This window comes from Rana temporaria, chromosome 10 (genome assembly GCF_905171775.1).
Source record: "Rana temporaria chromosome 10, aRanTem1.1, whole genome shotgun sequence".
NCBI classification, from domain to species: Eukaryota; Metazoa; Chordata; class Amphibia; order Anura; family Ranidae; genus Rana; species Rana temporaria.
Window position 1 is genome coordinate 25,380,490 of NC_053498.1, and position 62,087 is coordinate 25,442,576.

At 45.7% G+C, this 62,087-nt stretch overlaps 1 protein-coding gene across 1 annotated transcript; it reads left to right on the forward strand.

Annotated features, from left to right (window-relative positions):
- Nucleotides 1-31,335: 31,335 nt before the first annotated feature.
- LOC120916040 (fibrous sheath CABYR-binding protein-like) lies at nt 31,336-42,125 on the forward strand. The gene is made up of 4 exons (XM_040326889.1): nt 31,336-31,400; nt 38,325-38,508; nt 39,433-39,570; nt 41,083-42,125. The coding sequence occupies exons 2-4, from the start codon at nt 38,336-38,338 to the stop codon at nt 42,050-42,052; spliced, it is 1,281 nt and encodes a 426-aa protein (XP_040182823.1). The 5' UTR covers nt 31,336-31,400; nt 38,325-38,335; the 3' UTR covers nt 42,053-42,125.
- Nucleotides 42,126-62,087: the final 19,962 nt, after the last annotated feature.

Consider the following 62,087-nt stretch of genomic DNA (forward strand, 5'->3'; position numbering starts at 1 on the left):
GGCCCTTTAATAAAAAGAAACAATGAAAAAAAATTGATTTACCAAAACCATATAATATGAGGGCAAACCTAAACACTTCCAATGTGCATGTAATCAGGCAGGCCCTTGCACTACATAGCTGAAGGTAAATCTAAAGGAAATTGAACAAGAAAATTCTAACATGTATGGCCAGCCCATGAGACACCAACAGGCACCAAAAGACACCAACAGACACTGATAGGCACCTACAGACACTGATAGGCACCAACAGATACCAATAGGCACCAACAGATACCAATAGACACCAACAGAAACCTGGTCAGACAGTCAAGCTACAAATTGCATGGCATATAGTAATTGCAGCATCTCATACAGAAAACAAATCTTTTTCTACCTTCTGTTTTCCCATATAGGCCTTCAGAAACAAGCCCGGGCATATAGCTGCACACAGTGTGTAGAAGAGGACTGCAACATACCTGTGGCTTGTAAACGTAGGTACCATTGGATCGTTCAACATTTTTATGGAACGGATGATGGAACAGTAGTCATTATATGATGTCCCAAGAAATACATTATTCCTCCAAGAAGGCCCCATTCACATTTGGAGATTCCAAATTGCGTGGAAATCGTTGCAAAGCACACAACGTCTGTTTGGGGTTATTTCCCTTATTTATACTGCTTTATGTGTGACACGCAGAATCACTCTGATGTAAGGGAACCTCTGCGGACACTGATGTAAGGGAGATCTGCAGACTCTGATGTAAGGGGACCTCTGCGAACTCTGATGTAAGGGAGAGCTGCAGACTCTGATGTAAGGGGACCTCTGCGGACTCTGATGTAAGGGGTTCTGTGTGGACTCTGATATAAGGGGGGCTTTTTGTGGTGAAAATTATTAGTGCACCCTAAGTTTTGGTTAAGGGGAGCTCTGCAGAACTCTGATGTAAGGGGCACTCTGCAGACTCTGATGTAAGGGGCTCTTTGTGGACTCTGATGTAAGGGGCTCATTGCGGACTCTGATGTTAAGGGATCTGCAGACTTTGCTGAAAGGGGCACTGTGCGGACTCTGATGTAAGGGGGATCTGCAGACTTTGCTGTAAGGGGCATTGTGTGGACTCTGATGTAAGGGGGCTCTGTGGATTTTGATGTAGGGGTAGCTCTGCAGACTCTGATGTAAGTAATGGGGGCTCTGTGGACTCTGATGTAAGGGGGACTCTGCTGACTCTGATACAAGGGTGGCTCTGTGGACTTTGATGTAAGGGGGGGCTCTGCAGACTCTGATGTAAGGGGACCTCTGCAGACTCTGATGTAAGGGGATCTGCAGACTTTGCTGTAAGGGGCATTGTGCAGACTCTGATGTAAGGGGGGCTCTGTGGACTTTGATGTAGGGGTAGCTCTGCAGACTCTGATGTAAGGGAGATCTGCAGACTCTGATGTAAGGGGCACTCTGCAGACTTTGATGTCAGGGGCGCTGTGTGGACTCTGATATAAGGGGGCTTTTTGTGGTGAAAATTATTAGTGCACCCTAAGTTTTGGTTAAGGGGAGCTCTGCGGAACTCTGATGTAAGGGGCACTCTGCAGACTCTGATGTAAGGGGCTCTTTGCGGACTCTGATGTAAGGGGATCTGCAGACTTTGCTGTAAGGGGCACTGTGCGGACTCTGATGTAAGAGGGGCTCTGTGGACTTTGATGTAGGGGTAGCTCTGCAGACTCTGATGTAAGTAATGGGGGCTCTGTGGACTCTGATGTAAGGGGGGCTCTACGGACTCTGATGATGTAAGGGTGGCTCTGTGAACTTTGATGTAAGGGGGGCTCTGCAGACTCAGATGTAAAGGGGGCTCTGCAGACTCTGATGTAAAGGGGGCTCTGTGGACTCTGATGTAAAGGGGGACCATGTGGACTCTGATTTAAGGGGTGCTGTGCAGACTCTGAGGTAAGAGGGGCTTTTTGAGGTGAAAACTATTAGTGCACCCCCAATTTTGACGGAGGTATCTTATGTTAAACCCGCTCTATATATACTAGATACCTATATATATTGTTTCTAGAGTCTCACTGATTGTGTACCTCTGAATGTCGCCGCCCACAAATGACATCACTGTATGATATTTCTTTCTCCTCAGTTGAAGACATCCATGTAGTGGAGGAGGAAAGGACAGAGCTGTCCTGCAATGTGACTTTCATTCTGCCGGAGACCTTTACTGTTCTATGGAAGTTTGCCAGAAAAGTAAGTCATGGGTTAAAGCAAGCCTGTGATGTACTAAAAACACTAAACTGACACTTACATCCCATAATAGGCACCTTCAGGAGTCTGTATGACATTGAATATTTCCTATAGAAAAATACCACCAATGCCGGGGGGGGGGGGGGGTTTGATATGCAAATAGCAGCCAGCTTCTGCATTCACCAGCTCTCAATGATTAAGCCCTGTGGGTGGGACGAAACACGTTTGGGTGGGTGGACTGGGAGGAGCCAAAGCAGAAGCCGTTCCCAATCTTCAGCTGACTGGAGTGCTGCGTCTTTCTTTTGCAGCATTACTTATTGGGCTTGGATTGGCTCTGTGGATGTCCGCACCTGGATTTCAGTGGATCACCGGAGCATTGCCATTGGCACTTGCAGCAGTGCTCAAAGCTACGTTATGGGATCGCAAGTGACTGCATTAACCATGTTCTGTTTCACCTGCCACTTTATGCATTGGCATACCTCCTTACACCCAACATGTCCTGATAGTATGGTCACTTGCTGACTTGGCACCATCCACAGGCAGCTTAACTCTTCAATAAGATCAAATGCAATTTTACAGAGGATGTTTTTCCACTCTTTTCAAGCGTAAAAAGACACTGGCCCAGATTCAAGAAGCAATTGCGCCTGTGTAACCATAAGTTACGCAGCGCAATTGCTTACTTGCCCCGGCGTAACGAATGCTCCTGATTCAGGAACCTCGTTACGCCGACTGCAGCCTAAGGTATGCGCGGCATAAGGCTCTTATGCCCGCATATCTTAGGCTGCATTCTTGCGATGGCCGCTAGGTGGCGTTCCCATTGTGCTCAGCGTATAGTATGCAAATTGTATACTAACGCCGATTCACAACGTTGCGCGAGCCCTGCGTACGCAGTTTACGTAGTTTCCGTACGGCGGTTTTCGCGTAAGGCTGCCCCTTCTAATAGCAGGCGCAGCCAATGTTACGTATACCCGTCGTTCCCGCGTCGCGAAATTTGAAATTTACGTACTTTGCGTAAGTGAATCGTGAATGGCGCTGGACGCCATTCATGTTCACTTTGAAGCAAATTACATCCTTGCGACGTCATTTGCCGCAATGCACGTCGGGAAAGTTTCCCGACGGAGCATGCGCTCTACGATCGGCGCGGGAACGCGCCTAATTTAAATTATTCCCGCCCCCTACGGGATCATTTAAATTGCGCGCGCTTACGCCGGCGCGCCCGCGCAATTTACGAAGCTTCTGCTCCGTGAATCGAGGGCAGCGCAAAAAAATTGCGGGGGCGCAGGGCAAAAACGTTGACCTGCGCCTCCGTAAAAAAAGCGCAATTGTTACTGAATCCGGGCCAGTGACTTTCCTATGCATTATCTCTGTGAATAAATATTACTGACTGAGAGAACTTGGAAGAAAAAGGCAGGGTCCAGGTAGAACTAAACTAAGTAAAACTAAACAGGAGGGGAGGACAGAAGAAGATACCAAAGTCACATAAGGAAACAAATTGTAGTTACATAAAACCGCCTCTAGAGGTCAGTATACCAGCAAACAATGATAACCTCATGTAGTTCAATACAAGACATGAAGGGGCAGATCCACAAAGGAAGTGCGCCGGCGTATCTACTGATACTCCGGCGTACTTTCAAATTTCCCGCGTCGTATCTTTGTTTTGAATCCTCTGGGTTAGATCCGACAGGCGTACGCCTTCGTACACCTTCAGATCGTAGATGCAATTCTTCGGCGTCCGCTGGGTGGCGTTCCCGTCGTAATCCGCGGCGAGTATGCAAATTAGCTATTTCCGACGATCCAAGAACGTACGAGCGGCCGTCGCATTCTTTTACGTCCTTTCCGTTCGGCTTTTTCCGGCGTATAGTTAAAGCTGCTATTTAGTGGCGTACTCAATGTTAAGTATGGCCGTCGTTCCCGCGTCTAATTTGAAAATATTTTATTTTGTTTGCGTAAGTCGTCCGTGAATGGGGCTGGACGTAATTTACTTCCACGTCAAAACAATGACGTCCTTGCGACGTCATTTAGCACAATGCACGGCGGGAAATTTAGGGACGGCGCATGCGCAGTTCGTTTGGCGCGGGGACGCACTTCTTTTAAATGAAACACGTCCCCTACTCGCCGATTTGAATTACGCGCCGTTACGCCGCGAGAGATACACTACGCCGCCGTAACTTACGACGCAAATTCTTTCTGGATTCAAAGCTTTGAAAAGTAAGTTACAGCGGCGTAGCGTATCTCACATACAATTGTACGTGAATCTCCCCCGAAATCTATATGAAAGTGTGGCAGAACAAGCCAACAGTAGACTTAGAGCACCTCAATGGCACCCAGAGGGCGCTAAAAATAAATTTGTAGACGTACTAACTGAAAATACATTTGTGATCATCTTAGATACAAGAAGAGAAATTGGGATTTTTAAGGTGCAAAAATAAAGTGAAATAGAATTAACTATAATATTTAAGATTTTTTTTATTTTAAAAAACAAATAAAAAATTGTTAACAAAAAATAACAATTGACAAGTACAGATCATTAAAGTTTTATGGATACGGCACTGTAGAATGGAGTTCCCAACATGTTTCGCCCATATATCGGGCTTCTTCAGGGGATGCTGTCCAATAAGAGGTACAAGCCTTCTATTGAAAAGAGAACATATACATATGATAATTACATCAACAATTAATTTAAGATCATATATCACATACATAGTTCTTTATTTATTTTAAATACATAATATCTTAATATGTATTATGTATGTATTAAGTTATTATGTACAGTGCCTTGCGAAAGTATTCGGCCCCCTTGAACTTTGCGACCTCTTTCCACATTTCAGGCTTCAAACATAAAGATATAAAACTGTATTTTTTTTTGAAGAAACAACAACAAGTGGGACACAATCATGAAGTGGAACGAAATTTATTGGATATTTCAAACTTTTTAAACAAATAAAAAACGGAAAAATTGGGCGTGCAAAATTATTCAGCCCCTTTACTTTCAGTGCAGCAAACTCTCTCCAGAAGTTCAGTGAGGATCTCTGAATGATCCAATGTTGACCTAAATGACTAATGATGATAAATAGAATCCACCTGTGTGTAATCAAGTCTCCGTATAAATGCACCTGCACTGTGATAGTCTCAGAGGTCCGTTTAAAGCGCAGAGAGCATCATGAAGAACAAGGAACACACCAGGCAGGTCCGAGATACTGTTGTGGAAAAGTTTAAAGCCGGATTTGGATACACAAAGATTTCCCAAGCTTTAAACATCCCAAGGAGCACTGTGCAAGCGATAATATTGAAATGGAAGGAGTATCAGACCACTGCAAATCTACAAAGACCTGGCCGTCCCTCTAAACTTTCAGCTCATACAAGGAGAAGACTGATCATAGATGCAGCAAATAGGCCCATGATCACTCTGGATGAACTGCAGAGATCTACAGCTGAGATGGGAGACTCTGTCCATAGGACAACAATCAGTCGTACACTGCACAAATCTGGCCTTTATGGAAGAGTGGCAAGAAGAAAGCCATTTCTTAAAGATATCCATAAAAAGTGTTGTTTAAAGTTTGCCACAAGCCACCTGGGAGACACACCAAACATGTGGAAGAAGGTGCTCTGGTCAGATGAAACCAAAATCCAACTTTTTGGCAACAATGCAAAACGTTATGTTTGGCGTAAAAGCAACACATCTCATCACCCTGAACACAACATCCCCACTGTGAAACATGGTGGTGGCAGCATCATGATTTGGGCCTGCTTTTCTTCAGCAGGGACAGGGAAGATGGCTACAATTGATGGGAATATGGATGGAGCCAAATACAGGACCATTCTGGAAGAAAACCTGATGGAGTCTGCAAAAGACCTGAGACTGGGACAGAGATTTGTCTTCCAACAAGACAATGATCCAAAACATAAAGCAAAATCTACAATGGAATGGTTCACAAATAAACATATCCAGGTGTTAGAATGGCCAAGTCAAAGCCCAGACCTGAATCCAATCGAGAATCTGTGGAAAGAACTGAAAACTGCTGTTCACAAACGCTCTCCATCCAACCTCACTGAGCTCGAGCTGTTTTGCAAGGAGGAATGGGCAAAAATTTCAGTCTCTCGATGTGCAAAACTGATAGAGACATACCCCAAGCGACTTACAGCTGTAATCGCAGCAAAAGGTGGCGCTACAAAGTATTAACTTAAGGGGGCTGAATAATTTTGCACGCCCAATTTTTTTATTTTTTTTTAAAGTTTGAAATATCCAATAAATTTCGTTCCACTTCATGATTGTGTCCCACTTGTTGTTGATTCTTCCAAAAAAATTACAGTTTTATATCTTTATGTTTGAAGCCTGAAATGTGGCAAAAGGTCGCAAAGTTCAAGGGGGCCGAATACTTTCGCAAGGCACTGTATTTAAAATAAATAAAGAACTATGTATGTGGTATATGATCCTAAATTAATAGTTGATGTAATTATTATCATATGTTTATGTTCTCTTTTTAACCAGTTCCCGACCCCGCATGTACATATACGTCCACAATATGGCACGTACAGGCACATGGGCGTACACGTACGTCCTTGCCTATTAGCGGGTGGGGGGTCCGATCGGGACCCCCCCGCTACATGCGGAGGTCGGGTCCGCTCGGGGAGCGATCCGGGACCACGGCGCGGCTATTTGTTTATAGCCGCTCCGTCGCGATCGCTCCCCGGAGCTGAAGAACGGGGAGAGCCGTATGTAAACACGGCTTCCCCGTGCTTCACTATGGCGGCGCATCGATCGCGTCATTCCCTTTATAGGGAAGACACGATCGATGACGTCATTCCTACAGCCACACCCCCCTACAGTTGTAAACACACACTAGGTGCACCCTAACTCCTACAGCGCCCCCTGTGGTTAACTCCCAAACTGCAACTGTCATTTTCACAATAAACAATGCAATTTAAATGCATTTTTTGCTGTGAAAATGACAATGGTCCCAAAAATGTGTCAAAATTGTCCGAAGGGTCCGCCATAATGTCGCAGTCACGAAAAAAATTGCTGATCGCCGCCATTAGTAGTAAAAAAATTTTTTTTTATAAAAATGCAATAAAACTATCCCCTATTTTGTAAACGCTATAAATTTTGCGCAAACCAATCGATAAACGCTTATTGCGATTTTTTTTACTAAAAATAGGTAGAAGAATACGTATCGGCCTAAACTGAGGGAAAAAAAATGTTATATATGTTTTTGGGGGATATTTATTATAGCAAAAAGTAAAAAATATTGCATTATTTTCAAAATTGTCGCTCTATTTTTGTTTATAGCGCAAAAACTAAAAACCGCAGATGTGATCAAATACCACCAAAAGAAAGCTCTATTTGTGGGGGGAAAAGGGACGCCAATTTTGTTTGGGAGCCACGTCGCACAATTGTCTGTTAAAGCGACGCAGTCCCGAACTGTAAAAACACCTTGGGTCTTTAGGCTGCATATTGGTCCGGGGCTTAACTGGTTAATAGAAGGCTTGTACCTCTAATTGGACAGCATCCCCTGAAGAAGCCCGATATATGGGCGAAACATGTTGGGAACTCCATTCTACAGTGCTGTATCCATAAAACTTTATTGATCTGTACTTGCCAATTGTTATTTTTTAACAATTTTTTATTTGTTCTTTAACCACTTGTCCATGGGAGGATGTCATATGACGTCCTCCACTTTGTCCGGTGATATCTGAATGATGGGGCAGTACAGGCATCATTCAGAGAGAGCGAATCGGTCAGTGCTGCCTGGAAAGCATAGAGATGACTGGTGACCAAATGGTCACCAGTCATCTGTATGACCGTCGGAAGCCCGGGCGCTACGTTATGACGTCACGCCCAGTACCCGGAAGTAAACAAAGCCGCAATCGCGGCTCTCGGCATGTGATCAGTGATTTTTTTTTCACCGATTTCATGCTTTCCAGCCTGGAGGAGAAATGTGGGGTCTTATTGACCCCGCATCTCTCCAGAAAGAGGACCTGTCACAGTGATTCCTATTACAAGGGATGTTTACATTCCTTGTAATAGGAATAAAAGTGATAAAAAAAAAAAGATGTAAAAATAAAAAAAATGAAATAAAATAAAAATAAACTAAAAATATTATTTTTTTCAAAACGCCCCTGTCCCCGTTATCTCGCGTGCAGAAGTGAACATGCATGCAAGTCCCGCCCACATATGTAAACGCCGTTCAAACCCCACATGTGAGGTATCGTCGCGTGCGTTAGTGCACGTGCAACAACTCTAGCACTAGACCTCCTCTGTAACTTGAAAATAGTAACCTGTAAAAAATGATAAAGCGTCACCTATGGAGATTTTTAAGTACCGAAGTTTGGCGCCATTCCATGAGTGTGCGCAATTTTAAAGCGTGACATGTTAGGTATTAATTTACTTGGCGTAACATCATATTTCACATTATACAAAAAAATTAGGCTAACTTTACTGTTTTGTTATTTTTTAATTCATGAAACCGTTTTTTCCCCCCAAAAAAGGCGTTTTAAAAATGATTGCGCAAATACCGTGCAAGAAAAAAAATAGCATTTTATTCCCTAGGGCAGGGGTCTTCAAACTACGGCCCTCCAGTCGTTCAGGAACTACAATTCCCATCATGCCTAGTCATGTCTGTGAATGTCAGAGCTTTACAATGCCTCATGGGATGTGTAGTTCCACAACAGCTGGAGGGCCGCAGTTTGAGGATCCTTGCCCTAGGGTGCCTGCTAAAAAAATATATATAATGTTTGGGGGTTCTGATTAATTTTCTCGCAAAAAAATTGTGATTTTTACATGAAGGAGAGAAGTGCCAAAATAGGCCCGGTGGACTAGTGGTTAAATAAAAAAAAAATTCTTATATATTATAGTTGATACTATTTAACTTTATTTTTGCACCTTTAAAGATCCCAATTTCTCCTCTTGTATCTAATTAACCACTTCCATACAGGGCACCTACGCACCTTCCTGCCCAAGCCAATTTTCAGCTTTCAGCACTGTCGCACTTTGAATGGCAATTGCGCGGTCGTGCTACACTGTACCCAAACGAAATTGGCGTCCTTTTTTTCCCACAAATAGAGCTTTCTTTTGGTGGTATTTGATCACCTCTGCGATTTTTTTTTTTTGCGCAACAACTAAAAAAAGACTGAAAATTTTGAAAAAAAATTACGTTTTTATTTTTTTCTGTTAATTTTTTTGTAAATAAGTAAGATTTCTCTTTCAATTACGGGCACTGATATGGCGGCACTGATGGGCACCGATGAGGTAGTACTGACGGGCACAGATGAGGTGGCACTGATTGGCGGCGCTGGTATGTGGCACTGATGGGCACACATAGGCGGCACTGATGGGCACACATAGGCGGCACTGATGGGCACACATAGGCGGCACTGATGGGCACACATGGGCGGCACTGATGGGCACTCATGGGCGGCACTGGGCACTCGTAGGTGGCACAGATGGGCACTCATGGGCGGCACTGATGGATAATTATGGGTGGCACAGATGGGCACTGATAGGTGGGCACTGGGCATGGATGGGCACTGTGGGGTGGCACTGATGGACACTGTGGGGTGGCACTGATGGACACTGTGGTGTGGCACTGATGGACACTGTGGGGCGGCACTGATTTACACATGTTGCCAATCAGTGACCATTTGTGGGCATTGATTGGTATCTTTTTTTATTGCTTTTTTTTCCAGACTTTTTTTTTTTTTTTTAAGACTTTTTTTTTTTTTTTTGTCTTTTTTTTTTTTTTTTGCCCGCTTCCCTGGTGGTCCAGGGTGGGCTTCCCTGGTGGTCCATGTGGCGATCCGAGGGGGGGCTGCGCTGATAAACAATCAGCGCGACCCCCCCCCTGTCAGGAGAGCCGCCGATCGGCTCTCCTCTACTCGCGTCTGTCAGACGCGAGTGAGGAAGAGCCATCAACGGCTCTTCCTGTTTACATCGTGATCAGCCGTGGTTGGACACGGCTGATCACGTGGTAAAGAGTCTCCGTGAGAGACTCTTTACCGAGATCGGTGTTGCGGGGTGTCAGACTGACACCCCGCAACAACGATCGCCGCGATGCGCGCCCCCGGGGCGCGCAGCGGCTGAGAATCCTGAGGACGTCATATGACGTCCGGTCAGGATTCTACAACCACTTTGCCGACGTCAATTTGTCATTGGCGGGCGGCAAGTGGTTAATTAAGGGATGTGGTGCTAATATGAAGTTGGTTTGCCCGCGGTCATATAGCCTCTTTTCCTCATTTGCGTATGTGTGAGTGTACAGCAAATTTACACTGTTATACAAGCTGTACACTCACTACTTTACATTGCAGCAAAGTGTCATTTCTTCAGTGTTGTCACATGAAAAGATAGAAAAAATAGTTACAAAAATGTGAGGGGTGCACTTACTTTTGTGAGATACTGTACATTTAACAATCTATTGATCTGTGTCTTCTCTTTCTGCTGGGAGGTCAGCTTTCAATATTAAAATGGAGAAACCTAACTAGTCCATATGCTTTGTGTTCTGACAGTTTCGAGTGATGAATTTGAGCTTTTTCAAATTCAAGCAGCAATTGGATAACGACTTGGACTATGTGATCAGCCACACTGAACCCCGCCACCGAGGAACCTACTTCTGTGAGATCCAGGACTATGACGGCGACACCCTAGTTGAGAAATTCTTCTTTGTGAATGGTAATAGCGAGAGGAAACTTCTCTTATAGTAGTAGATCACTCATTGTACCTGTGTGCTCAGGACTTCTCCTTCATGCTCACTTGTATTGACACTAGTGCTGTCAAGCGATTAAAATTTCGAATCACGATTAATCGCATTAATGTCATAGTTAAAGGGTCACTAAAGGAAAAAAATGTTTTTGCTGAAATGACCGTTTATTGGGTATAGAGACATAAAAGTTAACTGATTCCTTTTAAAAATGATTAAAAATTGAATTTAATCTATCATATAATGTGCCTCTAGTTTCACTTTGGTTTTAAATGTACATACATGAAGTTCCGGGTGAGAGGTGAGTCGGGAAGACTCGCAGAACAAAAACAAACAAATCCAGGGCAGTGTTTTGTTTTTAAAATGAATCTGATTGGTTCTGAGGAGTTTTAGACACACAGGGCCAGATTCTCGAAGGCGTTACGACGGCGCAACACCATTAGCGCCGTCGTAACACCTCATCTGGCCCCGGGTATCTATGCGACTGATTCTTAGAATCAGTTGCGCATAGGTACCCATTAGATCTGACAAGCGTAAGGCTGTTACGCTGTCAGATCTTAAAAGTAATTTTTTTTCCCGCCGCTAGGTTTTGCATCGTCGCTTTTCCCCGTTGTCTATGCAAATGAGGTAAGTACGGCGATTCCCGAACATACGCGAGGTCGACGCAGCGAATTAACGTCGTTTGCGTAGCGTACCCGACGCGTAAGGTTGCCCCTGCTAATTAGCAGGCGCAACCAATGTTAACTATGGCCGTCGTTCCCGCGTCGAATTGAATAAAAATTACGTCGTTTGCGTAAGACGTCCGTGAATGGCGCTGGACGCCATTTACGTATACATCTAGGCAAATGACGTGGGGGCGACGTCATTTAGCGCAATGCACGTCGGGTAATTTACCCGACGGAGCATGCGCAGTACGCTCGGCGCGGGAGCGCGCCTAATTTAAATGGTGCCCGCCCCATTTGAATTGGGCGGGCTTGCGCCGAGCAATCTAACGCTACACCGCCGCAAGTTTACAGGTAAGTGTTCTGAGAATCAGGATTTAAACCTGTAGACCTGCGGCGGTGAAACGTAGAGCGCATACATTACGGTGCCCAGGAGCAGCGCTAATGTATGAGAATCTGGCCCACAGTAATGACAGCTTAGACCACCGTGAGAAAGCTCCCAGTACTCTGGTTATAAGGAAACAGGCAACCAGGAAGTGTGGAGATCACAGCAGAATTACAGCAACTTCAAAGCAAAAACGAACAATGAGGACATGAAACCAGTACTGCAGTAAGGTAAAGGAAGCTATTTAGCTAAAAAAAAAAATCCTTTAGTGACCCTTTAACTCAGGATTAATCGCGCGATTAGGGAGGTTCACCCTTTAAAAAATTTTTTTTTTTTGTTTTCTTATTTTTTTTATTTTTTTTTTATAATATTAAATTGTGTTTTTTTATTTTTTTACATTTTGATCACTTTTATTGCTGTCACAAGGAATGTAAACATCCCTTGTGACAGTAATAGGTGGTGACACGTACTGTACTCTTTATGGAGAGATTGGGGTGTCTAAAAGACCCCCGATCCCTCCTTTGCACTTCAAAGTATTCAGATCGCCGAAAACGGCGATTCTGAATACTGTGTACTTTTTTAAATCCGGCGCCATTGGCAGCCGAGAAACCCGGAAGTGACGTCATGACGCCGCTTCCGTGGTTTCAATGCGGAGACTGAATCAAAGCCGTTTACGTCTCCGCCTGGACACAGAACGCGGCGGATGGAGAATCGGGTCTCCCGGTGGGACGGGAGGCCCGGTCAGAGCGGCGAAAGGCGGCGGGAGGGGGGGGATGTCCCCTCCCGCTCCTCCGGCATAACAACCAAGCGGCTTTTAGCCGCATCGGTTGTTATGTTTGGATAGCCGATCGCCCGCTCTAAACAACGGTGCCGGGATGATGCCTGTGGCTGCAGGCATCATCCCGGTATAACCCCCGAACGCCGCCTCGTTAATCGCGCGATAAAAAAATTTACGGCGTTAACATGGGTTTGCGTTAACGCCGTTAATAACGCGACAGCACTATCCACGTTTTTTTTCTTCTCGTTTTAGGATAGCCTAGGGGTTCTAAATAACAGAACTCTGTCATATATTTTTTTTGCTGTCTATGGGCCAGATTCTCGTAGTTTTGCCTCGGGCGTAGCGTAAGCCATTAACACTACGCCGCCGCAACTTACTGGAGCAAGTGCCGTATTCCTCAAGCACTTGCTCCGTAGTTTGCTGCGGCGTAGTGTAAAAGGCCCGGCGTATTCCCGCGTAATTCAAAGGGGGCGGCTTGTATTTAAATTAAGCGCGCCCCGTGCCGATCGAACTGCGCATGCGCCGGGCTTAAAATAGCCCAGTGCGCATGCTCCAGTTCTCGACGGAAAACGTCATTGACGTAAAGTCGTATTCAAGAACGACTTAGGAAAACGACGTACCCGACGGGAAAAGACGACGCGGACCCGACGCCATACTTAACATGGCATACGGCGGACTGGCATAAGGTTACCCCTCATATAGCAGGGGTAACCTTACGCTTACGAAAACGACGTAAGCGACGGCTACGCGACGAGAATTCGTTCGGGAATCGGCGTATCAGGCTCATTTGCATAAAGAAATGAGACCTGAACGTAAACGCCACCTAGCGGCCGGCGGAGAATTACATTTAAGATCCGACAGTGTAAGTGACTTACACCTGTCTGATTTACAGCGTATCTATGCGAAAATTATTCTAGGAATCACTCGCATAGATACGCGGGTCAAAAAACAGAGATACGACGGAGTTTCCTGAGATACACCGTCGTAACTCTTCTGAGAATCTGGCCCTATGTCATGTTTGTGATTTTCAGCGTCTCTGTGTCTAATGGGTGGTGCAGTCTTTAGCTGCGCAATCTGTTAATCGGTTACTTGAGCATGCACATCTAAAGGGATCCCAGAGATGTGTTCTTTCATATAATGCTTGGGAACAAAATGATTGGCTACACAGCTACTAGATCACTTTTACAGGTGACAGTAGCACAGTGGCTGCAATTAATGGGCACAATGGCTGCAATTGATGGGCACAGTGGCTGCAATTGATCGGCACGGTGGCAGCATTTGATGGGCACAGTGGGTGAATTTGATGGGCACAGTGGCTGAATTTGATGGGCACAGTGGCTGCATTTGATAGCACAGTGGCTGAATTTGATGGGCACAGTGGCTGCATTTGATAGCACAGTGGCCGCAATTGATAGCACAGTGGTTGCATTTGATGGGCACAGTGGCTGAAATTGATTGCACAGTGGCTGCATATGATGGGCAAAATGGCTGCATTTGATGGGCACAGCAGCTGCATATGATGGGCACATTAGCTGCATTTGATGGCACAGTGGCTGAATTTGATGGGCACAGTGGCTGCATTTGATGGCACAGTGGTTGCATTTGATGGGCACAGTGGCTGCAATTGATTGCACCGTGGCTGCATATGATGGGAAAAATGGCTGCATTTGATGGGCACAGCAGCTGCATGTGATGGGCACATTAGCTGCATTTGATAGCACAGTGGCTGCATTTGATGGGCACAGTGGCTGCAATTGATGGCACAGTGGCTGCATTTGTTGGGCACAGTGATCCTGCAATTGGTGGCACAGTGCCTGAAATTGATGGCACAGTGGCTGCATTTAATGGGCACAGTGGCTCCAATTGATGGGCACAGTGGCTCCAATTGATGGGCACAGTGACTACATTTGATGGCACAGTGGCTGCAATTGATAGCACAGTGGCTGCAATTGATGTGCACAGTGGCTGCATTTGATGGCACAGTTGCTGCAATTGATGGGCACAGTGGCTGCATTTAATGGGCACAGTGGCTGCAATTGATCGGCACAGTGGCTGCAATTAATGGGCACAGTGGCTGCATTTGATGGGCACAGTGGCTGCATTTAATGGGCACATTGGCTGCATTTGATGGGCACATTGGCTGCATTTGATGGCACAGTGGCTGCATATGATGGGCAAAATGGCTGCATTTGATAGCACAGTGGCTGCATTTAATGGGCACAGTGGCTGCATTTGATGGGTACAGCGGCTCCAATTGATGGGCACATTGGCTGCATTTGATGGCACAGTGGCTGCATATGATGGGCAAAATGGCTGCATTTGATAGCACAGTAGCTGCATTTGATGGGCACAGTGGCTGCATTTGATAGCACAGTGGCTGCATTTGATGGGCACAGTGGCTGCATTTGATGGGCACAGTGGCTGCATTTGATGGGTACAGCGGCTCCAATTGACGGGCACAATGGCTGCAATTGATGGGCACAGTGGCTCCAATTGATGGGCACAGTGGCTCCAATTGACGGGCACAATGGCTGCAATTGATGGGCGCAGTGGCTCCAATTGATGGGCACAGGGATCCTGCAATTGATGTTTTTCTTTACGTTTGTTTGCGCCCCACCCAAAAAAAATGTGAGTGTTCTTTCATGCTCGGGAACAAAAAGATTGATGGCAGAGAAAGCTAATAGCTGTGAGAGACGGGCACCAAGAGTATAGATCAGGAGCAGAGTGATTGGGGAAATGAGGGCGACTCTAGATAACTGCTGCTGCTACAAAGGGTTCTATTGTGGGGACAGAAGATTGCCGGGAATTTGGAGTAAATCATTTCTTGAGACAGGAGAAGACTTGTGGGGAGAAGATAAGAGCGGAGTTCCGCTTTAGGAAGACCTAGGGAATCTTGTCATACCGTTTATCATAACAACCAATAGCTGACATAGAACTGAGTTCTTCTTTATCTCTGTTTTTCAGTCTCCCGGAAGGATCAATACCAAAGCAGATATCTGAAACGGCTTTTCAAACAGATCATATCGCAAACGGGAACCAATGGGAGCGTTTGGAGTCAGGAGACGAAGAAAGACAAAGTTTATGGCTTTGATATCTCTGGATTCCTTTTCTCCCAGAAGCCTCTGAGCACCAAACATCTGATCTTCGTCACCATAACAATTTTCGTGTTTGTCTTCCTGGTCACCCTCGCATGCATGTAAGAATCCTCGTAGGGTTGTACGCCACCGCGTTTTTTGACGCTCGGAATTTGGTGTGTCCGTGTGTATGCAAGACAGCCTGAACGGAATTCCATCGGAAAAACCCGTCCGAGTTTATTCCGACCGAAACTCCGATTGTGTGTATGGGGCAATAGGAACATGATACCAAAAATGTATAAACTCGTCTTTATTGACCATTTTGCCCCAAAGGAGCAATTTTCAGGTCTTTGGGAACCCATAATAAAACCAACTTATTGGGGATAATGGGAAAATCCCCTTACATTGGTGGTCAGTAGGAAGAATGCTCCTTACATTGGTGATCATAAGGGAGAATGTCCCTTTACATTGGTGGTCAATAGGAGAAATGCCCCCTTACATTGGTAGTCGTGGGAAGAATACCCCTTATCTTGGTGATCAGAAGGGAGAATGCCCTTTACATTGGTGGTCAGTGGGAAGAATGCTCCTTACCTTAGTGGCCAGTGGGAAGAATGCCCTTTACATTGATGGTCAGTAGGAAGACTGCCCCTTACATTGGTGGTCAGTAGGAAGAATACCCCTTACCTTAGTGGTCAGTGGGAAGAGTGCCCCTTACCTTAGTGGTCAGTGGGAAGAATGCCCTTTACATTGATGGTCAGTGGGAAGAATGCTCCTTACATTGGTGGTGAGTGGGAAGAATGCTCCTTACATTGGTGATCAGTGGGAAGAATGTCCCTTACATCGGGGGTCAGTGGGAAGAATGCTCCTTACATTGGTGATCAGTGAGAAGAATGTCCCTTACATCGGGGGTCAGTGGGAAGAATGCTCCTTACATTGGTGGTCAGTGGGAAGAATGTCCCTTACATTTGTGATCAGTGGGAAGAATGCTCCTTACATTGGTGGTCAGTGAGAAGAATGTCCCTTACATTTGTGATCAGTGGGAAGAACGCTCCTTACATTGGTGGTCAGTGGGAAGAATGTTCCTTACATTTGTGATCAGTGGGAAGAACGCTCCTTACATTGGTGGTCAGTGGGAAGAATGTTCCTTACATTGGTGATCAGTGAGAAGAATGTTCCTTACATTGGTGATCAGTGGGAAGAATGTTCCTTACATTGGTGGTCAGTGGGAAGAATGCTCCTTACATTGGTGGTCAGTGGGAAGAATGCTCCTTACATTGGTGGTCAGTGGGAAGAATGACCTCCTTGCAGATACCTAAAAAGATCATTGGTGTCATGTTGCTGGATTGACTCTGACATTATACAGGTACCATCAGATGGACTATCAATCATCCACAGCTCAAGGAACCCCAAGGAAGCGATGGAGGAACCCTGGCTGACAACGGCTAGTAGATACACGAACCCTAACATATTATAGGATAGCTTTGCTTTTAGGAGTCTGCCATCACTGACCTCTCCTTCTGTTAGTCACTTTGCTGTCATACTTATCCTACAGCTTCAACATTTCCGAGACATCCCTCAACAACTGATAACCAGCCAGGCAGCTAGAATTTCGAGAAGGCAGCTTATTTTTTTTAGAACAGGTTTCCATTAACTGATATATAAGCAGACTTGTTATACTGAATATATATCCTCATCTTAGAGGTCTGTCATGCTCATTATTTCCTGTATATATACTGTTTCTCCGAAAATAAGCCCTACCCCGAAAATAAGACCTAGCGTGAGTTTCTGGGGTGGCTGCAATATAAGCCCTACCCCAAAAATAAGCCCTAGTTAAAGTCCTTGTAAAAACATGTAATCCGTTAGATTATATAATGTGCAGTGTGTCTCCCTTTTGTAACTTTACTGTGGAAAATACCTTATTTACAGCACTGCCGGGCGCTCACGTGACCCGCCGGAGCTCTTCTCCTTTCCTCTCGGCTGATGTCAGCTGTGTTTTTTTTTCAATAAAACTTTATTAAGCCCCTACCCACTGCAGTACTCAGAGTGGGGCTGACGTCATTGGGGATCCTGGCCCCTCACTCTGCAGAATTTGGAGTAGGGAAGAAGAGCTCCAGCAGATCACGTGAGCGGCAATCGGCACTGTAAATAAGGTATTTTCCACAATAATGTTACACAAGGAGACACACTGCACATGATATCATCTTTTTACAGAACGGATTACATCATTTTATAAGGTCTTTAAACAAAGGTTTATTTTTGGGATTACAGAATTTCACAATGCTGACTCCAGAGCTGACACGGGGAGAAACTTTTTTGTACATGCCATAAATAAATAAGACATCCCCTGAAAATAAGCCCTAGTGTGTTTTTTGTAGCCAGAATTAATATAAGACCCAGTCTTATTTTCGGGGAAACACGGTAGCACCTACAATTTACACAGTGCTTTATATATATCGTACATTCACTTCTGTCCCCGCCCCCAAGGAGCTTACAATTTAAGGTCCTTATCTCACATACTAGGTCCAATTTGGATAGCAGCCAATGCATGTCTTTTGAGTGTGGGAGGAAACCAGAGTACCCAGAAGAACATGTAAACTCCATGCAGGTGATGTTGTGGTTGGGATTCAAACCAACAACCTTAGTACTGCAAAGCAGACGTAGCTAACCACTAAGCCACTCTGCTCAATGGAAACCGTGGGCATAATCAAAAGCAGGTAAGTTGCCCATGAATGCCTTACACATATGGGGTGTCTGCTCTTACTCGGAGCCTGTGAGGTATAGCAGAGCCCAGGCCGGTGCTTTATGGAAGAAACCCATTCTGTTTTCTTGGGATCCCTGGTAAGCTGGCCATACACTATACAATATGATTGTACAATCTGTTTACAATCTCCTCCAGATCTACCAAAACTACTTAACCACTTGCCGACTGCCACACGACAATTTACGTTGACAACATGGCATGGGCAGGCAGATTGGCGTACAGGTACGTCCCTTTAAATTTGCCGCCCAGCGGGCGCGCACGTGCCGCGTACATCCTCGCGAGTGCGGCCGCGGGTCCCAGGAAGTCGATGTTCCCGCGAGGCCCGCGATTGTGGTTGGCAAGGGCAGAACAGGGGATGCCTTTGTAAACAAGGAATTGCCCTATTCTGCCTAGTGACACTGTTACTGATGACCGTTCCCCGTGATCGGGAACGGTCATCAGTGACGTGTGATATGTAGCCACGCCCCCTAACAGTAGGAATCACTCTCTAGGGAACACTTAACCCCTGCAGTGCCACCTAGTGGTTAACTCTTTCACTGCCAGTGTCATTTTTACAGTAATCAGTGCATTTTTATAGCACTGTATAAATGACAATGGTGTCAAAAGTGTCCGATGTGTCCGCCATAATGTCACGATAAAAATCGCTGATAACTAGTAAAAAAAAAAAAAAGATTATTAATAAAAATGCCATAAAACAGTCCCCTATATTGTAGAAGCTATAACTTATGGGTGCTCAACCTGTGGCCCTCCAGCTGTTGCGGAAAGTACAATTCCCATCATGCCTCAGCCTTTGGGAGTCATGCTTGTAACGGTTAGCCTTGCAATGCCTCATGGGACTTGTAGTTCCGCAACAGCTGGAGGGCCACAGGTTGAGCACCCATAACTTTTGCGCAAACCAATCAATAAACGCTTATTGCGATTTTTTTACCAAAAATATGTAGAAGAATACGTATCGGCCTAAACTGAGGAAATTTTTTTTTTTTTTATATATATATATATTTTTGGGGGATATTTATTATAGCAAAAAGTAAAAAATATAGAGCTAGATTCAGGTAGCTCGGCGCAGAGTTTTTCCGGCGTAGCGTTTCGAAAATACGCTACGCCGACGGCGCACACAGAGCTCAGAGCAGCATTCACAAAGCACTCGCCCTCGTATGTTGCCGCGGCGTAGCGTAATATGGTCGGCGTAAGCCCGCCTAATTCAAAGTAGGCTGGTAGTGGGCGTGTTGTATTGAAATGAATCATGACCCCATGTAAATGAAGCGCCGTACGAAAGGCGCATGCGCGCGCATGCTCAGAATCACGTCGCATATACTCCCTAAGCTACGTTGGCTCAATGCTTTCGACGTGAACGTAACCTACGCACAGCCCCATTCACGTACAACTTACGTAAACAACTTAAAATTTGACGGCTGTTCCGACGTCCATACCTTAACATTGGCTGCGCCTCATATAGCAGGGGTAACTTTACGCCGGTCGTACGCCTTACGTAAACAGCGTATATTGATGCGCCGGCCATACGTATGTTCGTGAATCGGCGTATCTAGCTCATTTACATATTCTAGGCGTAAATCTACGGAAGCGCCCCTAGCGGCCAGCGTAAATATGCACCCTAGATACGACGGCGTACTAAGACTTACGTCGGTCGGATGAAGCAGAAATTCAGGCGTATCTTGTTCCTTGAATACCGCGCATAGCTACGACGGTGCATCCTTTAACTTACGCGGCGTATCAATAGATACGCCGGCGTAAAATGTCTCTCTTTTCAAAATTATCACTCTTTTTTTGTTTATAACGCAAAAAATAAAAAATGCAGAGGTGATCAAATACCACTAAAAGAAAGCTCTATTTGTGGGGGAAAAAATACGTCAATTCTGTTTGGGAGCCACATCGCACGACCGCGCAATTGTCAGTTAAAGCGACGCAGTGCCGAATCGCAAAAAGTGGCCCGGTCTTTGACCACCAAAATGGTCCGGGGCTGAAGCAGTTAATAGAAGTTCTACCTTAACATAAAACCCATTCCAATTGTATCCAGTTGGGTTGGCTTCTGTCCTACATAGTCAGTGCTATGAAATAAATAAAAATAAAATAATAAATAAAATAATAATAATAAATAAAAAATATAAATAAATAAAGCAGATTGCAAGGTGTAAAGTTAGTCTGTAAACTAAGGTCCGTTTTGTTAGGTTGTTAGAGCATTTAGTTAGTTTATCATCTAGAAATAGACGGTGGCCATCTTAAGTGTGGACATCATGAAGCCAGACTGTATGACTTCCTGGATTTCAGCCTTGCAGATCTCGCACATGCTCAGTGCTGCACAAGCGATGTAATAGGTTTCAGTCAGGTTTCCATAGCAACGGGAGTGTCAGAGGAAGTTGCCGCCCCTTCTCTTTGCAAATAGGCTATTTACAAGGACTACTGGGATACATGATGCCTATCCCAGAAACCCTTGCGAATAGCCTTGTGACTTAATTGCCTAGGCTAATAAGGAGGAGGAAGTAATGAAGGACTACAAAATAAAGGTATTTACAAGCAACAAAATAAATAAAAATTGTCCATTCTGAACACTATGAGATTAGGGCATGCAGCACAGACAAACATAAAAAAATGGGTGGAACTCCACTTTAAAGAGGTGCTGACATCATAGTGGATGTTCCATTCCCTTCCCTATCTTCAGCTGACCCTCTTCTATCTCCACACAAAAAAAAAAAAAAATATTTATCATGTGGGATTCTGTCTTGTATACAGGGCCGGACTGGGAATGAAAACCAGCCCTGGAAATAATTTCATACCAGCCCCACAGCATTAATATACCAGCCCAAAAAAAAGAGAGAAATCCATGAGAGAGCCAGAGAGGGGCCAGGCTGCAATGGTGAGAGAGAGAGGGTGCAACGGCGAGAGAGAGAGAGGGTGCAACGGCGAGAGCAGAGGCATTTCTAGTGAAAATGGCGCCTATGGCAAGCACTGAAACTGTGCCCCTGTCAAAACATTTGAAACCCATCTTTCAGATAACCATAACAAAAAAAACACCCAAGATTGCAGTAATAGCAGCACCTATAATTGCAGTGATATCAGCACCCATAATTGCGGCCTTACCATTACCCATAAATATGGCCTTACCAGCACCCTTAAATGCAGCAATATCAGCCATAAATGCAGCAATATCAGCCATAAATGCAGCAATATCAGCCATAAATGCAGCAATATCAGCCATAAATGCAGCAATATCAGCACCCATAAATGCAGCAATATCAGCACCCATAAATGCAGAGGAATCGTGCAGTGTATCATGGGCACAGCACTGGGCAGAAAGGCAGAGTGGAATGGAACATCAGACAGTGACTGCACGCAGTGGTACACATACAAGTCACACTCACTGGCACTGTGATGGTCAGGGACACGCAGCAGTGCAGGGGGTGTTTCCTTGTAATGGATACAGTCCTCTGCCAATGCTGCGCCAGTGCCTCTGACACTGTACAGGGGGAGAGAGGGAGTAGGATCACCAGTGGCCCCGTCTGCTTAGCACACACGCACAATCGCACATGATAATGACTTTAAGGCCTCTTTCACACTGGGGCGGTGGGGGCATCAGCAGTAAAGCGCCGCTATTTTTAGTGGCACTATTCAGCCGCTAGCGGGGTGCTTTTAATGGCCGCAAAGTGTCACTTTGATTCCAATGGGCAGGGGCGCTTTAGGAGCCGCTCCTATTGCGCCTCAAAGATGCTGCTTGCAGGAAATTTTTTAATGTCCTGCCAGCGCACCGCTCCAGTGTGAAAGCACTTGGGCTTTCACACTGGAGTGGAACCACTCTTTCAGGGCGCTCTGCAGATGCTATTTTTTGCGTTATAGCGCCTGCAAAGCGCCTCAGTGTGAAAGCAGTCTAAGACCCCTTTCACACTGAGGCGCTTTGCAGGCGCTACAAAATAGCGCCTGCAAAATGCCCTGAAAGAGCCTCTCTTCTCACTCCAATGCGAAAGCTTTTACACTGGAGTAGTGCGCTGGCAGGATGCTCAAAAAAGTCCTGCTAGCCGCATCTTTGAGGCCCTGTAGGAACGGTGTATACACTGCTTCTAAAGCGCCCCTGCCCATTGAAATCAATGGGCAGCAGTGCTGAACCACCAGCAAAGCGCTGCTGCAGCGGCGCTTTGCGGACGTTTTTTTTATCCTTTTGGGCCGCTAGCATTGTGCTGGCAGGACGCTCAAAGTCTATGAGGCGCCCCGCTAGTGGCTGAATAGCGCCGCAAAAATGACAGTAAAGCGCTGCTAAAATACTGACACTTTAGGTGGAGCCTCCTCCAGTCAAACAAATGACAATCTGGCTGAGTGGCCGGTCACACTCGTAAATGAGCATGGGGAGTGCCTGTCACACTCCTCCATACTGCCAACAGTTAAAGTGGAGGTTCCCCCTAAAAAAAATCTAACAATACATTGAGAAGACCTAGTTGATTGACGTTCCTCCGACCGGCGCATACTGCGCGTCACGACTTTCCGACACAAGCCGAACGTCATTGCGCAGGCGCCGTATAGAGTCAGCTCTATACGGCGCCTGCGCAGCGACGTTCGACTTCTTTCGGAAAGTCGTGACGTCAAGTATGCGTCGGTCGGAGGAACGTCAATCAACTAGGAACGCCCAGCCCCACTAGAATCATACCCGGAAGCCGAGGGATGAAACGGCGATAACGAGGTATGTACGAGAAAAAAAAACAACAGCATACCCGCAGTGTAATCAGTCTTCTCAATGTATTGTTAGAATTTTTTTAGGGGGGAACCTCCACTTTAAGTAACCAAATTTTTCAGGTAAAGTGCCGTACCGCCGGGGCTATAGTGCGGGAGGCAGCCGCAGGAGGACAGGTGGGAATTTTTTTTTTTTTTTATTACAATTTGCAGGGGCAGCAAGGTGACAGAGAGGAGGGGGGGGGGGTGCAAATTGTAACCTAAACCTGTATAATAATCTCTCTCACGAGGCATTGCACCCCCCCCCCTCCTCTCTGAGATTATTATACAGATTTTAATCTTATTGCAGGGGCAGCAAAGATAGGTGACAGAGAGAGAAGGGGGGGGGCCGGGGGGTGCAGATATGGTAAGATAGAGAATCGTTTTTATTGAATTTAAATGTATTTCTTCACCTTGAGGGGTGGCGACGCCGTTCACTTCTCCCCTCACTCGTGACCGGGCAGACACTGCAGAGACATTGTACTAGGAGCCGGTGTTGGCGCCGCACGGGACGATAGAACTAGTCCTGACGTTTTTTTTTCTCCTGCTCGGCTCCTCCCCGTAGACACATGATCAGTGATGCTGCTCACTGATTAGCTAGGTAAGTTCTTACCTAGCTAATCAGTGAGCAGCATCACTGATCATGTGTCTATGGGGAGGAGCCGAGCAGGAGAAAAAAAAACGTCAGGACTAGTTCAAGTCAGGGAAGTGAGGCGACGAGCATGGCGGCCGCAACCTGCCGGCCTGTGGCTGCTTTTAACTACCGCAGTCTGCAGGTATGAAGAAGCAGCCCCAGGAAACTCAGTGCAGCCGTCACCTCTGCACAATTGAAAACAGCGGCGATCGCGGCTGCGGCCCGCCGCTGATTATATTTGACTGACAGGCAGTGACAGCAGGCAAAAGCAGGCGGCCTACCGGGAATTTTCCCGCTATCCCGGTTGGCCAGTCCGGCCCTGCGTTGTATATTTTTGAAAGTTTAATGAAGATCCTAACAGCGGAGGGGATTGTATTAGCTGGAAGACAAGCAGGTGACGAATCACAGTGCTGTTTGTTGCTGAGTCAGCACATTTATCTTTTGTCTTACAGGGCGTGCGTCTGCTAGGACAACGATGGGGACTACGGACTATACGATGCGAAGAAGACCAAGACCAAAAAAGTTGAATTTTTGTTTGCATAAATTGCGTGACGCTAAAAGACGTCCAAGAAAATGAGCGAGACATCAGTTATACATAATTAAAATAATTATACTAGGATATGTGTAAAGAAATGTGTTTATGATTAAATAAATTTGTGGTCTAAAGTTAAGAGTTTTTTTTTTTATTATTATACCATCCCTATTGACAAATAGTGTTTACTAACAACTTTATATATAAAAAAATATATATATATATATATATATATATATTACAGGCTTCGACAAAACCTGGGCGCCAGGTTGCAATTGCGACTAGAATTAACGACCTGGCGCCTGGGGCGGCACAGCTGGAGTATCCTGTGTCTCCGTGCGCCCCCCACCTCCCCTGTCGTGAGATCGCATCGGGCCGCGCCGGCCGGTAATTTAGGCCGCGGCTTTGCAGCCTTCTGCAGGCCTATAGTTCTTTCTGTGATCTGGCGCCATCTTGTGGTGGCTGTTGGTATGACAAGACAACCAGCAATGCTAATGGAGCTTCCCCTGTCTGTTTTCACTGCCATCTCCTTCCCTCTAATTAGAACCCCTAAACCTTATATATATTTTTTATTCTAACACCCTAGAGAATAAAATGGAGGTCGCAATACGCGCAGCGGTCTTACAAGCGCACTTTTTTGGGAAAAATACACTTTTTTTAATAAAAAAATAAGACACCAGTAACGTTAGCCCAATTTTTTTTTATATTGTGAAAGATAATGTTACGCGGAGTAAATTGATAGCCAACATGTCACGCTTCAAAATTGCGTCCGCTCATGGAATGGCGACAAACTTTTACCCCTTAACCACTTCCCGACCACCGCATGTATATGTACGTCCACAGAATGGCACGTACAGGCAAATGGGCTTACAGGTACGTCCTTGCCTTCTAGCGGGTGGGGGGTCCGATCGGGACACCCCCCCCCCGCTACATGCGGCGGTCGGATTCCCGCGGGGAGCGATCCGGGACGACGGCGCGGCTATTCGTTTATAGCCGCTCCGTTGCGATCGCTCCCCGGAGCTGAAGAACGGGGAGAGCCGTATGTAAACACGGCTTCCCCGTGCTTCACTATGGCGCTGCATCGATCGAGTGATCCCTTATATAGGGAGACTCGAACGATGACGTCAGTCCTACAGCCACACCCCCCTACAGTTGTAAACACACACTAGGTGAACCCTAACTCCTACAGCGCCCCCTGTGGTTAACTCCCAAACTGCAACTGTCATTTTCACAATAAACAATGCAATTTAAATGCATTTTTTGCTGTGAAAATGACAATGCTCTCAAAAATGTGTCAAAATTGTCCGAAATAATGTCGCAGTCACCAAAAAAAATTGCTGATCGCCGCCATTAGTATTAAAAAAAAAAAAATAATAAAAATGCAATAAAACTATCCCCTTATTTTGTAAACGCTATAAATTTTGCGCAAACCAATCGATAAACGTCTATTGCGATTTTTTTTTACCAAAAATCGGTAGAAGAATACGTATCGGCCTAAACTGAGGACATTTTTTTTTTCTATATATGTTTTTGAGGGTTATTTATTCATAGCAAAAAGTAAAAAATATTGAATTTTTTTCAAAATTGTCGCTCTATTTTTGTTTATAGCGCAAAAAATAAAAACCGCAGAGGTGATCAAATACCACCAAAAGAAAGCTCTATTTGTGGGGAAAAAAGGACGCCAATTTTGTTTGGGAGCCACGTCGCACGACCGCGCAATTGTCTGTTAAAGCGACGCAGTGCCGAATCGCAAAACCTGGCCTGGGCATTTAGCTGCCTAAAGGTCCGGGGCTTAAGTGGTTAAAATCTCCATAGGCAACGTTTAAAAAATTCTACATGTTGCATGTTTTGAGGTACAGAGAAGGTCTAGGGGTAGAATTATTGCACTCGCTCTACTAATCGCGGCGATACCTCACATGTGTGGTTTGAACACCGCTTTCATATGCGGGCGCTACTCACGTACACGTGTAGGGTAATGTAGCGCTACGTGTGAGCCAAAAAGCAATGGCTGTGTACACCTAATGGGGTGTGACGATATATTGTGACACAAAGGATGTAATGGCAAAAATTCCACCACAACAAAATGTGAAATTTAAATCAATAAAGTGAACAATATAAACAAAAATATAATATAGTGTCCATAAACAATAAAACGATGAAGATGTCATGAGATAGTGAGGAACTTCCCAACAGAAATCTTCAAATATGAGGTGAAATACATATGCGCTTACCGCAACTGTTGGACCGAAATGTCGTAAGACAGTGGATGGATCGAGCTTGGAATGTCCCACAGAGATGTCACCGAGAATTCCAGAAGGAAATGGAGTCTACCTCCTAGGTAGTCAGATGTCGTTAACCCAGGAAAGGGCAGGAAGACCAGATGTTCATCGGCCACCGACTACTCCAATACTGAAGATCCTAGTAAACCTTGGGTATGGCAATCATAAAAGATCCTCCAAGCATCCAAACACGATGTGGTTCAGGTAAGTGAGAACCCTGGCATGGGTACTGGAAACCAACTGGAGAGGGCTCAAAAAAACCTTATCTTCCACAAATTCATGTAAAGAGAAGAAAAAAATGGAATGGCGACAATGGTGTAGGTCATAAAGAGGTTTTAATGAAAAAAACTATGGACCAGATTCACAGCTGAGATACGACGGAGTATCTCCTGATACTCCGTCGTATCTCTCAGAGTATCTATGCGGCTGATTCATAGAATCAGTTACGCATAGATATCCCTAAGATCCGACAGGTGTAATTATTTTACACTGTGGGATCTTAAGATGCAATACCGCGGCCGCCACTGGGGGGAGTTCGCGTCGTAAACCAGCGTCGGGTATGCAAATTAGGAGTTACGGCGATTCCCGACGGATTTTCGCGTTCGCTACGTCGCCGCTAGTCTAGTTTCCCGTCGCAAAGTTAGTCGTTTTTTTGGTGCCCTAACTTTAGTCAGCAATCGTATTGCTGTCTAAAGTATGGCCGTCGTTCCCGCGTCGAAATTTTTAATTTAACGTCGTTTGCGTAACACGTCCGGGAATACGGAAGTACGCTACACGTGTCGCCGTTCGAAAAAATGACGTCACGGCGCGTAAAGCACGACGGGAATTGCACAACTGAGCATGCGCAGTAGGTCCGGCGCGGGAGCGCGCCTAATTTAAATGGCACATGCCCATTTGAATTGGCCCGCCTTGCGCCGGCGTAGTTTTCATCGCAAGTGCTTTGTGAATCAGGCACTTGCGATGAAAACTTGCGGCGGTGTAACGTATCTACGATACGTTACGCCGCCGCACTTCTACCTGAATCTGGCCCAATATACATAATAAAATATAAAAAAATATATATAAAAAAAAAGTGATCACAATTAATAACTTATTTATACTGCTTAAAGGGTCGCTAAAGGAAAAAAAAATGTTTGCTGAAATGACTGTTTACAGGGTATAGAGACATAAAAGTTAACTGATTCCTTTTGAAAATGGTTAAAGATAGATAAAAATTAATCATATAATGTGCCTGTAGTTTCACTTTCGTTTTTAAACTGGTTTCATGTTTCTGTGAAGTAGAGAGAGACACAGAACAAAAACAAACAAATCCAGGGCAGTGTTTTGTTTTTAAAATGAATCTGATTGGTTCTGAGGAGTTTTAGACACACAGCTTGGACCACAGTGAAAATCTCCCATGAGATTTTTCATCAGGAAACAGACAACCAGGAAGTGTGGAGATCAGAGCAGAATTACAGCAACTTCAAAGCAAAAACGAACAATGAGGACATGCAGGGGCGGACTGACAAATCATGGGGCCCCCGGGCAATAGGAGATTATGGGGCCCCCGGCTAATAGATTATGGGGCCACACAGTATACACAGACACACAGTATACATACACACACTAAAAAGGTACTGGAGAGGTGGGGCAGCTTTAATCTTGTGGATTTTTTTTTTAAAACACAGATTTTTACATACTATCCCTGGTTTTACTGAGGCTGGCAACCCTGATGGGGCCCCCTAGTGGCATGGGGCCCTCGGGCAGTGCCCGAGTTTCCGAATGGTCAGTCCGCCCCTGAGGACATGAAACCAGCACTGCAGTAAGGTAAAGGAAGCTATTTAGCTAGAAAAATATTTTCCTTTAGTGATCCTTGATTGTTCAGAGCATTCCTAGACATTTGTTTGTTTTCAGTAATACATCAACTGCACAGCAGGGGGCAGCAGCATAGCAGACATAAGCAGATGAGCTGTGTGTGGTCAGATTGCTCAATGAATGTCCAATTTGATCCCTGGCCTGTTGTACAATTTGACCACATCCTAACAATCGCCTCATCTGAGACAAACTGATTTGGACAGCTTATTGATATGAGGGGGGTAAAACAGCCCCAGGGCTGTAGGTACAAGGGAGATTTCAATCACTTGCCAGGAACGGTTCTGCAATCTTCAGCTTTAGCTCACAATGAAAACATACTAATCCATACCTACCAACTTTCTGAGATGGGAATGAGGGACACCTATCAGCAAAAGTATGCAGGCATAGGACACACCCCTTGCCACACCCCCTTAAAGGAGAATTGTACAAAAAAACAAGATTGGTTAAACCCACAAATGGTTTTTTTTACCACTACTATTCCCTTGGCTCTTGGAATTTACGAATGCAGCAATTTAGAAATCAGATGAAAGGTTTAGTGCTGGAAAACACTTTTTGATAGATAAAAAACGCATTTTATATACAACTACCGTATTTATCGGGGTATTGCGCGCTCCGGCGTATAGCGCGCACCCCTAATTTTGACCCTAAAATCCTGTAAAAAAAACATTTTATTACATTTTACTACTTACAGTTTTGGTGTCTTGCCCGGCGTCCATCGGCGGCCTAGTCCAGTCCGGCGTCCGTCTGCGGCCTCGGTGGTGTCCTCCCGGCTTCTCCCGCGCTGTCTTCATGTCGAATCCCCGCTTCCCGCGCTCAGTTTGAAGCCTCCGCCGACGAATACCGAGCGCAGTACACTCGGGTATATTCGGCCAGGCTCGGCTTCTCACGCATAAACGTCACAGAGCGTGACTACGAGCGAAGCCGAGCCTGGCCGAATGTACCCGAGTGTACTCCGCTCGGTATATGTCGGCGCAGGCATTCAAACACGGCGCGGGAAGCGGGTATCGGCGTATATCGCGCACCCACGATTTTGCCCTGATTTTCAAGGCAAAAAAGTGCACGATATACGCCGATAAGTACGGTATATAGATCAGATCAAAATGAGGGACAAATAAGGGGGAAAAAAGGACAGAGGGACATTGCGCCAAATCAGGGATAGTTGGGAGGTATGCTAATCCTGTTTACTCCATAAGGCAAAGCAGATCGGCCCCCAGAAACAGATGTGTGGCACTGCCCATACTGTTTGGTGTGATAAAGTAGAACTATAGGCAAAACTTTTTTCTTTTTTTTTGATAGAGGAAGTGAGAGTTATAACCCTAATCATTTTTTATTTTATTTTATTTTCCCATCTGTGTCCCATTTTTGAGATTCCCTTTCACTTCCTGTTCCATAGCCAAAACAGGAAGTGAGAGGAAATCCCTGCAAATTAAGGGAATCCCTTGGGGACCCCCCAGGTCACCAGAACTAGTGTCCCCATTGGAAGAATTCCCCTCTATTACTTTTCTGGGGACAACCCAACATTTGGGATTTTCTTTATCTTCACTTTCAGTAATAATGATAAACAGGACAAATAGAGAGGGGGAAGCTTCCTAACGGGGACACAGACAGCAATAAAAACGAACAGGGGTTCTAATCCCTCTCCACTCTTTCCGAAAAAAAAAAAAAAAGGTTTTGCCTTTAGCTATACTTTAACCACTAGCCGTCCAGCCGACAACGGCAGGTTGGCTCGGCTGCGCAAAACTACGTAATATTACGTCATCTCGCATTTCAGCCATTAGGGGCGCATGCGCACCCCCTGCTCTCCCCTGGTGCCGACGCGCGTGCCCGGCGGGCGCGATCACCTCGTTACAGAGCGAGAACCCGGGAGCTGTGTGTGTAAACACACAGCTCCCGGTCCTGTCAGGGGGAGAAATGACTGTTCGTCTGTTCATACAATGTATGAACAGCGATCTGTCATTTTCCCTGGTCCCACCCCCCCTTCAGTTAGAACACACCTAGGAAACATAATTAACCCCTTCCCCGCCCCCTAGTGTTAACCCCTTCCCTGCCAGTGGCATTTTTATAGTAATCAATGCATTTTTATAGCACTGATCGCTATAAAAAGGCCAATGGTCCCAAAAATGTGTCAAAAGTGTCCGAAGTGTCCGCCATAAGGTCGCAGTACCGATAAAAATCGCAAAAAAATATATTAATAAAAGTGCCATAAAACTACACCCTATTTGGTAGACGCTATAACTTTTGCGCAAACCAATCAATAAACGCTTATTGCGATTTTTTTACCAAAAATATGTAGAAGAATACAAATCGGCCTAAACTGAGGAAAAAAAAAAAAAAATGGGGATATTTATTATAGCAAAAAGTAAAAAAAAATGTTTTCTTTCAAAATTGTTGCTCTATTTTTGTTTATGGCGCAAAAAATAAAAACCGCAGAGGTGATCAAATACCACCAAAAGAAAACTCTGTTTGTGGGAAAAAAAGGACGTCAATTTTGTTTGGGAGCCACGTCGCACGGCCGCGCAATTGCCAGTTAAAGCGACGCAGAGCCGAGTCGCAAAAAGTGGCCTGGTCTTTGGCCAGCCAAATGGTCCGGGGCTTAAGTGGTTAATGGACTCTTATAGATGACAGAATTGATAAATGTCCTCCAAGGGTTGGAAAGGGTCAGAATCAGATGACTCTCAGGTGTTCTTCAGCCTCTGCTTGGTAATTAGTTAATTGGTAATCATCTGAAGTCTTTTCCTTATATAACCCTGTGTAAGGTGAGGGGGGAAGTGAGCAAGGTTCTTTCAGTAGTTGTTTTAGTAGCAGGTAGGAAGGTTGCTGGGCTTGAGCTGCAGAACAGAGGTGAGATAGTGGCTGGACTTGACTTTTATGGTATTGGTGTATATAGCATGTTAATGTTTGTATGCTTCCTGTTTGGGAAGGCTGGAATTGTATGGTGGTCGGTGGGCTCTTTTTGGGCCATCCTGTTACTTCAACCTTCTGATCAAAGTGCTTCATAACAGTTGTAAGGGTCAGATTCTGGTTGGGGTCCAATGGGTGCTTGGGAGGGGTGGGTGGCCATCCTGCTACTTCAACCTTCTAATGGTTGTAAGAGTCAGTTGTTCCTGGTTGGAGTTTCTCCCAATGGGTGCTTGGGGCAGGGCCATCTTGATGCAAGGGCACTGCTGGGCACTGCCCAGTGGCCCCACTGGTACATTAATCTTGCATTACATCATACTTGCCAACTGTCCCAGATTTGCTGGGACAGTCATGCTTTTTACTAAACTGTCCCTGTATGGTTGTGTCCCGGGAAGCGTCCCAGAACCTATACTGTGCCCTCCTGACCCCCTGTACTGTGCCCTTTGTGTTGACTATGTCTTTGATTTATGGAATGTTTTCCTTTTTGTAAAATCAATTTTATTGAAAGTACTAATGAATATGTTTAATTCTATCAACTATTTATACTTTTATTTCTTGAAAGTAAGTGTGTACATTGGTGCGAGCTGGTAGGTCTCCAGTGCATTACTTTGCCCAGGGGCCCATAATGCCCCTGAGCGGAGGTTCACCCAAAAATCAACTTTCTGCCATTAGATCCAGCATACTGCTGACATCTGCAGTATGCTGGTTTTTTTTTTTTTTTGTTTTTTTTTTTGTACTTATCGTTTTATCAGCCCTTGTTATCCGGATCCGAGCGGGGATTTCTGCGGGGAATAGGCATTCCTAAACCAAGCAGATTTGATTGATGGGCTGCTAAAGCATGTCACGCCTTTCTGAAAATACCCAAAGTGACACTCGGGTGTATACGGCGCCTGCCGTGTAGAGCTGACTGCGCAGGCGCCGTAAACACCCGAGTGTCACTTTGGGTATTTTCAGAAGGCGTGACGGGCTGCTAAAGCGCGTCAATCAACTCCGCTTGGCTTAGGAACGCCTATACCCGGAAGAAATCCCCGCTCGGAGCCAGATAACAAGGACTGATGAAACGATAAGTACAAAAAAAAAAAAAACAGCATACTGCAGATGTCAGTTATATGCTGGATCTAGTGTCAGAAAGTTGATTTTGGGTGAACCTCCGCTTAAAGACGGGCCTGGCTTGGGGTTTAACCTTCTGAAAGCCCTTCTTATGATTGTGCTTCATAATGGTTGTAAGGGTTGGGGGTTCCTGCTATTTCAACCTTCTGAAAGTCTTTCTTCTGATCAATAACATGTACAATGTTGCACAACTCTGCTCTGCAGTATAATCGGCATTGTATTTGATGTACATACCTCCCAACATTTTGAGATTGGGAATGGGGGACCCCTACTAGCAAATGCATGTAGGCATAGGACATGCCCCCTTAAAGAGTTAATCAAAAAAGTAAGTTAAATCCACTAATATATATATATATATATATATATATATATATATATATATATATATATATATATATATATATATATATATATATATATATATATATATATATATATATAATATATATTTTCACCACTATTTCCTTTTATAATGACTTTTTTTTTTTTTTAAATTTACAAATGCAGCCATTTATAATTTGGATGAAAGGTTTAGCACTGGGAAACATGTTTTTGAAAGATATAAAATTTTTTTTTTTTTTTTTACAACTATAGATCAGACCAAAATGAGGACAGGGGGACATTACTCCAAATCAGGGATAGTTGGGAGCTATGTATTAAGAATCTCCAGTGGTAATGATGCTGGAGTGCAGTTTGCCTAATGACCTGTACATTGGTCAGACAAGTTGGCTCTTGCATTGGGTACAAAAACCCTTTTGGATTATTTGATCTGTATCACATGGTGCCGGTGAATGTTGCATCTGTCTAGAGGGGCTGATTTTCTTTATTACATTGTATGCCTACTGAATGCGTCAAGAAAATCTTTTTGTCAAGGCCATTTGACTAAATTAGGTGGGGGGTTCATTTAAATATGATCATAGTGATGACTTAATTGCTGTACATTGTCCTCTGATCACTATAAAGTCTCATGTAGAGGGGAATAGTGTGATCTGTAGAGTTCACCACCTTAATCCCCCCTACAGATCTAATTACTGTGTGTCTTTTTTTTTTTCTGTCCTGTTGCAGCATTTGAAATATCAAACTGGCAGCCCTCCAGCTGTTGCAAAACTACAAGTCCCATGAGGCATTGCACGGCTGACGGTTACAAGCATGACTCCCACAGGCATGATGGGACTTGTAGTTTTGCAACAGCTGGAGGGCTGCCAGTTTGAGACTTCTGGTCTAAACAGATCCTTGGAGTCTCACACTTGGTCCCAAGGACATGGGATTCATCAGTCCTCCTTTCTGTAGCCTCAGCTGCACTGAACGGGGAGTGCTCTGAGGCTTCCTGTTAATCTCGCACACACCGAGCATTGTAAGCATTTTACAATGCTTCAGTGATGAATGGACACAGAAGTGATTGATACCGATCGCTCATGGGGGACCTTCCTTTCCTGAACGACCACCCTTTCTGAAACCATCCCCCTGTGTGCACTCGGCTCACAGTGGGAGAGGAGGAAACAAGCAGTGCTGTAGGGGGCACACAGGAGGTCCCAACACAGCAAGTGGAAGGGGCGCAGATCTAAGAACTGCCCCCCCCCCTGCAGCAGAAGTGAGGGCAGAAGCCAGTAGAGCTACAGGAGGATCCATGTGTCATCAATAAGGTGGTACAGCTGGCCCCCCAGCAGGTGGTTATGGGGGGGGGGGCGATACAGGAGGGCTGGCTGTAATAACTTATCAATGGCCCTGATTGCAGCTGTTGGAGACAATGCCTTTCTGGACAAGTGGTATTGGTACAATCAGGGCTTTTTTTCAGGGGGAACTCAGTTCCGCCACCTCTGGCTCAGACCCTTTGGTGCCTGCTCACCACAATCACTTGTAAACACAGAAGTCTGTTTTTTTTTTTTTTTTTTTTAATAGTGACAGCTCTGCACTGTGTAACCCCCCTGAACTCTGCACTCTGTATGTAATGCAATCCTGGTATTTAATGCCCCTTCAAGACTCTTCTACTGTTTGTGAAATCTGAACGAGTCGTGGTTGAGTTCCTGCACCTATTTTCTGAGAAAAAAGCACTGGTACAATACTGCTGTTCTTGCCATGTATGTAAAAATAAGCATAAAAACCCAAATATTACTGAAATGGCTGCGATGGTTTTCTTGCAGCACTTGAGTCTGGATTTCTTGGTGGTTGCAGAAGGGATATGATGTAAAACTTCTATTCTAGGTCAGCTGAGGTCTGTCTAGCTTCCTCTGCTTAGCGGAGGGTGAATTCTGACACCCGGGTCCCTGTAACTTCTTTATTGAAGCAACCACATCTCAGAATTGAGACATCTAAACTAACATCCATACATTGTTTGCAGAATGCTTGTTGACCAATGGGACAAGTGAAGTTCAATTAAAACCCGACGGGGCATCTAGTGGCCCTTCTAACCTAATACTTGGTGAGGGATTTACTAAAACTGGAGCACTCAGAATCTGGTACAGCTGTGCATGGTAGCCAAAAATGTTGTAATAGTGTTGTGTGATAGGGTAGATAAAGAAGACGGTTGCTACCGTGTTTCCCTAAAAATAAGCCTGGGTCTTATATTAATTTTGGCAAGAAGACACAGTAGGGCTTATTTTCGGGGTAGGTCTTGCCATGTAATGTGCTGTCTTCTCTCCGCCTCTCCCTCCCTGCCTGTCAGGAATGCCCAGTGTGAACTGAGCTAAAATGCTTGTAAAATTATATAATCTACCATGTGTGTTTCTGTACAATAATTGTGCCAAATACCTTTGTTATAGCACCGCTCGGCACTTCTGTGACCCACCGGAGCCTCTCTTCCCCGCAATTATATTACAGAAACACACACATTGTACACCCTATAATACTATATTGGAGTGGATTATAGGATTTTACAAGCATTTTAAACTAGGGCTTATTTTTGGGATAGGGCTTTTTTTCAGGGGGAACGCAGTTCTGGCACCTTCTGAACTGACTGTATGTAATAGCAAGTGATGCTGGGGTGTGCTGCAGGGTATTGATGCTCACTGCTGTGGATCAATTTTTGCAGGAGGGTCTATTGTTGCTGGTGGGGGACCTATTGTTTCTAGGTGGGTCTTGTGTTGCTGGGGGGGTCAGTTGTTGCTGCTGAAAGAGATCTACTGTTAGTGGAGGGGTCTATTGTTGATGGCAGCCAGAGAGTCTATTAATGCTGGCTGTACAGAGATCTGTTGATGCTGCCGTGAGTCTATTGTTGCTGGCGTGGAAATTTTGTTGTGGGTGGTCCATTGTTAGGGGGGAATCTATTGTTGCTGGCTGCAGGGGATCTATTTTACTGCTTTTCTTGATATTACCAAATTCCATATAAATTACTTGGCACCACAAAATGATACTTGGTTCTATATTGTCTAAAAGGGGTGGTACTAGGTGAGTAGGGGGCAGAGAAAAGGGGTGACTCGGAAAGGGGGAGTTCCTGCACCTATTGTCTGAGGGAAAAAAGCCCTGGGGCTTATATTGGGAGCCCTCCTGGAAAATAATGCTAGGTCTTATTTTTGGGGTAGGTCTTTTTTTCAGGGAAACGCGGTATAACTGATATGTGAACATCAAAATATATTAATCACTGATATTGGTGATACAAATGACATCCAATGAAAAATACAAGTGCTCAGTGATATTGAAGCATGCACTGCTATATAGTAGCAAAACTAAAGCAGCACACAAGTGATAAGAAATTGCATCAGTGTCCATGCAGAAAAACGGCAAAAACCAATGCTGTTTAAAAGATCAAAATATCAAAGGAACAATGAAGTGCTGGTGCTTATGCCAAAATATTCAGCGTGAAGGTGGTGCAGAGAAGGAATTCCAATATCCTTTTGAAGTTTTAGTGAGGGTGTCCCCTTACCTTAGCCAATGGGTTTCTAACTTCAGCTTGTTTTGGGTTGCCTGCACGGGGGGGGGGGGGGGGGGGGGGACTTTTCAAACGCACCTGTAATGCAGTGGTGTCACAAGTCCCATAGGATTTAAAGGGGAAACTTGGTGTGAAAGGGCCCTAAGCCTAGGTTTACATTGGAGCAATGTGAGAGCAAATTGCACGACAAGTCGCAGCGTATTGGAGGCAATGGCACTTTTTCAATCGGTGTGATGCCAATTTTGCGGCACTGCGCCAATTTGCAAAAGTAGTTTCTGCACTATTGCTGATTTCAGGTGTGACTTCAATATACATCTGTGCATGAAGCCACACGATGTCTCAAGTAGCGCTTGAAATCGCGCTACTTCATTGGAAGTAACGCAATTTCAAGGTATCAATTTCAAGGTAGCAATGTGAACCAGAGCTGGAAGCGGACTGCTTTCTAGTCACAGCTGCACCAGTTTTGTGAATCTCCCTTCCCCCCCCCCCCCCCCCCCCCAGCCCCCCCCAAGTCCACTTTAAAGGACAACTGCAAAGTAACTCTCATGACCAATAAATGGACAATGTCTCAAAAGTTGATGAACGGCAAACTACTTTTCTATGCTTGCTTTGCCTTTACAGCCTTGGTAAAGTGGACCTTTAGCATGAGGTCCTGTTTGTTGTAGAGGCAGGATCAAAATGTATTTTATTGCAGGGACTTTGAGCTTTAAAAACCAACTCCTGGTTGGTGTGGGTACATGCAGGGCTGTCTTAATGAGAGGGCACACCTGGGCACTGTCCATGGGCCCCAGCTGCAAGGGGGGCCCTACACTTTACCCAAAGCAGCTGGTCCTTGAGCACACTCTGCCCCCCTGAAATTGGGGGACCCATGATGGCACTGAGAGTGATGGATACACAGGGAGGCAGTCTGCCTCCTACCTACTTGATGTCTGTTTACCTTCACTGTCATCATTGTAGGGGCCCCATAGCATTACTTTGCCCAGGGGCCCATGATGTCAGTAAGATGGCCCTGGGTACATGTTGCTTAGGGGTGAACCTTGACACTCAAGATGTTTTGGATTTAAATGTCCCATGATGCTCAACTACACCACAAGTGCATGAGCATTGTGGGAAATGTAGTACCAAAACATCTGGGGTGCCAAGGGTCACTATCGCTGACCTATGAGTAGAAGCCTGCATTATTTGGGCATCAAAGTCTTTGCCTTGACAGATCCATGGTACCTGGGTACAAAAGTTGCATGCTGTCCCAAAACCCTGATCCTCCCAGTCTCAATACAATGTAGTGTTGGGTTCCTTGGCCATGGGGAATACTTGGCATGCCTGGGGTATCGTGGTAGAGGTCCCCAACATAATGTAGCCTTGTCTTCAAGGGGCAATCGGGCCCAAGTGCTGATGCATGGGCAAGGAGGTTGTTGCCCGAACCCTGTGCAATTTTGAGAATGTAGAAGGTTGGCTTGCACAAGCTTGGTGATCCTAAATGTTGAATGGAAGTAAATAATGGTTGAGCGCCTTCAAAATGATTGGAGCTTCATGTTCTATGTTTCTTTAACTATGAACCTGTTGGACAATTGGAACTGATCTCTAATCTTTATGGATCGGACACTTAAAGCCCCCACTTGGTGAATATTAAAACTTGTTGGTTTTTGTTCTCAATTGATTCCTTGTGTGGTCACAGAAACATGATTTTGAGCATCTCTCCAATGCTGAATAGGACAAATATTGATTAGACTGGAGGATTTTGCCCCAGACATGCCCTTAACCCTTGCTCTCTGCAAAACATTGTAACTGCCATTGGGCTGTAAAGCTAAGCTGGGGGATGGGAACTAGTATGGCTGGAACAGTTTCCTGTAACAAATGAATATTAATCTTTTAAAAAAAAATTGTCTGTTTAGACTCATCAAACATGTTGATGGAAATTGACGCTGCTGTTAAATTCTTCATGAAGATTTTGAGCCTGAAGAATACTCTGACGTCAGACCAGCTGGACTCTCTGGGAATGAACTTGGCATGTCTGCTGAGGGACCGGTATCAGGGACATTGGTACCCGGACAAGCCTGCCCAGGGCCAAGCTTATAGGTAACTATTTGTTGGACTTCTGCTCTTGGCTTCATCTAAACATGCTTTCATTACTACAAGGGGGGGATATTGGGGTCTGTTGCCAATTTTCCATTTCCCCTTCCTGTATCTGTGACGTTGGGGTCTGTTGCCCTTACTGTAAGGTCTAGCTAAAAATTGGTAGTAGCTAAAACGATTATCTTGCCATATTAGGAGTAGAGGTCCAGAAGGCCTGGTCTTGACAGTGTCTGAGATGTTGCTGTCAAATGTGTTTATACAGATGTGACAGTTCTAGGTACCATAGGCTTGCTTTGTACTTGTAGACATTGCTACTTAATATTGGGCTTTCAGTTTGAGAGTCTTGATGGTGTATAGGTGGGGTGCAGCGTGTGTGACCACAATAATTCAGTCAGGTGCAATGCAAAACTTTGTATTCACAACAAACCCAGTGGGAAGCCTGCTCAGCCAGGTTCACTCATGTGTTTCCAGCAACATGTAAAGGGCACATGCCAAACTGACAGCATCAGTTGAGAGGAACAGAATGCAGCTTTGGTCATCTCATGCCCAATCGGGAGGGTGTCCAGAATAAATATGAACCTGCATGTTCCCTCATTGGACAGAATTGGCAGCAGGGAAAGGAACCCATCCTTAATTTGCCATCTTGCCAAACTTGGGAGCCAGGGCCTTAAATGGGCTCTGTCTAAACCAAGATGGCTGCCAGGGTTGCATAGGGACAACGGCATATAACCAGAATAAGTTGCTTCCTTAGTGACCCAGGAAACCATATTCCTCATGACTTCTCTCCAGCTGCAGAGTCACTATGGTTGAGTGGCAACTGCCCCTGTCTATGTATATAGTTCTTGGGTGGTCATCTGGGTTCATGGGTTGTGTGGGGAGGGGGGTTTACAATTGTGTCTAAAGGCATGTTGTCTATCTGATCTGCAGGTGCATTCGCATTAATAAATGGCAATATGTGGATGAGTCCCTGCTTCAGGCTTGCAAATTCTGTGGTATAGAATACTCGAGACTTCCCATCCCAAGAGAAATTACAATCTGGATTGACCCATTTGAAGTCTGTGGAAGGTGAGCAGTCTCTATGGGAATATTTGTAAAACTGACTAATCTGCAGGATACTTAAAGTACTACTAAAAAGTTGAATGCCAAAGTGTAAAAACCCACATGGTGGAACTTCATCTGAGCGCCAAAGATATTTTGCAGGGGTCAGGGCAGTGACCCAAGTTCTATTCTTTGCATTAGAAGTCAAGCCACCAAGTGACCTATGGTGGTTTAAATCTCAGGACAGGATGAACAGAAATGCAACTTTGGAACTCGCCAAAGTTTGAAATGGGCAATCCTGCCCTGTAGCTGCATCCAACTCTCCAAGAGTTTGTTGGAAAAGATTTTCTGCTCATTAACATTGTGAAGATGGGGTTAGGGGTGCAGGATATCCAAAAACGTAACCAGGGCCGCCATCGAATTATGGGGCCCCTTACACAGCTTCAGGCATGGCTCCCCTGGAGCAGAGAACCGGGGGGGGGTGCTGCCACCTGAAATTAAGAACCGGGGGGACTGCCGCGAATTGAGATGCGGGAGGGGCACTTTACAAAAAAGGAAATAAAGAAAAATATTTATATAAAAATGGGGGGGGGGGTAGCCATCTGGGGACCTCCTGGGCCCTTTAATAAAAAAATAAATAAACCTTTTATAAAGGGGGTTGTCGTCTGGGGACCTCCGGACCCCTAAAAAAAATTGTCCCTTTAAAAATATATTAAATATATGGGGTTGCCATCCTGGGGCACAGTGCTAGGACTCCTGTTTTGGAGGTGACAGGGTCAATAAAGAAAACATGTCACCTCCAATTGCTATCACACAGGGAATTGTTTTCTCCTGTGTGATAGCAAAAAAGTTAAGTGGGAAAAAAAAATTGATTAAGAAATAATTAAATTAATAAATTTAAAGAATAAAAGAATGATACAAAAATTTATAAAAGTAAGCGACAAGCTACAAATAAAAATGAAAAAACAAACCATATTTGATCTAACCGTGCCGCACATTCTCCGTTGATTTGGGGGGAGGGGGTCGGTTGGCGGGGAGGGGGTGCATTGTGGAACATGGCCTTGGGGCGGCAGGGAGAGCAAATCCGGCCCTGAGTCCAGCCCTCCTAAAGTTTAAAGGATGGTGAATTGGCCCAAAGTTTGGAGACCCCTTGCTGTACACCAAGTCTTAAGGCAAAGCCCTGCAAGGGAAGGACCCTCCTAGAATGTACCTGGCAAATCTCTATGCCTTTTGGCATGTGTCGCTGAAATAAAATGCCGTGATGGGCAAAGGCAGTTACTCAGATTTATTGAGTTCTAAATATTCATTGGTTACCAATGGCACTAGACAGAAGCCTTATGTCCTAAACTTGGGCAGAACCTAGCAAATGCTCAAGCTGGCTACAGCAGAGCTGCAAATACAAGTTCCTTAAAGACGCTCGGAGGGGTCCTTACACAATTTGTCGTTGGCATTTGTTCTAAGTGGATTTCTGGCTTGAACTGCCTATAGGGATGTATGAGGAATGTTCACTAATGTTTTAACATGTCACCATTTTTACAGGATTGGAGAGACCAGAGACTACTTCACGATAGCAACATTTAAATCGGTTTATGAAGAACCAATGCTTGCCTATCCAGAACAGGCACATGAGTCAATGCTTGCCTTTCCAGAACAGGTGCATGAAGAATCGGTTCTCTTCAGTTCAGAAGATCCAGTGGCTGGCTGGCCAGAACAGGCACAAGAGCCAATGCTTGTCTGCTCAGAACATGTGGAACAAGAGTCTGTGCTTGTCGATCCAGAAGAGCCAGAGCCTGTCTGTTGGGTGAATGAAGAGCCAGTTCTTGTCTCACCAGAATGGGTAGATGAAGAGCAATTTGAACACGTTGCTGAAGAGTCAGTGCCTGCCAGTCCAGAGTGTGTCTCACCAGAACATGTGCCTGCCAGGCCAGAGTGTGTCTCACCAGAACATGTGCCTGCCAGTCCAGAGCCAGAGTGTGTCTCACCAGAACATGTGACTGAAGAGCCAGTGCCCGTTAGTCCAGAACAGGTGAATCAAGAGCCAGAACAGGTAACTGAAAAGCCAGAACATGTGACTGAAGAGCCAGTGCCTGCCGGCCAAGAACATGTGACTGAAGAGCCAGTGCATGTCTCACCAGAACATGTAAAGGAAGAGCCATTGCCTGCCAGTCCAGAACAGGTGACTGAAGAGCCAGAACATGTGCCTGCCAGTCCAGAACGGGTGAATGACGAGTCAATGAGTGTCTATCTAGAATGTGAAACCTCAGACTATTCTTCAGATGGGCTTTCCTCTGAGTCGGAATTTATTTCTGAGAATTCTTCAGATGAAGAAACTGGAGAAGAGACCAAAAAGGTGGTTCGAGTAATGCCACCAATCTGTACCTCTCCCGATGAAGCTATTGAGTCTCCTTCAACTTCCAATGCTGGGACCCCAGTATGTGAGCTGTTGGCCGCAGACCAGGAGACAGATTCAAGCGTTGCCCAAGAGACCACCTATCTGAGACTGCTCTAGTGAGAAAAGCCTATAAAGTTTTCTCGATCCAAGAAACGACATGCTCTTAAATGTTTCAACACTAGCACTTCTACTGCAAATTTTTTTTTATTTTTTTTTAACCTAGGCTTTTTATTGTGACCTTCAAAAGTAGCAAAATCTATGGGTAAATTGCATGTATTGGGCTTCTGTAAAGAACCTTATGGGGTTCTGTTTAGGTAAAGCTTTGTCTAGACTTTCACCAGCTTTTGCCCTAGTTTGTCTAATAACTCAGTTCCAGGCACCTAATATTTGCAATCTACTTGGACACTGGTTCGAAACATTGGCTCCAAGATGCTTGCAGAGGCTTAAAGTGGATGTAAACCCAAAAAATTGTATATTTTTTGATGTCGCAATGTAGAGAATAAGATTTCCTATCTGTGCCCAGTCTTGCCACACAGTTAATCCAGCGCTGAGCAATCTTTTTATTCAGTGAAATAAAACAGACTTCCAGATAAAGACCAGAGTCCTTGCTTGAGTCTTATTTACATATCTTGTGCACTAGCTTGCAGACATGCACAATTCACATCCCCCTCCCCTCCAGCTCTCCCAGGATTGGCTGTCTTTCCTGTGTTTTTGATAAAAATGTTTTCAAAATATGGGGTGATCCACAGTTCAGTGTAAACAGCCATCAGAATATACATAGACAAGAAACTGCATGTCTGCAAGCTAGTGCACGAGATATGTAAATAACATGTCACTTAAGCAAGGACTTTGGTCTTTATCTGCAAGTCTGTTTTATTTCACTGAACAATAGAGGATTGGTTGCTCAGCGCTGGATTTAACTCTGTGTGGCAAGACTGGGCACAGATGATAGGAAATCATATTCTCTACATTGACATCAAAAAAATTTTTTACATCCACTTTAAACGCTTTTTTTTTTTTACCTGGAACCAGCATGTTGCAAGTAGACATGCCAATATGTGCTCTAATGACTAGGGGCACTGAAGTCATTTACTATTTAGCCAGGTAGCAACATTTTTCACTATTTTATGCATTTTAAAAGGTCTTAAGACCTGTGAAAGGGTGATCTAAAATTAGAGCTCTTAAACCTTGTGTTCTATTTCCAAAGATGCTCATAGCTAGGATGCTGTATTTGACCATGTTGCATAAGTTGGAGGAATATCTCGCTGGGGACTAGAACAGCTGATCTAGCTTTTTAAAAGGGGTTCTAAACAAGGTCCTACATTGGGGGGCATAATTGCCATCAATGGTGGGACACAGTTCCTGGCACTTCTAACAAGCTAATCTCATAAAGCAGGACCTGCAACCTTTCTGTCCCCTCCTGATAAAATGCCCAAATGTTGGGTGTCATTGTTTTGATACATGGGCAAAGCACATGGTGGTCTTTGGCAATTGTACCAGGTGTCAAATACGTTAAATTTAAGGTCAACTACAAGTCTTGTTGGTGGCCACTTTTTTAGTCTATTTAAACTTCCTTTTAATTGGGTTTTTAGAACTTTTATCTTTAGTACAAAGACTGGCTCTGGATTACAATGCCCATGTTGGTCTTGAGGGATAGTGCAGAGCGTTGTGTAGACCAATGGTTTTAGCATGGGGTTGAAGAGAAATGATGAAGATTGTATGTATACTACATGCAATTTGGGATGCTTTGTAATGCCTTTCCAGTCCATGACAACTCTCCTGCCTTTGTCAGGACAGTAGAAACGCGATGGGTCCACAGAATCCTGCCCTTCTACTGTCCATAACGGGCATGGTGGTTTAATCATCTGAACAATGTAAAAACCTCTAGACAAATCCCCCCCCCCCCCCCCAAAAAAAATACATTTCTTAGGCCTCGTACACACGACCTGTTTCCTCAGCAGAATCCATCAAACTTGCTGGGAGATATTTTTTTTGCCGAGGTAACCGGTCGTGTGTGCGTTTTCGTCGAGGAAACTGTCGAGAAACTCAACGAGCCAAAAAGAGCAAGTTCTCTATTTCCTCGACGGGATTTGAGAAACTTGCCTTGTCGAGTTCCTTGACAGCCTAACAAGGAACTCGACGAGGAAAACAATGTGTTTCGCCCGTCGAGTTCCTCGGTCATGTGTACAAGGCTTTAGGCCTATAAAACAAAGGGCACAAATGGAGGTAGGTGGGTTGTTGATGGAAGGGTAGCCTATTCTGCCTATATACCAGTGTTTCTCAATTCCAGTCCTCAAGGTGCACCAACAAGTCATGTTTTCATTACTTTGCACAGGTGATTTGAACAGTTTCTCTGCCTTGGTAATTGCCACAGCTGTTCTGAGGGATATCCTGAAAACATGACCTGTTGGTCCACCTTGAGGACTGGAATTGAGAGAAACGCTGATATATACCATCACTGGTTTAGTTATTAAATTTCCATAGCTTGCTCTAGTAGCATCTGCAGTAACTAGACTCCCTTAGGTTCTAGGCTTCTTTCTTGGCCATTGCCAAGCCTGTAATGGTATGTTCACATACTTCTTGATGGGTTAAACCTTTTAGTCCATTGCTGGATGTCTGGAAAAACTAGCTCCCTGGCTGATATTCTGACCCAACTTCAACATGGTCTTGAATCACCAACCTAGTACAAGTATTCGGGTCCGAAGTCCTAGATCGGGGTGTATGGCAGCCAAGCAAGTGGTGCTTCAGGAATTGTAGTCTCTATTAGTTTTAAAACTGAAATGGGCTTATTTTGTATGCAAGGGGGTCTTGAATGTGAATTGCGCTTGAGTTGACATATTGCTAGTTTGCACGTCCTGCATTCCCAGGGGAGAATTGTTACAGGACAACGTCTGAACTCCTGAATTGTATGTTTGGCTGTAACTGTAGCCTTGGAACACTCATGGAGCCCACTGGGCACTCTGGTCGCCTGTACAAGGGTGATGCAGTAAGTACTTGGCATAAAGTTTGCTTTACTGTCCAGACAGTCGGGAAGTGGAATACGCTTATCGCACAAACGAGGGTATTTTATGTGTTTGTAACAGATCTCCTCCTTTATAAACTGATGTGGACTGTGTTTATCATCTACTGCAGAATAAAAATTTTAAAAGCCTGTCGGTGTCCGTGTATTTATATTTTTGTTTCACCTGATCTGCTATAATACTTCTGTTCTTGGGTGACCCATTTGGTGTCCAGCAGGGGTCAAGTCCTGGGGGGGAAAAGTGTGGGAACTCCCACCCAAGATCCACTCCCCCCACCAAAAAAAAAAAAGATACGCTCATAGCTCAGTCTCCTGAGAGCTCTTGTCATTGTTCCCAGGAGACATTGCGGAGGTCTGCCATGAGTTATCGCAGGATTTAGAAAACTTCTTTCGAAATCCTGCGATAACTCGCGGCAGACCTCTGCAATGTCTCCTGGGAACAATGACAAAAGCTCCCAGGCGACATTGCGGCATCGAGGAAGTGACAAATACACTACCCGATGAATCCATATACAGGAAGTGGCCAGTAACAAAGGATTACTAAGGTTCGCCTGCCCCTGACTCGAGCTGGGCATCACCACTTAGTGAAGGATTGGCTCGGGTGGCTCGGGCGGCTCGGCTGCTCTAGTCCTGCAAAGGGAACTGCGTTCCTGCTGTGAAAAAAGTGCAGGAACTCCGTTCCCACAGGACTTGAGCCCTGGTGTCCAGCCTAAGAGCCAATAATTGGGTCTACAAAACCTCTCGCCAGATCTAACGTGGTGGGTGTTCTGTAATCCAGAATGTGCCCCTAAAAGGTTTAACGGATCACTAAGATTTCTGGCAGGGGCAACATTTTCCAAGGTATATCTAACCAACTATTGGAGGAAATGGTATTCATTGGCATTAAAGTTAACTTTTTCAACAATCGCTGCAGGTGAAATTATCGTCTGTCAGGGCCGCCATCAGGAATTATGGGGCCCCCTAGAGCAGAGAAGCAGGGGGTGCTGCCACTAGGTTCCACAAATTGGGAGGGGGGTTGCCCTGGGGACCTCAAGGCCCCTTATAAAAGGGGGACCTGTGGACCTCTGGGCCCTTTTAATAAACAAAAATATGATATATGGGGGTTGCCATCCAGGGACCTCCAGGCCCCTTACAGGTGTAGCCACTGATGGCGGCCCTGTGGTCTGTCTCGACAGATTCACAACAACCTGTCAACATTTGAAGTTGTGATCAATAGTCTCCCTTTGTCACTTGATCACTATTTTTTTTTTTTTTAAAAGTATTAACTGACCAGTCTTCAGGAAAATCCTTTTTTTTTTTTTTTTTTTTTTTATGGGTACTTTCAGAATTTTGAATGTCTCACCAACTGAGTCATTTAGTTTTGCTGAACAGAAATGAGGGGAATTCTAGTAGGTGATCATAAAGGCTGCACAGGAATTTAAGAGCTCACGTATTCCTGTTAGCTTCAATCAGTATTTCTTGAACAACAGTGAAGAGTTGCAGCTCTTGGTGTGTTCCAGTATAGGCATAGACTAGAGGGCTTTTTTTTTGGGGGGGGGGGGGGGGGGATATTGCCTGGAGATTAAAAAAATAATTTGAAGGGTTGATTTTTTCAATTAAACAGTTCAAGGGGTCTACTGCTTCTATGGGTCCATGTAATATGCATCAGATTAAAGTTTGGCACTGTGTTCCCCCCCCAACCACTCCAATCGGCGCACTCTGCCATTAGCTGAAGGGCTAATCATATGACTTGGACAGCTGCTGCTTTTCCCAGCATGCTTGTCCAATAGAAGCCGGTCAGCTTGTGTCAGACCAACACTGGCATTCGACCATGTGTACCCAGCTTTAAAAAAAAAAAAATTTTTTGATGTCACAATGTAGAGAATACGATTTCCTATCATCTGTGCCCAGTCTTGCCACAGTTAAACCAGCTCTGAGCAATCCACTTTTATTCAGTGAAAATTAACAGACTTCCAGATAAAAACCTGTCTAAATAGTCCTTTCTGTCCCCTTGCTTGAGTGACAGGGTTTTTACATATCTCATGCACTAGCTTGCACACATGCACATTCTTGGATGTTTATCATATGGGGGGTGATTCTCAGTTCATTGTGAGAGGTAATGTATGTCATTCGAAGCAAGGGGACAGGACTTTTTATTTAGACAGGTTTTTATCTGGAAGTCTGATAATTTTCACTGAATAATAAAAAAGGATTGCTCAGAGCTGGATTAACTCTGTGGCAAGACTGGGCACAGATTATGGGAAATCTTATTCTCTACATTGTGACACATTTTTTTTTGGGGGTTTACATCCACTTTAAGCTGCATATACACCAGTTGAATTTCCTACTGTCATGTGCTGTTCCAAGACTGTTAGTAAAGTTCATGCCAAACACACTGTTCCTGCATTAAAACTTTCATTGTTCTTCCTTTTTATTGCTTCAATTGCATCTGACCAACCCAACTACCATTGTTTAAGGGAACAATGTTCTTACAATGAGTTTGTTCTAGTGCCATGTTTCTCATCTCCAGTCCTCAGGTGCCCCGACAGGTCATGCTTTCTATTATTTTGCACTGGTGATTTGATCAGTTTCACTGCTTTAGTAATTACCACAGCCGGTTCATCTAAGGGAAATCCTGAAAGCATGACTTGTTAAGGGGACTGGAGTTGAGAAACACTGTTCTAGTGTAAAGTTGGTTTAGATCGGGGGCTCCAAACAAAGGGACAGTTTTACTGGGCTTTAGGGGGGGCTGAACTGGTCAGTGGGAGGATCCTCTGTTGGTAAACTTATCCTCTGCCATTGATTTTAGAGGGAGGAATGGTGGTGCCCCATAACTGGGGTCAGTGGGAGGAATGGCAAAAAAATGAATTTTTCCTCCCTGGTTTGTACAATACAGCAAATGTTTAGGCCAGGAGTTTGTCAGCCCACATTACAAGAAGGTAAATTGTACACCCATTTGCAGTCCTATTAAAAAAAAATATATATATGTGGTAGGCGGCAATGGGTGCACAAACACTAGTTCATATGCAAAAAACTAGTCGCATATATCGACTTGGGTTCCTGCACAGAAAATCGCAGTGTTAAACATGTCCAGGGATGGACTGGCCATTGGGACTACAGGGAGTTTCCCGGTGGGCCAATGGCTCAGTGGCAGCCGACCGCCACGCTCCTCTGTCTCTCCCCGCAGTGCTCACCTCCTCTCCCTGCCCACAGCACTCACCTGGGGGAAACAAAGAAGCAGGGGGGGGACGACAGGAGCAGGGGACAGACGGCTGACTCAACAGCGATGGCCTGGGAGTGTCTCTCCTGCCTAATCTTGTCCCATAAGGGGGGCACTGAACTGAGTCTTTGCCCTGGGTGAAATAATGTCTAACTTCCCCACTGGTACTGACTATAAGTGTACCAGCCATTCTACTCTAATAAAGTAAAACAGCTAGTGAGGGGGCTTGGGTGGCCAGGGGGTAGAGGATACTAGTGTGACACACTGTGTTCTTCATGCCATCTTTTTATTGGGCACTTAATAGTTGTTTTTTTTTTAAAGGGTGCCGCCCAGGCCCCTCTCCCCGACAGGTATCTTTGATTTCCTCCATATTGTCCAGGTAGATCTTAACTTCTGAAAGGTTGTCTACCCCTGACTTAAAGTGGATGTAAACCCACTGTCATCCTTTCTAAACTACTGCCATAGTGCTGATCTATACGGATATAGATGCCTCCTGCATGTATCTTTACCTGACAAATGTCTCCCCTCTGTCTGTTATGAGACCTGAAAAACTGCAGATTCTGTGGGTGGGTCTGTTGTCCGGAGCTCGGCGGGTGGAGTCGTGATGTCAGTAGACTCCCCGCCCACCTGTACACTCTCCTTGTCAGCATGCATTTTCTCCTGTATATTTCTTACACTAAATTCTGCTATGATCACTAACATCCAGTCAAAACCCAGAAAAGTAACTACATGACTTCAGCATGCCCAATCATGCTGAGGCGTGGAACAGCCAATCCTGGGAGAGCTGCAGAAGAAAGGAGTGGTGGTGGGGATTAAAAAAATAATGCCTGTCTCAGGCGCATGGGTGCTCAACCTGTGGCTCTCCAGCTGTTGCAGAACTACAATTCCCATGAGGCATTGGAAGCCGCTGACAGTTACAAGCATGACTCTCGAAGGCAGAGGCATGATGGGACTTGTAGTTCCGCAACAGCTGGAGAGCCACAGGTTGAGCACCCATGGCGCTAGTGCATGAGATATGTAAATTACCTGTCACTCACAGCAGGGGGGAAGAACAGAAGGTTTTCTCAGTTTGTCTGTTTTTTCTCACTGAAAAAAGATAAGAGGATTGCTCAGAGCTGGATTAACTATTTGTGGCAAGACTGGGCACAGATGATCTGAAATCCTATACTATACATTGCGCCAACCAAAAAACTTTTTTTTTTTTTTCAGGTTTACATCCATTTTAGAAGATCTTCTACTGGTGGCTTGGTGCCAGATACCCCAGCATACCTTCAGAGGTCTAGTAGAGGCCATGCCTCAACGGGTTATGGTGGGTGGCCCTAATGTCATGTCTGATTGGTGTATAACCACGAAAGCTATGTCCAGCCTGACCACAATTTCAGCTGCCTGATTGGGCACGTCTGCCGATCTTCAAAATAGAACAGGAACATTATACCGGCACCCAAAAAAGTTACATATTGAAGGAGTTTGTTGGCTAAACTTACTGCTGCATGGCAACCATTGATGTGACCCTCATTGAGGATTCCTCAAAGAGATCAAAGTCTAATGTTTAGAACATCTTCCTACTTGCTAGTTCAGACATGTTAAGCTCAAATGAAAATAAGTGCCAGCTATGGATAGGATGCCAGCTATGGATAGGATGCCAGCTATGGATAGGATAACCCAAGAAGCGGGTGTGTGAATTCTACAGAGGAACGCACTTACATAACTGAAATACTTTTTATGCGTCCTTGGGGATAAACATACTAAAGTCCTGGGGCCGGATTCAGATACATTGCAGTATCTGCCGGCGCTGTGTAACGTATGCCGCCGTAACTTATGGTGCAAGTTCCGTATGCAGAAAGAACTTGCGCCCTTAGTTACGGCGGCGTAACGTATGTGTGGCGGCGTAAGCCCCGTCTAATTCAAATGGGGATGATGTGGGCGTGTTTTATGATAATTCACTGTGACCCCACGTATTTGACGTATTTCACGAACAGCGCATGCGCCGTCCGTGGAATATCCCAGTGTGCATTGCGCCAAAGTACGCCGCAAGGACGTATTGGTTTCGACGTGAACGTAAATGACGTCCAGCCCTATTCGCGAACGACTTACGCAAACGACGTACAATTTTCAAAACTCGGCGCAGGAACGACGTCCATACTTAACATTAGCTACGCCTCATAGCGCAGGGGTAACTATACGCTGAAAAAAGCCTAACGTAAACAACGTAAAAAAATGCGCCGGACGTACGTTTCTGAATCGGCGTATATACCTAATTAGCATATTCCTCGCGTAAATATACGAAAGCGCCACCTAGCGGCCAGCGTAAATATGCAGCCTAAGATACGACGGTGTAAGACACTTACGCCGGTCGGATCTTAGGGAAATCTATGCGTAACTGATTCTCTGAATCAGTCGCATAGATACGACGGCCCGCACTCAGAGATACGCCAGGGTATCCGGAGATACGCCGTCGTATCTCCTATCTGAATCCGGCCCTTGGTGTTGAACTCTAGCCTTCCTTGTAGTTGTACAGGCTCCTCTCCTGGATTGAAGTTGCTTGACTGTTCCTGGGTCTGCCCCTTTCGTTTTATTGGATTTCAGTCATGGAGGCTCAGCATCACATATGGGCATTACCTAGGGTGGTCTTCGGGCAAATACAGCCTACCTAGGAAGGCCTCCTCTAAAATGACATCCATACATTAGGCATTTTGATATTTGCATAGCTCCTCCCAAAGGCTGGTACGCTGTTTGCATCAGGACTGAGGGCTCTTGGTAGGATTCCTGAGGCAGGGTGCTGTGATGTTTTGAAGAAGCGATGTAGAGCAGGGTTCCCCAACCCCCGGGCCGTGGCCTATTTGCAGCCAGGCCACGAAGACTGCACTGTGTGAGGTGCGGCGGCGGGCAAGCAGAGAGATAACCTCTTTCACGCCTGCCCGGATCAAAGCACTTCCGCCCACACAGCGGGGCTGCTACACTGCGGCGAGGCGGAGGAGCAGAGAGATGACTGGGATCATCTCTCACTGCCCACCCTGCATTACCGCTGTTCTCCCTCACTGGCAGGTGACAAAAAATTTTAGTGGCAGGTGGCAAACCATATATGGTGGCAGGTGATGTGACAAGTGGTAATCGACACCTGGTGGCAGGTGATGTAGCATGTGGCAATCGACACCTGGTGGCAGGTGACGTAGCATGTGGCAATCGACACCTGGTGGCAGGTGACGTGGCATGTGGCAATCCACACCTGGTGGCAGGTGACGTGGCAAGTGGCAAGCCACACCTGGTGGCAGGTGACGTGGCATGTGGCAATCCACACCTGGTGGCAGGTGACGTGGCATGTGGCAAGCCACACCTGGTGGCAGGTGACGTGGCAAGCCACACCTGGTGGCAGGTGACGTAGCATGTGGCAATCGACACCTGGTGGCAGGTGACGTGGCATGTGGCAATCCACACCTGGTGGCAGGTGACGTGGCAAGTGGCAAGCCACACCTGGTGGCAGGTGACGTGGCATGTGGCAATTCACACCTTGTTGTAGGTGACGTGCCAAGTGACAAACCGCATCTGGTGGCAGATTCTGCATTATGGTGAGTTGAACTATTTCATTTTATATTATAATGCAATGACAGAAATAATGTGCTTCAACCATCCCAACACCATATCAGCCATTGTTCTGTGATGATTAACCACTTGCCGCCCGCCAATGACATATTGACGTCGGCAAAGTGGTTGTAGAATCCTGACTGGACGTCATATGACGTCCTCAGGATTCTGAGCCGCTGCGCGCCCCCGGGGGCGCGCATCGCGGCAATCGTTGTTGCAGGGTGTCAATCTGACACCCCGCAACACCGATCAAGGTAAAGAGTCTCTCACTGAGACTCTTTACCACGTGATCAGCCGCGCCGTTCGTAAATCACGTCAATCACGTCAGGTCATCACATATTGGCATAAAACACGCCCCCTTCCCCATTTGAATTACGCGCGCTTACGCCGGCCCCATTTACGCTACGCCACCGCAACTTACGGAGCAAGTGCTTTGTGAATACTGCACTTGCTCCTGTAAGTTGCGGAGGCGTAGCGTAAATACACTACGCTGCGCCGCCGTAACTTAAAGCGCAGCTACGTGAATCTACACCATTTACGTTTTTGGTAGTAACATGACAAAATGTGTAAAATTTCAAGGGGTATGAATACTTTTTCAAGGCACTGTATGGAATGAAAACTGATTTTAGTTAAAAAAACAAATCTCATTAGCATGTTGGTGAGGGGAGGGAGGGAGGGAGCCCGTCGGCTGTATCCAGACTTCAAAGGCTGGAGAGCGATGCTTTGGCTGGGATGTTCAATTCCCGATACAAACAGTCCATGGCAAATATACTCGATGTACTCTTCAGAATAAAACTTTATTGGCTACATATGAAATGACACAGTGTACAAACTGCTAACACACTTTGACTAATACAGCCTTCCCCATTGGAAGATCTCCCCTCACCTCCAGCCAGAGGCGGCTCTAGGCTTTCTGAGGCCTTAGGCAAAACTTGACATGGGGCCCCACTCACGCCCATGATGGGAAAAATAATTCAAGGCCTCTGCCCAACAACTCTGGCCGGTGGTTGTGGGGGTCTGCGGGCAGGGGGCTTATCGGAATCTGCAAGCCCCCTTTAACAAGGCGCCCCTCTTTAATAACTAAGGGGCGGGGGCCACCCGGTGATGTCATCTTGTGAACCCGCCCCTTGTGACATCATTGACTGAGGGCATGCTGGGTCATTGACGTCACAAGGGGTGGTGTCACCGATATTCACTGGTTGTTAGGGACGCTGGCAGCCCCGCTCCTGAGTCAGGGCTCATAACGCTGCCTGAGCACAGCAGCGTTAAGGTCACCTGTCCCTCAAGACTGGAGTAATGCATTGGGTAAGTTAGGTGGCCGTGAGGCCCCTGTGAGTGCGAGGCCTTAGGCGACTGCCTAATTTGCCTAATTAAAGAGCCGCTTCTGCTTTAGCAATGATCATTAGGACAAATGGAGTGATGAATTTTCCCTGCAAGGACAGGACAGCAGTGGAGACTTGCCCCATCCATCTGCACCCTTATTAATACCCAGGGCTGGGACAAGGGGTGGGCATGAGGGACAACTGTCCTGGATACTGTGGTATCATGTGAGCTGGGGGAGGGCGGGGTGGAATTTGTGCTGGGAGGGAGAATTGCTTTAGGTGGGGAAGATTTTTTTTGGGGGGGGGGGGGGGTGAGCTACGAGTGGTGATTTTGTGGAGATTTGTGTTGGGAGAGGGGATGGTGGGAGGGGGGATTTGGGGGGTTTGTGATATAAGAGCGCATATGATAAGGGATTTGTGCTAGGCAGGGATTTTTTTTTTGGGGGGGGGGGGTCTGTTAGTAGGGATGATTGGTGATTTTGTGGAGATTTGTGTTGGGAAAGGGGGTGGTGGGGGGAGGATTTGTGCTAGGAGGGGGGATTGTGCTATAAGAGCGCATATGGTAGGGGATTTGTGCTAGGCTGGGATTTTTTTTTGGGGGGGGGGGGAGATTTGTGCTAGTAGGGATGATTGGGGGTATTTGTGCTGGGAGGGGGAAGATTTGTGCTGGGAGGGGGAAGATTTGTGCTGGTAGGGCGGCTGTGGAGTGGGGGGAAGGATTTGTGCCAGGAGGAAGGATTTAGGGGGAATATGCTATAAGATAACATATGGTGGAGGGGATTTGTGCTAGGAGGGGCAATGGGGGTGATTTGTACTGGGAGGGGGGCTTTGGAGTGGGGGGGGAGAGGATTTTTGCTTGACATAGAAATTTAAGAGGTATAGGATTTATGCTAGGAGGGATGATTTTTTTTTGGGGGGGGGGGGGTTTGGGGAAAGAGAGGATTGGAACTGGGAGGCGGGATGGGGGGCAAAGATTTCTGCTGGGAGGGAGATTTGTAATGGGAGGAGGGGCAATTTATTCTTATGGGGTAAGCATGCAGATTAATACTATTTATTTTGAGGGGGAGGGGATTTTTGCTGACACATAATGCTTATACAGCTGGGGGGGGGGCAGTTTTGCACATTCGCCCTGGGCTCTTAATGACTTTGTATATGCAGAGCTGGGACAGAGTGCAGTGACTGGCCTCAGGTGATACACAGAGGTGAAACAAAGCCTTCTACATAAGTTGTACCTGTTTATCTGCGGTCTTCACTTATCTACAGCCATTAAAAGTCTAGAATTTATAAAGCTGGTCTGAAATTTCAGAAAGCAGGGGGCGGAAATGACACACTGCAGAGCTCAGTGAGGAGAGCTCTGAGAGCTGATTGGAGGGAAGAGACACGCCCTCCTTCACACAGGAACAGAGCCGAGGCTGTCAATCACAGGCTGTGTGCTGCAGCTCCCTCCCATCACCTTTTTTTTGTCTTGGTTTCAGAAAAACATGTCAGAAGTGATTCAGAGGAACGGAGCAGCAGACAGAAATGACACTTGGTGCTCTGGATTGAGACAAGTACACGCTATAGAGGCATAGGCTTTGTTCATATTAAATGTCTGAGGTTTACAACCACTTTAAGTTTTGGTGTTGGAGTCGCAGTCCGGGGGGGGGGTAAACCTGGACCTTTCATAGCTCGACATTGATGGCGTTCCTGGAATTTGCTTTTGTACCATCAGCTGCGTTACCGTATCACACCCTGATAACCTGCCATGGCCATTCAGATAAGTGGAGAGTGTAAAGAATTCCTATACTATGTTCACGTGTAGGAAAAACCGGAGGACAGGTCATCTCTGCTTTATTATATAAGAAACATCGAATGGCCTTGTGCTTTATTTACAGACTTGTGCAGAAACATAAATACCCTTCAATTTTATTATTAGGGAACCCATTTAACCACTTAAGACCCGGACCAAAATGCAGGTAAAGGACCAGAGCACTTTTTGCCATTCGGCACTGCGTTGCTTTAACTGACAATTGCGCGGTCGTGCGACGTCGCTCCCATACAAAATTGGCGTCCTTTTTTTCCCACAAATAGAGCTTTCTTTTGGTGGTATTTGATCACCTCTGCGGTTTTTCGTTTTTGCGCTATAAACAAAAATAGGTTTAGGCCAATACGTATTCTTCTACATATTTTTGGTAAAAAAAAAAATCGCAAAAAGCATTTATCGATTGGTTTGCGCAAAATTTATAGGGCCAGATCCACAGTGAGAGTACTGAGTATTGGACTCAGACTATTGAAATCTAAAGTGCTAGGGCCAGATCCACAGAGCGAGTACGCCGGCGTATCTACTGATACGCCGGCGTACTTTCAAATTTCCGGCGTCGTATCTTTAGTTTGAATCCTCAAACCAAGATACGCTGGCATCTGGGTTTGATCCGACAGGCGTACGGCTTCGTACGCCTTCGGATCGTAGATGCAATACTTCAGCGTCCGCTGGGTGGAGTTTGCGTCGTTTTCCGCCTCGGGTATGCTAATTAGCTATTTCCGACGATCCACGAACTTACACGCGCCCGTCGCATTCTCTTACGTCGTCTCTAGTCGGCTTTTTCCGGCGTATAGTTAAAGCTGGTATTTTGCGGTGTATAGATAGACTTGTTAAGTATGGCCATCGTTTCCGCGTCGAAATTTGAATTTGTTTTTTTTTTGCGTAAGTCGTCCGTGAATAGGGATGGACGTAATTCACGTCTAAGTTAAAAAAATTACGTCGTTGCGACGTCATTTAGCGCAATGCACGGCGGGAAATTTAGGGACGGCGCATGCGCAGTTCATTCGGCGCGGGGACGCGCTTCATTTAAATGAAACATGCCCCCTACCCGCCGGTTTGAGAGATACACTACGCCGCCGTAACTTACGGCGCAAATTCTTTGTGGATTCAAAGAAATAAAAAGTAAGTTACAGCGGCGTAGCGCATCTCCCATACGCTGTGCCCGTGCAGATCTCTGTGGATCTGCCCCATAGTGTTTATAAAATAGGGGATAGTTTTATTGCATTTTTATTAATAATTTCTTTTTTACTACTAATGGCGGCGACATTATGGCGGACACATCGGACAATTTTGACACATTTTTGGGACCATTGTCATTTTCACAGCAAAAAGTGCTATAAAAATGCATTGTTTACTGTGAAAATGACAATTGCAGTTTGGGAGTTAACCACTAGGGGGCGCTGAAGGGGTTAAATGTGACCTCATATGTGTTTCTAACTGTAGGGGGGCGGGGCTGGACGTGTGACATCATTGATCGTGTTTCCCTATAACAGGGAACAGACGATCACTTACACTGCCACAACGAAGAACAGGGAAGGTGTGTTTACTCTCACCTCTCCCCGTTCTTCAGCTCCGGGGACCGATCGCGGGACACCGGCGGCGATCGGGTCCACGGGTCCCGCGGCCGTGGTCACGGAGCTTCGGACCGAGTCACGTGCACGCGCCGGCGACCCCACAGCTGGGCTTAAAGGGCCACGTACAGGTACGTGGATGTGCCCAGCCGTGCCATTCTGCCGGCGTATATCGGCGTTAAGGGGTCCTTAACCCCTTAACGCCCGCCGCACGACTATTTACGTCCGCACAATGGCACGGACAGGCAGATGGGCGTATATATACGTCCTTGCCTTCTAGCGGGTGGGGGGTCCGATCGGGACCCCCTCCGCTGCGTGAGGCGGGCGGATTCCCTCGGGGAGCGATCCGGGACGATGGCGCGGCTATTTGTTTATAGCCGCTCCGTCGCGATCGCTCCCCGGAGCTGAAGCACGGGGAGAGCCGTATGTAAACACGGCTTCCCCATGTTTCACTGTGGCGGCGTATCGATCGAGTGATCCCTTGTATAAGGGAGACTCGATCGATGACGTCAGTCCTACAGCCACTCCCCCTACAGTTGTAAACACACACAAAGTGAACACTAACTCCTACAGCGCCCCCTGTGGTTAACTCCCAAACTGCAACTGTCATTTTCACAATAAACAATGCAATTTAAATGCATTTTTTGCTGTGAAAATGACAATGGTCCCAAAAATGTGTCAAAATTGTCCGAAGTGTCCGCCATAATGTCGCAGTCACGAAAAAAATCGCTGATCACCGCCATTAGTAGTAAAAAAAAAAATAATAATAAAAATGCAATAAAACTATCCCCTATTTTGTAAACGCTATAAATTTTGCGCAAACCAATCGATAAACGCTTACTGCAATTTTTTTTACCAAAAATAGGTAGAAGAATACGTATCGGCCTAAACTGAGGAAATTTTTTTTTTATATATGTTTTTGGGGGATATTTATTACAGCAAAAAGTAAAAAATATTGTTTTTTTTTCAAAATTGTCGCTCTATTTTTGTTTATAGCGCAAAAAATAAAAACCGCAGAGGTGATCAAATACCACCACAAGAAATCTCTATTTGTGGGGAAAAAAGGACGCCAATTTTGTTTGGGAGCCACGTCGCACGACCGCGCAATTGTCTGTTAAAGCGACGCAGTGCCGAATCGTAAAACCTGGCCTGGGGCATTTAGCTGCAAAATGGTCCGGGGGTTAAGTGGTTATTCACCTCCAGAAGATTTACCCCCCTTCATGACCATGCCATTTTTTTGCTATACGGCAATGCGTTTCTTCAACTGACAATTGCGCGGTCGTGTGACGTTGTACCAAAATAAAATGTACATTTTTTTTCTCACAAATAGAGCTTTTTTTTTGTGGTATTTGATCACCTCTGCTGTTTTTATCTTTTGCGCTATTAACAGAAAAAGAGTGACAATTTTGAAGAAAAAAATATATTTTTTTCTTTCTGCTATAAAACTTATCCCCAAAAAAATGGAAAAAATCAAGGTCCAGATTCAGAAAGGAGATACGACGGCGTATCTCCGGATAGTGTGCGGGGTCGTAACTATGCGACTGATTGAGAGAATCAGTTACGCATAGATTTCCCTAAGATCCGACCGGCGTAAGTGTCTTACACCGTCGTATCTTAGGCTGCATATTTACGCTGACCGCTAGGTGGCGCTTCCGTATAGTTACGCAATGAATATGCTAATTAGGTAGATACGCCGATTCAGAAACGTCCGGCCGGCGCATTTTTTTACGTCGTTTACGTTAGGCTTTTTTCGGCGTAAAGTTACCCCTGCTATATGAGGCGTAGCCAATGTTAAGTATGGACGTCGTTTCCCCGTCAAGTTTTGAAAATTTTACGTTGTTTGCGTAAGTCGTTCGCGAATAGGGCTGTACGTAAGTTACGTTCACGTCTAAAGCAATGACGACTTGCGGCGTAATTTAGAGCATGCGCACTGGGATTTTTTCACGAACGGCGCATGCGCCGTTCGTAAAATACGTCAAATACGTGGGGTCACATTGGGCCAGATTCAAGAAGCAATTGCGCCTGTGTAACCATAGGTTGCACAGCGCAATTTCTTACTTGCTCCGGCGTAGCGAATGCTCCTGTTCAGGAACCTCGCTATGCCGACTGCAGCCTAAAATCTGCGTGGCATAAGGCTCTTATGCCACACAGATTTTAGGCTGCATTCTTGCGTTGGCCGCTAGGGGGCGCTCCCATTGTGATCTGTGTATAGTCTGCAAATTGCATACTAACACCGATTCACAATGTTGCGCGAGCCCTGCGTACGCAAATTACGTAGTTTGCGTACGTCGGGTTTCGCGTAAGGTTACACATCCTAATAGCAGGTGCAGCCAATGCTATAGGATACCCACGTTCCCGCGTCGCGATATTTAAAACCTACGTTGTTTGCGTAAGTGAATCGTGAATGGCGCTGGACACCATTCACGTTCACTTTGAAGCAAATGACGTCCTTGCGACATCATTTGCCGCAATGCACGTCGGGAAAGTTTCCCGACGGAGCATGCGCTCTACGCTAGGCGTGGGAGCGCGCCTAATTTAAATGATTCCCGCCCCCGGCGGGATCATTTACATTGCGCGCGCTTACGCCGGGCAATTTTGCCGGCGCGCCCACGCAATTTACGAAGCTACTGCTCCATGAATCGAGGGCAGCGCAAAATATTTGTGGGGGCGCAGGGCAAAATCGTTGCCCTGTGCCTCTGCAAATAAAGCGCAAATGTACCTGAATCTGGGCCAGTGAATTTAAATAAAACACGCCCACATCATCCCCATTTGAATTAGGCGGGCTTACGCCGACACACATACGTTACGCCGCCGTAACTTAGGGCGCAAGATTCTGGAGCATGCAAAGCCCTATTCATCTTCATGAAAGTCATGGGACACGGCTCCTCTGAGAGGACTGGGGTGTTACTTTTAATAAAAGCAAATCAATATTCTTGTTGAAGCCAGTCTGAAAATTAGGCAATGTTTGTTTTCCTATCGGTGTAGTATTATTGACCTGGAAGGAGAAGATACCATTGTATTGGAAATTCAAACACAACCCTTCCGAATACTGAGATAGAAGGTGATTAGAACTCACATGATGGTAAACCAAGGCTGGGGGAATATGTGCAGGTGCTGCAGTCACGGCTGATTGAGAAATGCTGCTTCCTGTCTCTGATTACCCATGCTGACTTCTTCATGGGCTTGTAGATGGATGTGGTTAAAATATAACTTCTGTTATGATTCTCTATGCCCAGCAAAAACAAAAGCTCCACTAAGCACTGTTTGTATCTAAACTTGGCCACGTAGCATGAACTTAGTTTTACAGTATTTCAGCACAGCAGCTGTTTCTGTGGCCGAAAAGCGGGGTAAATTATGGATAAAGCTACATGGGTGACTTTCAGTATAAGGTGACCAGATTTTTTAAATAAAATCAGGGGACATATTTTTTTTTTTTTACTAGTAATGGCGGAAGTCAGCGACTCTCTGCCTGTCGCCGCCCGCCTCACAGCCTGTCAAGTCTTATGCCGCGTACACATGATCATTTTTCAGCATTAAAAAAAAGCTAAGTTTTTCCAACTTCATCATTAAAACGACGTTGCCTGCACACCATCAATTTTTTAAAAATGCTCTAGCAAAGCGCAGTGACGTACAACACGTACGACGGCACTATAAAGGGGAAGTTCCATTCGGATGACGCCACCCTTGGGGCTGCTTTAGCTGATTCCGTGTTAGTAAAAGACGGTTCGCGCTTTTCTGTCTGTTACAGCGTGATGAATGTGCTTACTCCATTATGAACGGTAGTTTTACCAGAACGAGTGCTCCCGTCTCATAACTTGCTTCTAAACATGCGCAGGTTTTTAACGTCGTTTTAGCCCACACCCGACCATTTTTTACAACCCGAAAAACAACATTGTTTAAAACGTTGTTAAAAAATGCAGCATGTTCGAATTTTTTTTTTTTGTTGTTTTTCAGAACCCGAAAAATGATGTGAAGCCCACACACAATCGTTTTAAATGAAATTTTTTTAAAACAACGTTTTTTTCATGTCATGCCGAAAAATGATCGTGTGTACGCGGCATTACTCTTTGGGCCTCGGCTACTACTGGATGGGGAGCGGAGGAAGATCACTCCGCCAGGGAAGGCAAGGAGATAAGCAGGTGGCTGGCCAGGATTTGAGCCAAGACAGAAGAACATGCGAGTGGAGCTGAATGGGCATGTGCCCGAAACTGAAGAAATATTCCCTCCGCTCTGACCAGCACATGATCATCAGAAAGGGGCACAGATAATGAAAAAAAATACAACCCCCCCAAGCTAGTAGGCACGGCGGAGCAGGGGTGTTTAATTCAAAAAAAATTATTTTAATTCTGCACTGAGTGTCTTTGAAATTGCCCCTGCCCCCTATTAAATCCAATCTGGGGACAAAACCAGGGACAGACTTGGTCCGGGGACAGTGTCCTCAATCAGGGGACTGTCCCCTGAAACTGGGGATGTCTGGTCACCCTATTTCAGTAGCTTAAATCAATTGTGATCAAAGCTTTAGCTCAGCCATTGTGCCATAAAATACAGCCACTGTGCCATCAAATACCGCCACTGTGCCATTAACCGTAGCCACTGTGCTCATCAATTGCAGCCACTGTGCCACCCAATGCTGCCACTGTGCCATCAAATGCTCCCAATGCTGCCACTGTGCCATCAAATGCTCCCAATGCTGCCACTGTGCCATCCAATGTTCCCAATGCTGCCACTCTACCATCAAATGCTTCCACTGTGCCATCCAATGCTGCCACTGTGCCATCCAATGCTCCCAATGTGCCATCCAATGCTGCCACTGTGCCATCAAATGCTTCCACTGTGCCATCCAATGCTGCCACTGTGCCATCAAATGCTCGCAATGCTGCCACTGTCCCATCAAATGCAGCCACTGTGCCATCCAATGCTGCCACTGTGCCATCTAATGCTCCCAATGCAGCCACTGTGCCATCCAATGCTCCCACTGTGCCATCCAATGCTACCATGGCTGCCACTGTGCCATCAAATGCAGCCACTGTGCCATCCAATGCTGCCACTGTGCCATCCAATGCTGCCACTGTGCCATCTAATGCTCCCAATGCAGCCACTGTGCCATCCAATGCTCCCACTGTGCCATCCAATGATACCAATGCTGTCACTGTGCCATCAAATGCTTCCACTGTGCCATCCAATGCTGCCACTGTGATCCCCCCACCCGCTCACCATCTGCCCGGCACTTACTCTGTCTCTGGGGCAACAGGTGATGGCGAGCGGTGTCTTCTCTCCTCCATGCGTCTTCTCCCGCCCTCCTCTCCTATGACTGGACGACTGTTAGGCATCCAATTAAAGCGCCTGACGTTTCAGCCAATTAGGCGACCGGTAACAGATCCGGCAACCTGATTGGCTGAGAGGCGGGTTAGCAAAGCAAATTCCTTCGGCTTTGTCAACATTGAGCTGAGTGGGGAGGAACGCACAGCGTTGCGCCCGCTTCTCACTTTTTCGGACGCCTATTAGAGCAAAAGGCTCTAATCAGGTGCTTCCAAAAAACACCCCCACCGCTGTAATTCAGGTGCCCGATGACCGTCAAGGGGCCGGACACCTGAATAGGGGGCGTCAGCACCGACCATAGATGAATCTATCTATGGTAATTAGAGAGTGACAGGAGAG

Bases quoted from the DNA above. Each gene is read 5' to 3' on its own strand.
- LOC120916040 (XM_040326889.1), top strand. From the start codon at position 38,336: ATGTTGATGGAAATTGACGCTGCTGTTAAATTCTTCATGAAGATTTTG. The intron at 38,509-39,432 runs GTAACTATTTGT...TCTGATCTGCAG, and splicing joins GCCCAGGGCCAAGCTTATAG to GTGCATTCGCATTAATAAAT. The intron at 39,571-41,082 runs GTGAGCAGTCTC...CCATTTTTACAG, and splicing joins CCATTTGAAGTCTGTGGAAG to GATTGGAGAGACCAGAGACT.